Source organism: Ptychodera flava, chromosome 6 (assembly GCF_041260155.1).
Source record: "Ptychodera flava strain L36383 chromosome 6, AS_Pfla_20210202, whole genome shotgun sequence".
In the NCBI taxonomy this organism is placed as follows: domain Eukaryota; kingdom Metazoa; phylum Hemichordata; class Enteropneusta; family Ptychoderidae; genus Ptychodera; species Ptychodera flava.
Genome location: NC_091933.1, coordinates 28,694,948 through 28,757,543, shown reverse-complemented (window position 1 = coordinate 28,757,543; position 62,596 = coordinate 28,694,948). Strand labels below are relative to the sequence as shown.

General features: G+C 37.3%; 2 protein-coding genes across 2 annotated transcripts; one reads left to right on the top strand and one right to left on the bottom strand.

The window, feature by feature from the left end:
* Positions 1–7,640: 7,640 nt before the first annotated feature.
* Positions 7,641–36,355, bottom strand: LOC139135420 (eukaryotic translation initiation factor 4E type 3-like). The gene is made up of 7 exons (XM_070702798.1): positions 36,158–36,355; positions 14,158–14,230; positions 13,760–13,854; positions 13,150–13,210; positions 11,876–11,942; positions 11,110–11,265; positions 7,641–9,548 (listed from the first exon to the last, which is right to left on the bottom strand). Exons 1-7 carry the CDS (start codon positions 36,310–36,312, stop codon positions 9,508–9,510), a joined length of 648 nt encoding a protein of 215 aa, XP_070558899.1. The 5' UTR covers positions 36,313–36,355; the 3' UTR covers positions 7,641–9,507.
* An 8,368-nt stretch (positions 36,356–44,723) lies between these two features.
* On the top strand, positions 44,724–48,230 carry LOC139135419 (probable G-protein coupled receptor 173). Its single transcript, XM_070702797.1, has 2 exons — positions 44,724–45,031; positions 46,266–48,230. The coding sequence occupies exon 2, from the start codon at positions 46,421–46,423 to the stop codon at positions 47,642–47,644; it is 1,224 nt and encodes a 407-aa protein (XP_070558898.1). The 5' UTR covers positions 44,724–45,031; positions 46,266–46,420; the 3' UTR covers positions 47,645–48,230.
* Positions 48,231–62,596: the final 14,366 nt, after the last annotated feature.

Sequence of the window (62,596 nt, the reverse complement as noted above, 5' to 3'; positions counted from 1 at the left end):
AGATAAAATACAGTCATTAAAACAGAGGGGGACAAGACAGTGAATACCACAATATTCCTGCTACTGTCGGAAGTCGGAGCACATATAGTACTTCACCTGTGAGCATCTGGCAGTGGTACATGTATACAAAGGTCTCCAAAACTTTGTTTAATTCATGAGGTAGGGTATCATGGAAATTGAAACAGGAAAAAGATACTCCAGGAAGTATATGAAATGAAAATACTTGTTTGACAAAAATGACAGAAGTTAAATCTGATGATAATTGAAAGGTACATTGTGATCTCCTTGTTTTAAGAACCTTTGTTCCAGGGATTTAAAAAAAAGGGAACTTTTGTTGACATAAAAAACAAAAAATACTGAAAATATGAAATATTACAGGTATTTTCCCCTTATATTTCCAATTTATTCCTTTGTCTGCAATGACTGCTCTCACCAACGTTTTTCCCTAGGTACTGTACAGCCTGCGTATAAAGAAATCATATTTACAAATATTCATCTGCATGTCTTTTAACACTTCACGTTGATGAAAGCAGACTTGAATACAAATCTTGATAAAAAAACAAAATTAGAATGTTACATGCCTTCAAAGTGCCTATCCAGCTTTTTTCTCACAATAACTTGTTCACCCCTATTTCCTGTAAACCGGTCAACAGTCACCAAATATAACAATGGGTTTGGGTCAAACCATGGTGTAATAGGGATTAATACTTCAAGGACAGATCATGCCCCAAAGTCAAATCTAATACTAGTATCTCTGAAGTCCCATACAGTCAGTACTCTGATATCAAGTTTGATTTTGATGTTTACGTTCTTCAATCAAAGATTATTGAGCAGAGGGCCTGTGGTCAACCCATGTAACTACCAAAGTGAGATCAGAGTAATGTGTGCAGCAGAAGTGTCATGGGGCTTTTGCTGTGACTTGTCTGAAGGGAAAGGGAGGGTCATAAGAAAGATTACCAAATGCTTTAATAGGGAATTTTACTGTAACAGTAAAGACTTTACTGTTGTCAACGATATGCTGCATATGCAACCAATCATTGATGAAAGTTCACAGAGCTTTATGAGTGAAGCCATCAATGGTGGATTCATATCATTAGGCACATGTACTGTCAGTTCCCAACGTCAGTTCTTTCAATGGTATTTTCTTGCTATCAAAATTCCTAATATAGCTCCTCTCTTAATATCAATCAACCGCATTCCCTTGGTATTTTCATGATCAACGGAATTTGAATCATTGAACACCCAAACTTCAACATGGACATTCTTTTTTATGGCATAGTTTGCCTGCTGAATGGGAGTACAGGGTGAGTGCGCCCTCTGTGTCAAAATTTAAAGTCACAAAACATTGCCCAAAGGGGCACTCTTAATGCCCTAGAATGTCGGTCACTCATTATTTTCTGCAAATTGAGAAGAAATGTAATGAACACTATACAGTATTGATTAATCAAGCATTACTTCAACTATTTTTTCATCAAGGTGGGTAAACATTATCATACACGATGCTCTTGAAACTTTTCTCAAGTTTTGATGAATATGATGATCACGCTATCTCTTACATAGGTCCAACAGATTCTCTAGGTATTCTTTTCAAATGCTCATGAACAGTTTGAAGTGAACAGTTATTTTCAACATTTATTTCTCATATTTTTGGAGGTTTACTTTGGTATATTGTGTTATGCATTGTGATGTTTGTTCACACACAGTCAGATGTCATGATCGCCAAAACCAGAATTCTACAGTCCGGTAAATTCAAGTCATTTCTTGACCACTTTTATTCATTCTTGCATGTGCAATACTTAGGCAACATAAATTAAAATATAACATGTACGTTTTCCTGCTTAAAACCACTATACAGCTCAAAAAATCTGTCTGATTTACCTCTGTGAAGTTTCATATATACAAAATGTTTGTAATGACTATTGCCTCTAGTTCACAGGGACACATAAATTTTCCATATTGGCCCAGCTTTCCAAGAGAGAAAAAACACCAAATATATGAGTATTTCAGGACGACATGCTTTCTCCATTTATGTGAAAACATCAAATGGCATCACAGTGTTAAGTAGTTTAATGGCCAATAATTCACACTCTAAAATCTGCCATATTAAAATACAAAACAAAGCAAAGGAGTGTTCACAGATAAGATCATTTCTAGGCTGTAATATTACATGTATGTCATTTGCTGGCTGCTCTGACATTGGTTGAAACAATTCCTTTTTACATGTTCATTTTAATGTCGAAGGTCAATATTTGACCTTACAATCATGTCAGGAAAGAGCAAAATCAGAAAAAATCAAGTTTCTGAGCACAATGTGAAGTTTAATAAACTTTGTCAGTTTTGATCTAATGCATTTTAAAGATTTGCATACTGTGGAAATTTCAATTTTCACGGTAGTCTGCGTGGAGCAAGTCACACGGCATTGCAAAACGACGTATGCTTACAAGTTTCCACATATTTTTATACTCCCTTGCTATGTTTACAAGAGTTCTAGTTACCAAGGTTTAAGCTACACATGTAAGAATTTAATGGACCTTCAAACAGCAAATTTCTCTGAAAATGCCATCCTTTTGGTATTCCTTTTGCTCAATCCCAACACAATTACGAAGTCAAGTATAATGGTATCCAAAAACCATGTGTAACTTACAAACAGAAAATACAAACTTAAAACACCACACTATAGTTACGTTATTTTCACATCCCTTAAAAGCAGAAAAGCTACCAAACTGGACATAATTTCACAACTATGGCTTTTTTTTTGCCTTCTTTGATTGTCTATTAAGGCAGTGTGTAAATAAAATTTAGGTTCACTGCTTTGACAGAATTATCTGCTTTCTAGCTGGTGATGTTTCTATCAATACCATTTTTCATGTAGACAGTCTCTGAAAGGAAAGTTGTACACACTTTGCACTGTCATTCCACTTACTGATATTACTGTTCATTGTTCAGGTCTATATTTTGTGTAAAAATACTATCAAATCAAGTTCAGTAGTTTCTATCTGAGCAGCAAGTACTGTGTGTAATAAATTGATTCACCCTGACCTGGTTTTGTCCAATGAATAGTGTGCAAACAGATTGAAAAACCATAGCTGATGCTTTGCTACAACGTGCTCTGTGCATGGTGTATGTTTGCATTGCAAAACAAAACCAAGTTTAAACTCTCTGCTGCCATGAGTTTGTGTTCTGCAATTGGATAGCAAGTACTTACTAGAAGTGAGCTGGTGTCATATCATTCAACGCTATTGCATTGTACTGATATTGTTCAAGAACACCAAATCACTCCTGTCTACAAACAAGGAAACAAACATGGTCCTTGCAAAATGATGGTGCTTCTTGTAGAATTTGACATAGCATGTCTGTCATCTTAGTATTTATTATGGACTGTTGGAAAACGTTTACTCCTTTGAGCTATGAGTCAGGTGTCATTCCTCTCAAAATTATTTTTATAGACTTTTTATTTTTAAGCCTGTGCAATAAAAATCTCTTGCCTTGAGCAGATCCAATTGTCTTTTCACAAATTGACACATCTTGAAAGTTTAAACTGATCACTGCATGAGTACAAGTGGAAACCTTTGTTAGGTTAAAAGGAATACAACCTTCAGTCCAACTTTTTCACTCAAGCTGAAACAATTTTCAGTATTTGCAAACAATGACAGCTACCTGACAGACAGCTCAATTAAAAACAACTCTTCCACGCATATTTTTGATATAAATACAGACAATTCTAGAAAGCTGCAGGATAAAATCAGACAAGCATTAATTTTCTTCATTTATTATTTTTCTTATTAAAAAATGCATCATTGCTCTACCATAACCAAGTGGGAAGACAAGAAGCTGTAGATATTTACTATAACACTGCTTTTGTAAACTTAAAATTGTACAACAGAATGAACACAAGGTATATCACACTGAAACTTTTCCTCACACAACACATACATAGATACATAGATACATACGTACATACAAACATACATACATGAAGTGTACATTCATTGTACATAAAGTATACAACCACTGTAAAGTGTACATATTGTACATACAGTGTGCACACATTGTACATATATTGTACATAAAGTTTATATCCTTTGTACATCAAGTGCACAAACATTGTACATACAGTGTACATACATTGTACATACAGTGTGCTCACATTGTACTTTAAGTGTACATACATTACACATACAATGTGCCTATAGGGTGAGTACATAGCGGTCCTAGTTCAGCTTCATCAACAACTGTGCTTAAATCAGAGATCTTCCCATTCCCTCAGTTTGTCAACAGACCAGTGAATACCAATGAAATTCTACAACAGCCTGATGTAAAGAGGACTACCCAGTTACCACAACAGTCCTGAGAACCACCTAATTAATGGTGGACTTACCCCCTGATACACATAAAAACACATAATCACAAAACAAAAAATGACTTGAAGAAAAGTAGCCAGTCTGAGCATAATCGGTAATACTCTATTTTTGCTTTTTTGCCTCAGGAATAAAAACATATCTTCCAATCTAACACAATTATTTCTAGCTGCAGACAATATCAGCAAATTCACAAGTCCTATTAATTGACTGATTCCCAGACTCACAATCAACAAAGCTGTGTCAGAACTGCATGTCTATCAAAATACATTCATACAAATAACTTATGTATGGTTTACAATAACAATGGTTATGTATTATAAATTGTACCATTTAGTAGAATACTGCTTTAAAAATATATATTATTATCGTTATCATTAATATTAGTGTCTTTTTCACATTCAACAAGTTTGTGTCCACAGAACTATACATGACGTGCTAAAACACTAAAATGCCTGAATCTAAAAACCAGCATTCATTGATGAATGTGTGAATAAATGAACTTGAGGGACAAATGATAATTTTCCCACAGTGAATGCATAATCAGAGCTTCTTAAAAAATTTTTAAAAATAACAAATTATAAAGATGACACTGCGTTCACAAACTGACAACCACAGTAAAACCTGTCTAAACCAAAACCCTGAGTAGAGTCTAATAGTTCCAATACGTCCAGTGTTTGCCCCTTGTAAAGCCACATTTGAATGAAAATTGGCTCTTTGATTCATGAATCTGTTGGTCAAAAAGATCAGTATTCATTTAAGACACTGGAATATAGTTTACTGTTGTGGTGACCACTGCTTGAGCAACAGGGATTCCAGTAGCAATCCAAATTTTTCAATGTCCATATTTGAAACAGAACAGTACATGACATAAGAACGGATATCCAGGGAGTTGGACAGATATATCCCTTCAGTTTTATAAATTTCCAGTATCTCTCTCGTTTGTTTGTTTGTTTGTGCAAACTCACATCTGCAGAACAAGGGGCTTACAGAACATCAAATGAGCCAAACCAATCCAGGCTCTCTATTATCTTTATGATCAAGGTAGGCTATGAATCACCAAGCCAGGCAGACAACTGTCACTTTGGTCGGCAGGTTTTACCATGTCATTGCATTGATATGTATCAGCAATTTTACAAAATATATTTAGCTCATTGTGCTATTTTTTGTGTTAGGGATTTACAAATAGATATAAATCCTTGGTATGAAGGTGTTAATTTGTACCTGGGTATCTCTGCATACAGTGTCTGTGCTTTCATTACATGGAGTAGCAATGAAAGTGGCTTTGGAATTTGTTACTGACAATGCTATCATTTTTTAGTCCCCACGGACACCGTCCGGGGGGACTTATAGGTTTGGTCATGTCCGTGCGTGTGTGCGTGCGTCCGTCCGTCCGTCCGTGCGTCCGTCCGTCCGTTCACGCAGATATCTCAGAGATGCCTGGAGCGATTTCATTCAAACTTGGTACAAGGATTACTTCATATGTCATACAGATGCACATCAATTTGTTTTTTGATACGATCCAATATGGCTGCCAGGCGGCCATTTTATTATGATTTTTTCATGTACAGAGCCATAACTCAGACATGTTTCAACTGATTTTATTCAAAGCTGGTACAAGGACATTGACCAATGTCATAGATATGCACATCAATTTGTTTTGTGATACGATCCAATATGGCCGCCAGGCGGCCATTTTGTTACGATTTTTTCATGTACAGAGCCATAATTCAGGCATATCTCAACCGATTTTATTCAAACTTTGTACAAGGACATTGACCAATGTCATACATATTCACGTCGATTTATTTTGTGATACGATTCAATATGGCCGCCAGGCGGCCATTTTATTACGATTTTTTCATGTACAGAGCCATTACTCAGGCATGTTTCAACTGATTTTATTCAAAGTTGGTACAAGGACATTGACCAATGTCATAGATATGCACGTCAATTTTTCATGTGATACGATCCAATATGGCTGCCGTGCGGCCATTTTGTTACGATTTTTTCATGTACAGAGCCATAACTCAGGCATATCTCAACGGATTTTATTCAAACTTGGTACAAGGACATTGACCTCTGTCATACATATGCACATCGATTTGCTTTGTGATACGATCCACTATGGCCGACATGTGGCCATTTTATTACGGTTTTTTCATGTCCTGAACTACAACTCAGACATGTATCAAGCGAATTTATTCAAAAGTATTTTTATCACAGACCTAAAGAAGAGGACTCTATCCTCTCTGAGGACATGTAATCAAAGTATCCATTAACAAGTGGGGACTGTGTCATCAACGATGATTTTTTGCTGGTGGTTTGTTTTCAAATGAAAATGTATGATAAATACCCTAACAGTCTTCAAAATCAGCCAATGCTCAAAATTTGAAAAAATATATGCTATGAGCGATGAATGGGATTCAGCATAAGTAAAACAAAGTAAAACATGCATACTATGGGATGGTCCATTTTTCTACAGGGGGAGTCACTACCTCTGACCTCAGGTTGAAATCTATCACCTGTAATGTTGTAACTCCTAAGCTGATATCATGTGTTCCTAGTAATGGCTGACACATGAGAAAGCATTACTGATTACCTCCATGGAAGAAAAAAAATCATGTTTTGCATAAGAAAGTAATCTCTCTTCTGAGGCTAAAAATGTTTTGAACTTTTACGTGAAAAAATGCAGTGTGGATACATATCTGAATTAATAAACAACATCATTCTGTTTTTCTTGTGATAGAGTTTGATGAAAGTCATATCATCTGTTGGACATTTCAGAAAATAAATGTTATATACACATGACAAGTATTAAAAAAACAGACTGATCAGTGATATTTTGATGATGGCATCTCAGTAAAAGCTATGGTGTGTCTAACAATGTAAATTTTCCTTCCATCAGAGATGGTTTGTAAAAATCTCTTCAAGAACTATGCATACACCATCACCCGCTCACTGATATTGAGTAAAAAGTGCCAAGCATATTTCTACAATCTATTCAATTGCAGCAATGCATTGTGGGTAAAAGCCGGCCTGACTGCATAATGTTTCACTGCATTGTAAAATGCCGACGTCCATATCACCAAATATTCATTAAAATGTTAAATTCCAGTGAAATTTGATGGACAAGGAAATATACATTACATTTTACACAACATCTATGAAACATTTAACCAAAGGCTTTGATGTATGCCTACAGTAGGTTTCTTTTTCATAGACTGAAACAGCAGCCTAGGGACAAGGTAAGTTGAAAACACAAAGACATTTTCTCACAAATTAGGGCCTACTTTACATCAAAATTTAATTGATATGCTAAAAACCCTGATACAATGACATAAAACTCCTGATAAAATAGATGCTTGGTTCACATATTATGGTGACGACAATGAGATTCAAGACTCGAGCTAAAACCAGACATAAAAACTTCTAAATAAATTACATTTTTAAATACCATTTTTTTTCTCCCTTTTTTTTGACGAAAGACAGTCACTTGCATACTGTGAGGACAGAGCACCATTTGCAGGCTAATTGGAATGAATATGGATTCATTAAGTATTCTCTTCCTCCAAATAAAATTTAAAAACAACTCATCCTACATTAATACTTTCATAACTATAGCATGCTTATCTTGATCAAACCTTGACTAACCAGTACTATTGTACACAGCTCAGCAACAAGGAGGACAGGTCATAATCACTTGAAGTTCTGCTCTGTACAAAGTACCAGTACCATACAAGAAATATTAGTTTGTGGCTCTAGAGGGCGCTCTCATGGACCAAGTATGCCAAACAGACTGATGCTCAAACTTGCAAAACCAACTGCACAGCAAGCCTTACTGGAGCAGAAACACAGCAAAGTTTCAATTCAGAGATATGGTCAAAAATTATAGTAACACGTTCTTCCTTGGTATAGCTGCAAATGCCATGTACAGTCACAAAATGTTTTCCCAGGGAACTTTTCCCACTGAGCAGTTCACAAGGTATTTATAACAACGTATTTGTAAAATGTGACCATTGTGTTACTCTGTATTGTCATCTTTTGGATCTTCATTTTCTTTTCTACTTTTCATAAAATTGTACATTTTCTGTGCTACTTCAACAGTCTTTCTTTGGCAAACTTAAATCAGAAAATTTCACCTCTGTTTTGGTATTTCTGTCACCAGCATTTTGTAACACGAGCTTTTCATTCAATAGGGACTAGATTTGCAACGAATACAGCTGGGCATACACACACAAATCCGCTGCATTCATTGCACGGCAAGTTTGGAACTAGCAATTGCAGGGCAGTTGGTCAACAGATCATAAATTATTACATTTCTAAATGAAGCAAATTGAAACACGTAATGTAAATGACATTTCTCTGCCTAATACATCAAATATTATCATGCGGTACTGGGGTCACAGGATCATAGTCACACCGGCAATGAATTACATCACAATCAATCAGACGACCGATACCTGCCTTACTCAATTCAACTTTTGTCAAGGCAAATATGAAAAGTATTCACTTGTATGGAATTATCTGAGTGTGTCTTTTGATTGGCATAATGTACACAGACAACACGCTGAGAAGACAGTCACATTATCAGACCATTTCTTTAAAAAATTCTTTATCACAAACTGAATTTCATTACACAAGTGTAGGCACTACCAGAGTGACTGTCAAATTTAATCAAATCGGTTGATTTCAAGTTCAGATTTTACCCAATGTAATCAAACAAATATCACTTACAATGTGCCAGGTGTTGGGTAACAAAAACTACGATTATCTCTCATGTTCTGTAACGATCATAAAAAATTTAACCTGTCGACACACAGCCCACACTTCATAAACAATTTGGATCATGAAAACCCAATTAAAACTCATAAAACATCACACTGTTACAAAAAATTAATAGGCAGAAATTCCTCTGGATAACTGGAAAGCTAGGGGCAGTTTCTGTAACTCTCTTTTTCTGTTTTCAAAGCCCTCTTGATGAAATGTGGATATGTATACACCCAAGTGTACCATACCTTTGTCCATACCAAACACTTCAAGTTCAAGCAGATTGGCAGAAGTGCACAACTGGACACAGGGAAGCAGGGCAGGTCATTGCTGTGCACACAATCAAAGTCACATACAACCACAATGATAAAAGTAGTCACTATTTCTTCTCTCCTTCAAAGGCATAGTGTGTCTGGTGAGCTACAGAAATGAAAAAAAAAAGACAAATAGATAAAGATCAGTTATTTCTGAAAATTCCAGGAAATATCAATGGACAGCTTATCCATTCCTCTAACCAAACCAGTGGGTTAAAGGCAACATGGTTGTACATGTAACTTCTGAGACTAGTTTCATTACTTTGTTCTACAAACAAATGCTTTTCTTATTCCTCTCCTTAAAGCATGTTGAAATACCAAGTATTAACTTTGTAAACGCAAAGCATTCTGTACGATACAAAAGTTAATTCAAATCCCGACTAGGACTAAGATGTCAAGGCAGAATGCGCCTTGAGGAAACTTTTCTAATTCTTTTCTGATTTACCACTTGTGGAACTCATTTTAAAACTCTTGGTGTCAGAGAAATTTTCACTGTATTAGTTTTTTTCGAAAATCCAAACTTTGTTTTTCTCTGTAGAGTTAAATCTAAGGTGATTTGTTTCTCTAGTACTAAAATTTGCACGGTGACCTCTGATTTTTATTCTTGATTTTGAAAGAGAATGGTTGAAAAATTCTTTGAGGAAAGTCTGAGCAAAAATCAAAGTCTTTCACTTCCGAGGTGAGTACAACCTTAACAATGACATCGGACATGGCACACATACAGGTTATACATGTATTGACAAGTTTAACGCCAGGCTTTCCAAACATGATTTTTTGTGAGTAGGCCAGGAAATTTATTTTTTAAGATGGAAGAAAAATACATGAAAATACATCAAAAGATAAATCTAATGGGCTTTCTTGGTTAATATCCTGCTGAGTAACAAACTGTGGGTTACATACAGATAAAACTATGTACATGCTGGTGGTCTATACAAAGACACTAACACGTAAGTACTACATTTAGAGCTTCCGTCAGAGACAGGATGAGTCTTTGCTTACATAACCTTAAGCCTCTCACATTTGTTATTGATGACACACGCTCTGACTGGGTCAAGTTCCCGGGTCGAGTTCCGTTTTTTCATTATTTTGATAGATAGGCCGGTGATAAATCTTGGCCATTTCCGTGACATTTCCGTGATCATACATCCTGGTGTTTTTCATGGTAAAAGTATTCAAATTCAAAACTTTACTGTGGGCGACGATAGCTTCAAAATGAGTTACATTTGCAATTCTCTGTCAAAGTCAGTTATTGCTGGGCACATTTTAGAAGCCGGTTCTTGAATATAAAATGTGTGATGAGGAAAGTTACGGTGCAGAGAGTGAGAACGACACTGTCTCTTGTTTGACATGTAACAATGAACCAACTTTACTGCGTGAAAAAGGCGCGAAAGTCACCTCAAAAGGTCAATAATCTTTGACCTGAACAACTTTGCAACATTCTGTCTAAATTATAGTCTCAGGCATTTTCAAGTTTTGACATCAGTAAATATGGTTGGCTGTTTGAGAACGTTCAGTCAAACAATGAGATACTTGGTCCATCAAAACTACTGGGACATACAGTAATGTACAGGTCATGAAAATGGCTACTTATTCTTCAAGCAGACAATTTGCACATGAAAGTTATTTGATCTGAAATGGGAAGTGAAGACAAATCACGGTATACTTACATTTATAGAAGTGTGTAATAAACCTAACGTTGGGAAGTAATTGCCTGACTTTGTCCATGACTGTGGCTTTGGGCTGCAAAGGGGCATTCACATTCCATATTTGTACAATGTCATCTCTTTCCCGTTTACTGACACTAAGACCACAAATTTCATCACCTACAGAAGCAACAAGAAAGCAACAGGACATGTGGCTATGTACTTTTACACTCAGTGTACAGTTATCCCGGCACTCAACCAGAGAAACTGTTTCTAAACTTCAGACACTACAAAGAATAATCTACTTTTAAAGTATTTCTGTCTCTGAGACTAAAAACAAATTGTACAATATTGTCTGTACAATTCTTGCGGGACTGGTATTATACATTGTAACTATTTTTTTTATTTCAGATGTCAAAGAGAGACCTCATCTCAGTCAGTGAAGCGAACCGAGAGTTACAGACATGTTATCAGGTGAAAGGTCAAAGGTTACAGAGATAAAACACTGTCGATGATGACAGTGTTTCCTTGGACAGTCATATTCTACTGATGGCAGTGTCCAAGGAAATGATTATGATGACACACGATCTCCAGCTTGTCTCAAACATTATATGGGATAACAAAAAGCATGTAGTAAAATGCTGACTCCAATATAGAACTGTTGCCTGTAATTGTCACTTGCAGCAATCCATGCCACACCAACTGTTATTCTATTTTGTATGTTATCTTGAAGTGTCGTCAATCAGAATTTTACAGATAGTAGAAATTACAGGTGGTGAAAAATACATACCTTCAGCAACATGGTCTGCAAACTGTTCACCAATTAAAGCTAGCAGTAACTCTTTCCACAAGGTAGCCTGAGATCAACAAATTAAAAGACATTGTAACAATAATTACTATTATAGTGACTTTTGATAGCTTGATTTGGACTCACAACTAAAATAGCTTGCTAAATTATCAAGGGAGATTGGGTCCTCTGACTTCATACAAAAACACTTGAATCTTCATTAGACGCCTGTCAATAGATATGGGATATGCCATTAAACGGCATTCATTTCAACGCCTCAGGTGTGGCTGAAAATTGCTATATAATTGACATCAGTGTTGTTCCTTTTAAAAATGACATGTACAATTACACGATGTGTATTTCTCATTTTATAGAATTGGTACAAGTACACTGTGTACGAGGCACTTGAAATCAGCCATTACAAGCTATGATTTGTATAAATGATGGTGAGTTCAAGCAAATCTTTTCTGTGCAGAGAAATTCATACACTGTGTTTCATTACTCTTGACAGCATAGTTGTGGCCAACCATTTATTCTCATTGTGTTGTTTTTGATTCTGTGAGGTGAAGTGGTCTTTTGGGGAGCCATACAGAACAGTTTGAATAGTTTGCCACTTGAAGTAGAGAATAAAGATAACAAGCAAAATTTACTCTTTAGTTCCTCAGAGACTGACCACCCTAAACTGTGCTACGTAGAAATTATTAGAATTGTAAATCCATTCGTACAAATCAAGGAGACTTGATTGTGATTTGTACATGTAGTACCCAGCATGACATTTACTGAAAGTTTTTATGATCCAGCCTCTGAGGGCGCTTTACCAAACAAGTCTAACAACATTACTATTTATTGGATTGCTTTGTGGTGATCATTATTCTCTGTCTATGAATGGATTGTTGTGTCATTGTAGCCTCTCTGAATTGATAAATGAATCATATATGCATGCACCATATGTTTTGGAAACCATTCAAAACTCCATAACGAGGAGCGCAGGAAGCAATCTGATATCACATGATACCTTGAAACCATTTGTAGTGGCGCAGAATATGGGTATTTAATCACAGCTGTGCGATGAGATCCCAGAAATTAACTGCTAACATGTCAGCCATCAGCCAGCAGTGGAACTGAATTCAAATAAGGTAGGCACTGAGTTGGTCCATTCCCACCCAACTGCTCTCCACAGGGGCAAACATTTGCACACCGGAAAAAGAAGCAAGTGTTGAACCAGCTGGAAATGGTTTAAGTTATGGGGAAAGTATGTGTGATTATACAAGACCTACCGTGTCTGTTTGCCAAACTTTCATCTTCCAGTAGCCACCATTAGCATTGCAGGGTTCCTCCCTGGAGTATGAAAAGTCAGTCAAGTCAATGAAAAGAGTATGGATGGACATAAATGGATTGTGAAAGAGACTTTGTGAGAGCTGATCAAAGAGATGGGTACCTATGCACACATGTACGTACTGCAGTTGTAATCAATGACAAATAGGCATGTAAAGACAGCACTGAGGACGCATAAAAAATGTCGCAACCAGCTCTCACAAGTTTCTGATGTTACTCATCTGTGTAAGGTTGTAATATTTCACATTTTCTTTCTCAAAAAAACACACATCAGACCTGTCAGACGAAAGGTCTATAAATCTGCTATGCTCAAGTATACCTTACATAATTAGATAACTGATCATGATGCTCAAATTTCCAAAAAACAATCCAAAAGTTATAAAAAATTCATCAAAAAACATTGCTCCTCAATATTTATGTTTCAATACTTTCAGATACAGCAACATTGCTATCAGTATACATGTATATCATTTCTTCCATTATCCACCTTGTATTGTAAACAATCACTGACTTTGTTTTCATAAAATTTGCTTATAAAGTAGATAACTTTACCATAGAGGTTTGCGTTCATCTCTCATTAAATGATAACTATACCGGACCGGTACTTCTAGGATGTCGGGGATATTGTTGTAAACACTCCAAAAACTCTGAAATAACAAAACAGACACTGGATGAAGATAATCAGTCTTCATTGCGATAGATTTCAATTTCATGGAAAACATACACTGTAATTATGTAAACGACAATCTATTTGTCCTGTGTAAGTTACATGACTCAATGGATCTCTACACCGAATATCTCAACAGTGGGATTCAAGTCAGCGAATGTGAACAAGAGTACCTAATAATACTGACAGTTCAGGTTTGTCATGTTCTACATATTTACCAATGTATGTACATCAGAGAGTCTGTGTACCTGTGCAATTCCATATGAATGCATGTTGTTCTCACCTCTACTGTATGAACTGTGTAAATCTTTTTCAGGTTGGCTTCATATTCAGCAGCGGTGGCACCACGAACAGACCTGAAGATGAATGAGAAAAAAGTCAGGAGCTTACGTCATGAATTTCCACTATTAACTTGTACATAATATATGGTCTTTTCTATTATCAAATATGCTCCGATCCACATGGTCAGTATGCTGACTTACATGTAATGTACACTTCAAGGTCACATACAATAGTCCACATCGTTCAACAACTTTCAATATCACTAAAAAAATGAAATAAAATTCCTCATAAACTAAAATGATGCTAAAGGGTCAGTAGCTGTAACTTTTCATGATTTTTTCACTATTTCTATCTTTGATCACCACTGTTTCTTATTCTGCTCCCCCGAGCACGTTGAGATACTGTACACAGTATTCAGCTTGCCAACCTATCCTCTTCATGTGTAGATAGTCTATAGACTACATTGTTACTTTTGATTAGTAAATTCTGGTACGGACTAGAATTCAAATGTATGGTGCATCTTAGACACTGTAATATTGCAGTTTGTACACAGGGGGTTGTCTACATGTCCGTCCCCAGGGGTGGGTAGGTGTTTCGTTGTATCGCTAATAAAGATATATTCTACCAACCTTTGGTGTTTCGGTCTTAACTTAGCACTGCCCTCGACAATCTTGCGTATACGTTTTATCAACATGCTGCGTCTATTATCTGATGAGTTTGAGTGCCTAATTTGCCAAAGTAAACGAGGTAAATTACTAATCTGTGGACGCAGTCACCAGATTATCACAGATTAAATTTGACAAAGTCAACAACGAACGCACCAGCAATGGTGCGTACGTTGTTGACTCTGTAAAGTTAATCCGGTGATAATCTGGTGACAGCGTCCACAGATTAGTAATTTACCTCGTTTACTGTGGCAAATTAGGCACTCAAACTCATCAGATAATAGACTAAATTACTACCCTTGCTTGCCTTGGCGAATTACGCAATCAAACTGGTAAGATAATAGACGCAACACAGTGACAAAACTTTGCTAAATATTGTCAAAGGACGAACGAAAATAGAAATCGTTACAAAACCAGCGCTAACATAAGGCAAAGACACCAAAGCTGCAAAGAAAGGTTGGTAATATAACTCTTTATTGGCAATATATATCATAGTAAACATATTAAATAAAACAAGGCAGTATTGCTGAAGGCAATGAGTACTTGGGCCGTGATAGAGTAATTTTGAGGACAATATATACTACTATTCAAATATGGTCTTGATTTCCTCCTGTCAATGAGGCATTTGATTAACTGGTTATTAAACGAAGCAATGGCATGACAACGGCAAAATATGTCTAGCAACTTTTGTGGAGTTTGAGGCAGGGGTTCTTTATTTATAGCGGGAATTGCTTAAACTCCTTAAATATTCAAATTACAGCAAATTTCTTTTGTTCTCGATGGTAGATGTCTAATATTTAGATGGGCATATTTAGATTTCTACCCTATAGTTATCCCTATATACCAAAAATCGGACATCCAGCTCTATTGGCTTGCTCAAAATTAGATATGCGCATAATTAATGAGGTACAATATGTGGTGTCATAAGGTGTCTTATCATACCAAATATGAAGGATGTAGCACTTGTGGTTACTGAGTTGTGGACAAATATATATATTTGAGGTCAAAGGTCATTGAGGTCACGTCACATTTTGTCATAATAATTGTATTGCTAAGTTATTCCTATATACCAAAAATCAGACCTCTAGCTCTATTGGCTCGCTCAAAATACGATATGCACATAATTAATGAGGTACAATATATGGTGTCATAAGGTGTCCTTTCATACCAAATATGAAGGGTGTAGCACTTGTGGTTACTGTGTTGTGGACAAATATGTATATTTGAGGTCAAAGGTCATTGAGGTCACGTGAAGTTTTGTCAAACAAATTACATTGTTAACTTATCCCTATATACCAGAAATCAGACCTCTTGCTCTATTGGCTCGCTCACAATTAGATATGCACATAATTAATGGGGTACAATATGTGGCGTCATAAGGTGTCCCATCATACCAAATATGAAAGGTTTAGCACTTGTGGTTACTGAGTTATGGACAATAATGTATATTTGAGGTCAAAGGTCACCAAGGTCACATGATATTTTGTCAAAATGTCTGAGATATCTGCGTGAACCGATGTACTCACTGATGGACTCACGGACGATGTGAGCCAATCTATAAGCCCCCTATACTTTATCCGTGGGGACAAAAAAACTGTGTCACTGCATCCTTTAGGCAATATGAATACGATGAGAAACTAAATTTTTATTTTTCTTGGCATCATACATGCGAATCTATGGAGAACTGCCTTATACATGGGAGTCTATGGAGGTGTAAACTAAAAGTCCTCTAACACGGCCAAATTTGAAAGCATTGTGAAACAAATCGACGTGCATCTGTATGGGGTTGGGTACTAGGCGTGAACGGACGCACGGACATGACCAAACCTATAAGTCCCCTCGGACTTCGTCCATGGTGATTAAAAACAACGCAACAGTTATTACAGCTACACCGGCGGTAGGTTCATATCCAGAGCCCCGTACGGTCTGCCGCCGTCGCTTGAAAACAATCTCATGCACCCGGCCATATGGGCAGCTGGCCGGATGCATGACTTCCCGGAGAAGGCGAGCTGTCACGTTCAAGCTCAGGATTATTTGTCGATCAAATTTCAGTAAATTTACCTTACCTAGATGAAATTTTGTCTATAGGCTGAAATTTCGCCGAAGTTTGACAAAATTACATCGATTTTTCAGGTTCATATGCGACATTTTTGAGTTTTGAGTGCAGACAGAAATAAGTTTTGAGGCAACATGGCTGCGACCCCATGTTGACCCCTAGCCCTGCGTACGATGCTATGTGCTACAGCCACAGGGAACTTAGTAATCTTGTTGTTGTTGTTGTTGTTGTTGTTGTTGTTATTGTTGTTGTTGTTGATGGTGGTGGTGATGATGATGATGATGACGATAATAAAAAATATTAAAAAACAATGTCTCATTCCTTGCTGTTGTTTGTCGATGTTGTAGATAATTGTAAAAGAAAACTGTAATCGTGATCAAAAAACGACGTAGGTCGCCCAACGTCACTCCCGTCCTATTATACAACCAATATGACGGGAGTGACGTTGGGCGACCTACGTCGTTTTTTGATCACGATTACAGTTTTCTTTTACAATTATCTACAACATCGACAAACAACAGCAAGGAATGATACATTGTTTTTTAATATTTTTTATTATCGTCATCATCATCATCACCACCATCAACAACAACAACAATAACAACAACAACAACAACAACAACAAGATTACTAAGTTCCCTGTGCTACAGCTAACACACAGCATCGTACGCAGGGCCAGCGAGAGAGTTGCCGACATCGACAGTTATTTACGAGAAGTGAATAAAAGACTGTCATTTTTGGAAGCGATCGAGTAGCTGAGGTAGGCTGGGATACGACTTGGGCCCAAGAACGCTGAATTTCGGCAGTAATTTGGCTTTTTACGTCAAGTCCCAAAATGGATTTGAAGTCACCGACCCAACGTACGGGTCTTTGCAGGGCTGTGGTGAGCGGGCCACAGGCTCTAGAGTCAATGCAGGCGAACCGCTAGCCGCCACTGATACAATAAAAATCAAGTGTATCAGTGGCGGCTAGCGGTTCGCCTGCATTGACTCTAGAGCCTGTGAGCGGGGCGGTTAGCTGTAGCGGAACACACAGCATCGTACGCAGGGCTAGTTGACCCCCAAGTGAAAATGTGTTCGCGATCAAATCTTCCTATATTTTTTTCAGAATTTTCAACAAAATCATTGCTTCTTACATCTTTTGTAAAATATAAAATACTAAAATAAAACTGCGATGTGCCATGTCTCCAGATTTCTAAAATATCGTTCGTTGACCGTTCGACGCAAACTTGTGACGCAGTTGAAATTCAATACTGACCGCCAAATATCAGTCTAGACATCCTCCAAATTATCCAACCATTCGCATTGGAGTTCAGCTCGCTTAGAGTATCATAACATTTTTCGGCCTTCTTTTAGATCGACCCTAATATCTCCCATTTAGGAAATAAATACACAAGCTACCTCGACAAAACTTCGTGCACCATCCAAGACCAAACGCAATACAAATCTGTCTTGACGTCATCATCTCCTTACATGGTAATCGGCATACCGTATTTTTTAGCAAAGGGGACACAGAATACGTCGGAGTATTCAGTTTCAAAACGTATTACATTGTGTGATGTTGTCAAAAAAAAGTCATGTTACTGCAGTGGTATAAATTACAAAACACAAAAGTTCAAATCAGTTTATTTTGGACTGGCTTTACCCAACATTTCATATTGTTTCTTATGCCAGATTTGACCACGTGCTTACTGGCGACCCCTTTTCATGCAAATTTTGTGTCAAATGATGTGTTCCCCTGGAAAAACAAACGTACGATTTCTAAATGAAGGAGGCGAAATTTGCCCTCAAGACGCGAAACAACCCCTTACGGGGTGTACCTAGCTATTTTTAACGAGCTTCTCGAATCTGCAGCTCTATTTCGAAATGATGGTCTGGTTTTCTCAGCTCAAGGATAAGTGTTCTCCATCGCTGTGGGCATTACTATTCTCAACCGGGGGTACAGTTTCCAGTCGTAATGTTTTTCATTGTGTCCGGGATATAAAACCTTTCCTTTTCAAACTTTCTCTTTGATTAACACTAATCCACATCTTGTCAGTGATTAAACATGTTTCAAGTTTAAATGTTAAATTCTGGTCTCGAGCCCTCCTGTTCGACCAAACCGAAATTACCCCTCCCACTTTGGCTCGTCCAGTGGGTGTAGCAAGGGTCGTGCCATCGCCTAGGAAACTGAGGGTGCATTAATTGTTGCATTTCGATGCACATTTTGATTATATTCAGAAGATTTTGTGGCCAGAACTCAGATAGAGAAGCATTTATATTCACATCTCACTTATTCAAGACTGGCTGAGAGCAGCACTTCCATTCAGTTAACATCATTACGCCAGTTATTATGCCAAGAAAGATGAAGCCAATACATTTTGCCCTCCCTGGTCTCAGCCAGAAATGGTTATACCTTACAGTTTTTCCCACGGAATGAAAACAAATGTACTTGGGCTGAGGCCCAAGTACAATAAACCATAGCAAGAAGAACCCTGTCCTTAGACAAGACACCCTTACCCATGGGGACTGACTTTGTTGCAATTCCCTGTGGTTTGTACATGCTTCGGGGAGTAGAACAAGAACTTGAAATTGACTTACAAAACAAAGACAGTGAAAACATATCAATAATTTCAGCCAATGGCCCTTTAACTTTAAGTAATGCTATGATAAGCATCAAATAATATAAATGTACCCATATACTTTATATAGAGAAATATGCTTTGTAAGAGCAGACGTTGACTCATTAACATAATTTCTCTAAGATATGGGAAATTTCACCTATGAGCTGGGTGTAAGTTACAAGTTGGCATAAATTAAAGACTGATTTCAGGTTGATGAGAGATTTCCAAAAATAATCTTAAAATGCAGAGAGTTTATCCCTGTCAGACTTGTAACATTACCAGCTGACCAATCAAAGAATTTACTCAAGTGAAATTATACACATGCTGTCACTGTGTACACATGTAGTTTGCTTTCGTCTAAACATGTGTGTACCATATGTCTACATGATACGAAAGTAAAGTTACACATTTGCTTGAAATATATATTGATGTCTCTAAAAATAAAAAGTTTACAAGAATTCTCCTTGAAACATGAAACAATAGATGTAAGATTAATGGAAATGTTAAATCTTCTTGTACATAATGCATAAAATATGTCTTGCTTGATTAGCTAGTCATCCACTGGAACTGATCACGTTGTCAAATTAAGATTCTCAATATTTTGCATATTTACCTTATCAATATCATGATAAATTGTTTCAAAAAAAGCTGTTACATCCCAGGAACTATGTTCACACAAATCAACATCTGATAGGACAAATTAATATTTAAGTATTACTGCAGCTGAGCTTCATATTCTTGAGAGACTTTACATTTTCCATGTGAGCATGTACTGACAAGATATGCTTACAACAGATGAAAAGAAAATCGTTCAATAAAAAAAAGTAGGTAGACCCTCATAAAAATGATGTCTTTCAATAATTCAAAATGTCATTTCAATCTGCCTGGGGAGGTGCAATCACCATGACGACCGGCACTTGTTTCGTGCATTCACGTCTTATTTTACATCTCAAAATGAAAGTTGATTGTCCGTGGGCAGAGTGATTAATTTTAGAGATCTACAGACACGTATCGCCTGCTATGACACCTATAGCAATGATTAATGTCAGCCAGTATAAGTGTTATATCAATGCCATTCACAATGAGAATGTATCCAATTTATTTTCCCCAATGAAAATGCAACAAATCCAGCTGACATGAAGCATTTGATTCCAATAAAAAGACGTCTACTTGTTTCACTTCATTCATTGTTTACATCAGTGTAATGCAATGCTTGGCGGTACATGTATTATCCATAAGAGTCACATATTTCTTTATAGTTTGCTTTGAAAGCCATTACACTTGTCAGTCATCAGATCTCGGACTTCCTCCCCACTTGCTTGTATATAACAATACATGCTTCTATGACACGATTTATGTTACATTGTGCCAGTAATCATGTTATCAGCCATATCAACATATTCATACTGTATGCTGTATACAGTCCAGATGTGAACAGAGCCCTGATGACTGATAATTCAACATGTTTCAGTGAGCAGAACGACATAAGTATACATGTACTTCTCACATGAAACAAAATGATTTGGATAGATACTGTGTTCCTTAGAACAAGCTTAGACTGACAACACTGTGATTTATAACTTTGTCACAGTATAGGATTCTAGCTGATACACATGAAGTCTCACATCCGCGATGGAAACATTGCCGGTTTGTTTGTGAAACAAAACACAGATAATAATAAGATGTAAATTTCTAATATAGGTATATATACTTTGTTTATGAGGAACATAAAGAGGGTTTTTTGCCCTTAGTTTTAATATATCACATGGCAGTGTACACAAATCTCAATCAGTCATCCAACAGACTGTGTGCCAGTTGTACAGACTAAAATAGTAAAAATCTGTCATGCAATACCAGCCAGTATATACTGTACAAGTACTGTGTATTTTTGGGTAGTATGCGCCTCGAAAGTGAGACTTCAACTTTTGCTCATATTTCCCAAAAAGGCATCTTTCAACCATTCACTTTTAAGACCAAGAATAAAAGTCGGGGGTTCACTGTGCAAATTTTGGTACCAAAGAAATAAACAACCCAAGATTTACCGATATTTGAAATTAAAAATGGCCACCATCCCTGTGTTAACTCTATGGAGAAAATGTTTGATTTTCAAAAAAATAAGACAGTGAAAAACAACCCTTTGACATCAGACGCTACCAGCAAAATGTCAAGAACTACCTTGCCCAGCCTGCACTTCAATCACCAGTGTTTTCTCCAGGGTTTTGCTTATAAATCTTGCTGGAATCCCTCAATCCTGTATTTACAGGGATTTCTTAAGTATATCAATGTGATTAGAAATAATATGAATTCCTACTTCCAGTATTCGTTCTCAGTCATGTACAATATGTTCTCAAATCTTTATAGCAACAGTGCTGTTGTTGGATATGTATACACATATGGCAACAGAGGATGGTAAGAAATGCCAATGATATACCAGTCTGATATGGACACACTGGTACGTGTCATATGTCACATTGTCAACCAACTTACAAAAAGACTACTATGGTTAAACTTTAAAAGATTCTGAAAGCACCAAAGTATTTGTAAATGGGAATCTACCTACAGTGGTACATGTATTTGCTGTCCATTGATTGTTCTCCTACAGTAATCATAGGTCAACCTATTTTGGAGGATATTGTCTTACATGCCCAAGCACATAAACTTAGTCAGTTTCGACAGGGAAGAGACCATGATTTGTTTGATACTGATCAGATATTATTTATTATAGAACTGTACAAGCAGCAGGGATAGATTTCAGCAATAGATCGACCTAAACACAAGTTGTAGGTATTGGACGTACGTCTCATGTAGCAGAGTCTTTTGGTGTACTTGGCAAGTTGGCAGTTGAGAAACAGGAACATGTTAAACATACATGCAAATGCAAGCTATATTTTAAGGGTTCCAATTTTAAGTCATCTTGTCTGAGTTCCGCTTGCTGTGTTTACAATGATATTGGAAGACCTAGCTGAGTTTAGAAATACTGTAAACGTACCAATACATCTATATCACAATACTTCTGATATACTTCTGATATAGTTGTATGCCTCTGTTGATAAATTTTGCATCTACAAAGTTACAAGTTGTAATGGTGTGTTGCATCATTGTTCTCCAAGACAGCTAAGTGAAAACGTGTCACCTTTCAAAGCCATTATCATAGAAAATTCATTTCGATAAATGAAGGAACAATATTGTCAAGTCAAAGTTAATCCACTCATTTACAGAGGTTAACATTCAAAATCATGCATAAACTTGCATTGGTGCATAATGTGGGATGCTCCAGACAGATATGAGATACAAATGAGTGGCACCATAGCAATAATGACAATTAAACATACATGTATAAGGAAGGTTAACTGGAACAGCAGGTAACTCTCCTATCTTTGTTATAGGGAAGTCTTTATACATATTTTGCACTGTGGTAAAGTACTGTGCTTACATTGTATGCCTGGTAAGTGACACTTTAATAATTTCAACATTTGTCTGTCAACATGGAAGAACATGCCATCAATATTATGAGTAAGATAACTGTCCTGAATTGAATTAAACTTGACAGAAAATGTCCAATAACAAAATGTGCAATACAGAAATCTATATGTTAAGGCAAGCAGTGCAGTAAAGTATGCATGCCAATCACAGTGTGTGTACTTCATATGTGCATGTGAGTATCTGTAAATCAATACACATATATACGTGTACAGCAGGAACACTTATTACCTATACCTATAAAAACTCCCTGTTACAATTATTTCAGTTCTTTTGTATCTGTATTGTCGTTTGGTTCCTGCTTACAATACAGGAAATTTGAGTTCCACATATTCTCACTGCTTCAATTTTTCTTTATATTTGCATGCATACTGCTCTGCACCTTGAAATAGGTTACTGCTACCCTGGGAACTTTTAAGTCTAGTATGCACACATCTGTATCTAGTGATGTATATACATACATGTATACATACATATGTACATAGATACATACAGGTAATGGAATATAAACACACACACACACACACACACACACATATATAATAACAAATTACTTAAAGCAATAAGTAGTAATATAGTTGTGTATGTACGTATGTACATATATATATATATATATATATATATATATATATAATATATATATATATATATATATATATATATATATATATATATATATATATATATATATATATATATATATATATATATATATATATAAACTTGGTTGACAAGGATAATCTAAATTACATTTCCACTACAAATTTGTTTCATATAGACAGCAGAGCCACCTACACTCATTGGGTGGCTGTGTTTGACTTAAATATTTATGCTGCTTATTGCATATGTTGTTTGGTGGGGAAATATATATATATATATATATATATATATATATATATATATATATATATATATATATATATATATATATATATATATATATATATATATATATATAAAATAACACAAAATTACTTCAAGTACAAAGTAATGGTATCTGTTACTTAAGTTTCATGCATCCTGCAATCATCATCACTTCTTCTGTCTGATGATTGCAGGATACATGAAACTTAAGTAACAGATATCATTACTTTGTACTTGAAGTAATTTTGTGTAATTATTTATAACACTCTGCTTCAGCATCGAGCACTGTTATTTCCCACGAGGACATCTGTATACTTCGATATATATATATATATATATATATATATATATATATATATATATATAAGTGCCTGATACTTTATATATAAAGTACCTGATATAATACAGTTTTTTATACATCTATAAGCATGTGTGGGCAGATTAGATATATATACAGATAAATAGATAGACTATACATGTAGATGAACCGACAAACATACAAAGCAGCTGATATAAATATATACTGTAGTTACATCAAACTTTCAAGTGAATTCTCAGGCAAGGAAAAATACTTGCCAGTAACATGAAAAATTATATGAATTGCTTTCACAAAGCAGTAATTAATAACAGCTAGTACTGAGCATTGATCTGTGGTGAAGATATCTCAAGAGTATCTTTACATTTGCATGGAAATACCTTTGTGATGATTACATTTCACTGAACACATAACAGTTATTAGTGTTACTCTACTTCATGATGGCATGCTGAATTTTAATGCATGGCCTTACAAGGAGCAGTGATACTCTCCAAGATCTAGTTGATTTCTTTGTTTTCAAAGAAAGTTTGTGTAGGAATATAATATCTATCCCCTGCATAACCCTCAGTGATGTATGAATTAAACAAGGTTGATGTGACATAACAGAGAGAGAATAACCTGGATACACAGTGACCATATCAGACGTTTTCCCTGTCACAGCATACAAACAATGTAACTTGTCACTGTCATTTCCTGCGTTGAGTTGCAATTCCAATACTATCCACATGTAGCATACTGAATTATTTTCACATTTACCTCCACCTTGCATTTGCTAAGGTCAAAGGTCAGGATGTTCAGCCACTGGACATTTCCTCGATACTAGTGTTGGAGCTTGTGAAGAGAATTATATGGGAGTGGGATTTAAGGTCCAGTGAGGATGCTTACATGTAACTATCCCACACCTGGTAAGAGTTGAGACTTTTCATGAGAGAAAAGAGTAACGTCTGTTGTAACTTCTGTTTAAGACAAACGTCAGAAAATATTATATCCATCCACATTTAATGTAATAAAGGGGCAGTTTTGAGAAACAATGCAAATACTATACATTGAGGCCGATGGCGTCAGCTTGGCTACCTGGTGAACTACCCATATAATGATACTGTATACGGTACCTATACTGATATGTGTCATATTTCGAGATGCATTTGATTTAAGGTATGTAGAGAATGAAAAATAAACTAAAAGACAACATTTTCAAGATGTTGAACACATTATTTGTCAGGACCGATTTTGTTGACATAATTACCACCACAAAGACAAAATCCTATTTCAAGTGCTAGTTCAATCTCTTTAACCCTCTAGGAAATATCAAGTGCATACAACATTGGTAAAAGGAGCATAAAAAACAACAATAAAACTATAAAGTTGCATTGATAATAAGTACAGTGTAATGCAAAATCATGTCATGACTTTTAAACAAAGCACACTGTCAAGTTCACAGAAGTTCAAATAGATAAGTTTTTGTTGTTATGTGTCTGGCTATGAAACAGGGCAAAGAAAAAGTCCAGGTGAAGTTAATCAAGATTTGATAAAATTGTCAGTTTACTCTGACAATGCAGATGGAAGTGTGTCTCTTTATTTGCACATGATGGTGACTGTCAGAAGTAGCAGGTGTGGGATCATTGAAGTGTCAAGAAAACACCATATAATACAAAATATCTTGTACACTTGGTTTTCATGTGGTTTCACTTTAAAGAGCATTGACCTTGACTCTACTTCAAAAGTGGTCTTACATTTCGTACAGCCACATACTTTCACTTTACAAAATATCAGTGATATTATGGAGATTGGACCATTTCAACTGCAAAAGATATATATTGATATGTCTTTTATTATTCATTTATTATTCATTCATTCATTCTATTTATTTATTTATTCAATTATTTCATTGTTTTTTCCTTGATGTTCAGAATACTTATTTAGTCATTCATTTATTTATTTATTATTTACTTATTTATCTATTAAAGTATATCATTGAAGTTCCTTGATGTTAAACATACTTATTTATTCATACATTATATTTACTTATTTATTTATTCATTATTTCATTGGTTTTTCTTTGATGCTCAGCCTACTTATGAAACCCTATAGATCACTATTATGCTGCACAATCAAGAGTACTCTCCAAATCCAAAGTAGTAAACCCTACCAAACACCAAGTACAACTTCAGTAGCATTGGCTGCGGTGCTTTCTGTTAACAGTTGAACTCCCCTGGATATGAGAGTTTAATCCTACCCACAAAATAATAAAATTCTTTCAAGCAGATCTAGTCTGCTGTACTTTCTTGACATAAATATACATGTATTCCATTGAAGTTGTCATCACTGTGTATCATAGACATTAAAAGACTACAGACACAACAAAGAGTGCTTTTACAGAAAACAATAGCAGACATAATGACCAACGCATTATGGCACATCTGAGTTCAAAGTTCATTTAAAGGCTGACAGAATGTCTTTGTTACCACTGCTACATTTCTCTGTTACAGGGCTCACTCAGCTATCGTCTATGCTACATTTCTCTGTTACAGGACTCACTCAGCTATCGTCTATGCTACATTCTCTGTTGCACAGTTCACACAGCCATAGTCTAGTTTACCACTGAGAGTTGAAGGTCAACAGGAAATCAAATCGAAAAATAGTGTCAATGACACTGTCCTCCCATTTTGCAGCGATACTAACTACTAGTACACACATGACATTGCATTCTTACAGGTTGACTAAGAAAATTCCATTGCAAGTCCCAATTAATCTTATACCCCAGCAATATGAAATGCTCCATCTCATAATGACTTTTACACGTCTGACAGAAAACAACCCTAGGATCAAGACTATCATGTTTTACAGCAATCCAACAAATACTTTAGGAGAAAATGATTTTTTGACAAAAAATGGGAAAAATTGCCCCCAAAATACAAATATGAAAATTTCACCACAATTTGAACAAATCTGACAAAGGTCAACCCTAGGATCATACATACAAGTTTTCAAGGCAATGGGATGAGTGCTTTAAGAAAAGATTTTTTGACAAAAAAACAGGAAAATCGCCCAAAAAAATACAACTTTCAAAATTTCACCACAATTTGAAGAAATGTACCTTAAGTCACTATAAAGAGCCTGCATACCTAGTTTCAACCAAATCTGGCCAGTGGTTACAAAGTTTTAGCAATTTGCAGGATTTTTCCTTTTTTCCCCTTCATTTGCATATTTTTGACTTTGACAGTCATGTTTATTTCAACAAATTCACATCTCCACCCCTCGATGCACCTGTCCATTAAATACTAAGATGGTGGGTGCTGCGATTTAGGAGTTTTTAATGTTGACAGACATACATCCGCACATAATAACTAACATACATCATAAAGACAGACAGACCATAGACCTCCAAAAAACGCGGGTCCGGACAGACAGACAGACAAACAAACAGATAGACATGCATACATGCATACATTTATTTTTACAGCTTTTAACCTCCAACAGCCGACCAACTTGTCAATATTCGCTTGATCAACTTGATACTACTGCTTATAATAATATAAATGAGAGTTAATTACATTCTAATTAAAGTAAACAAGACTTGCTTATCAACATTTATGTCAAAAAAAACAGCATATCTGTCAGGTTATAAAGACTCTTCAGCTGTTATCTTTATCAGTATTTCATCCTATTAACCAAGCACATTTTAATTTTCAAATTACCATTGCAAGTAAGTTCTGTTGAATAAGTTGAGCCTGTAGGTACTCAGAGAAAGCACACAGAAGAGACAAATGTTTGCAACTTAATAAGTTCAAGGTCATCAAAAGCATTATAAGGAATCATGTAACACTTTCATTGCACTGTTTACACAGATTGCATAATTGCTATAAATAGCACATGAGGAATCTTACAGTCCAGCTTTCCATAAAAACCCTATCACTTTGACCACTCTTTTAATTGATCACTCTATTTTTTTCCTCAAAAAGTAATTTTATTTTATCCTTACCAAGTCAACCATAAATGGAAATTGGAACTTTCTCTATCTCTATTTATTTGACCAACCTATCATGACAAACTATTATAAGCAATTTCTTTTAGATAACATACAGAGCACAACATATGACGGTTCAGAATATGTCAAAGTTGGGATTCAGGAAAGTTGCCTTTACATGTTTTAATCCTCCAAGATGGTAAGCATTTCACCATGAACTGTCAAAAAAGTTGAACATTCTAATAATTCTACACTAAAATTATTTTGGCTTTGTTGATATCCTCATTAATTCAATTATTTAAAATCATATTAATTATTTTTTCTGGGTGAATTGATAGGGTTTATACAGTACAAGAGTTACATACAATGTAAGTCAAATTCAGTTAAAACATCAATTACCGTCTAACATTGCATCATTCCTATAAATAGCACCTCAGCCTGGAACAGCACAATCATAATCTGCTCATTCACACAGGCAGTACTTGACTTTGAATGAATGACCTACTACATTTCACCTATGTACCAAATTTGAAAGCATGACAAAAAGTACCACAAAATTTGCAAATTTCAGCTTGAGTTCACAGAGTCATCTTCAGGTCACTCCTAGGAACCTGCACACCCAATTAGAAAGTAATGGCATACACAGTTTCAAAGAAGATTTTTTTAACCAAAAATGGCAAAAATTGACCAAAAATTTAAATTTGCAAATTGTGCCATAATTTTGATGAATTCTATTTTGAGTTTTCACAAGGTACCTGCACGTCAAATTTTAAAGCGATCCAACCATTGGTTTAAGAGGAAAAGATTTTTATTTAAATGGCAAAAAAGAAAAAAAAATTCATTAAAAATAGAAAGCATCAATTATTGACATCAATCTATATGTTTAAATGAGTTGGGCCCAAGGTACCTAAAACCCAAATATGACAATGATCAGATGAGCAGTTTCTGAGTTATTGATTTTTGACCATTTTCGCTTTTTTTTCTATCTCATTAGCATATCTATGGGACTAAAAATTCATTTTAACAACGGCACATCTACATCATATATGGCATCACTACACCAAAATCAGCTCAATACGTGCAGCGGTTTTTGAGTTTTTGCGTTGGACGGACAGACATCCATACATACATACATACATACATACATACATACATACAGACAGACATCTCACATACAGACTTTTTTCAACCATATAACCTCCCAATTGCCATATATGTATGGCAAATGGGAGGTAAATAAAACCAGCTGTCTTTCTGTCATTTGCATATGACCATAGTCACTAATGTATTACAAATGCCCGTACTTTACGTGCAATTTGAAATGTAAATGGCATTTCCGGGGTGTCTGATGTGAACTGTTGTACCTTATGACTGTCACAACACAGTGGCGCTGTTCTAAAAGATTGGCAAATGTCACTGAGTTGTAACAGTGTTTGAATTTGACACACAGTAAGCATTCTGATCAAGATTCATTTCACAATTATTTTACATTCACTAATATCAATTATTTATCACACAGTGTCATAATTAGCACAGTGACAACATCAACCATGGGTAAATTAACATGCAAAGCAAATCTTAGAATTGTGATTTATGTTTCATTTATTTTGATCATCAGGATGTTTGCTTTGCATTCACCACAATCATAATCATTGCTGTTAAAAATAAAACAACACTACCTTATTTACTTCTACAGAGCAAGGACAATGGGCACTGATTCATGCCATTGGCAGTACTCTGACATGATTTCTCACTGAGCTAACATAAATCGATTACTTAGTGTAAGGACAGCGATTCTAAAACTTGTGACAACTGTTCGCTGATTCAGTGACATAAAATACCTCTGGCCTGCTTCAGAAGCACTTCAAGAAAGACTGAAGTCTAACTGAGCAAATCATGTGAAGGTTGATGAAGCCATACAATTTCAAATGAAGACTACTTGTAACTTCAAGTAAATGTGAACTTTGATAGAAGCCATACAATTTCTAATCACAGGTACACAAAATGTTCCTCCTGTGATTACACATTGTTCTGTTTATGATTTCTACATTAAATTCATATTAACTTCAAATTCACTATAATCTGAAACAGTCTGAAGTCAATGCTATTTTTTCTAATACAAATGTATACAAACTGTTAGTAAGTCCATCAAAATGAGAAGAATTATTCATGTCATAATTAAAAAGAAAATTTTCATTTCCCTTTCAGCGATGTTACAGATGTGAAACACTGCATTCAGCTGACTCCCATTAGTACAGACTGGCTAGGTGTTCATGGACGGATGAGAAAGCCTCTTGGAAAATACTGAGCAAAACATCAAGAATACACTGCCACTGAACAGCACTTAATGGAATGGATGGGTGACACTAATGTGATGCAGGTCATTACATGGTAATTCTGAGAATGATGAAAACAAGTCATCGTTGATGACACAGTCCCCACTTGTTAATAATGGGTACTTTGATTACATGTCCTCAGAGAGGATAGAGTCCTCTTCATTAATTAGGTCTGTGATAAAAATACTTTGATACAGATGGCGCTCAATGGCCAAGAATGAGTTCCATGGTGATGAAAACATAAAACCAATGTAGGCCACCATCCTAAAGTTCATAAAATGAGTCAACTAGGAATTAATCAACAGGATGTTGCAAAACATTTTGCATACAATTCTAACACTTAACAGATTATCACTGGTACCATATTTCATAAAGTTTGATGCAGTATTTACAACACTATGAGATCAACATCTGTATCAACTTTCATCACATTTGACGTTGTATTAATTTGTGGCTATATCACCCTAATTAGGAAAGTTCATTACTTATGCAATTACAAATTAATTAAAATGACACTGATAAATGTCTTTTTCAATGTTAAAGCAATGTGAGCTTAACATCGGTTAACATCTGTATAAAGTTCATGAATTTGATGCAGTACATATTTCTTGACATATCAGCCTACTTACGAAACTTCAATAATTGACATGTTACTGCTACATGACGTGAAACAAATTGACGAGCATATGTATGAAATAGGTCAATGTCAACTTTGAATGATACTGGTGGAAATATGTCTGAGTTATGGCTCTGTACATGAAAACATCGTAATAAAATGGCTGCCTAGCAACCATATTGGATCGTATCACATAAAAAATCGACGTACATATGTATGACATAGGTCAATGTCCTTGTACCAACTTTGAATAAAATCAGTTGAGATATGCCTGAGTTATGCCTCTGCATATGAAAAAATCGTAACAAAATGACCACACAGCAGCCATATTGGATCGTATCACAAAACAAATTGACGTGCATATCCATGACATTGGTCAATGTCCTTGTACCAACTTTGAATAAAATCGGTTGAGATATGCCTGAGTTATGCCTCTGTATATGAAAAAATTGTAATAAAATGGCCGCCTAGCGGCCATATTGGATTGTATCACAAAACAAATCGACTTGCATATCTATGAAATTGGTCAATGTCCTTGTAGCAATGTTGAATAAAATCGGTTGAAACATGTCTGAGTTGTGCTCTGTACATGAAAAAATCATATAAAATGGCCGCCTGGCGGCCATATTGGATCGTATCACAAAGAAAATTGACGTGCATATCTATGACATTGGTCAATGTCCTTGTACCAACTTTGAATAAAATTGGTTGAAACATGTCTGAGTTATGGCTCTGTACATGAAAAAAATCGTAATAAAATAATGGCCGCCTGGCAGCCATATTGGATCGTATCCCAAACAAATCGACGTGCATCTGTATGACATATGAAGTAATCCTTGTACCAAGTTTGAATGAAATCGCTTCTTGCATCTCTGAGATATCTGTGTGAACGGACGGACTGACGCACACACACACACGCACGCACGCCCCGGACGCACGCACGGACATGACCAAACCTATAAGTCCCCCCGGACGGTGTCCGTGGGGACTAACAAAATGTGTAGTTGTGCAGGACATGCTGAGATCAGATCACTATGTTCTGACTTGTACAAGAAATGATTTGTGCATGATGGTTTAAATTTGCCGAAATCCAGTAAATGGGCCAGTACAGGACATTTTAAGGAATCACTGCCTCTCCTATACAGTTCCTTGACAATGGAAGTATGTTAAACACCTCCTCATGTATTTCTTTGTCTGGATGAGAGAGTGAGAGTGAGAGACAACAATAGAGCAATCCTCATCAAAACCGTTGCTTTACTTGCTTGATCTTTATTTATAATAGTTACTAAGTGTTCCATTGATGAACTGACATACACAAAAAGTATTATTATTGCATCACAGATAAATCTGAACTCTGGCTTAAACAATAGCGGGGAAGATTTGAGAAGCGAACATGATTTCCCTCAGTTCAGTGAGAAAACAACACAATAACACAAATTTATTGACAGCAAGATCTACAGTGAAGGCTGAGAATTCCAAGATGGAAATTGACGGCAATACATGTTTACGATGTAGTTGGCTTTTTTGACGCAGAATGTACCTCGGGGACAGATGTTTAGCCTTTCATATGTTTATATCATTTTGCTGTGTGCAGCTAGTATGGACTAATATTGAAACTAGTGGAGTAAAATAACTTTTCAGTGTATTGTTATTGTGAAAACAGAAAATTTTATTTTTGCTTCAGTAGAGTTAACAGAGGGATTGCAGCCACTTTCAGTTCTAAATGTTGGTAAATTTTAGGTAATTTGTTTCTCTGTGACCAAAATATGCATTATGACCCATGATTCTTATTCTTGATTTTGAAAATAGATGATTTAAAGTATCCCTGAGGAAAGTTTGAGCCAAATTGAAATTTTTCAGGTTTGATGAGCTAGTTTACATTAACAGCTTTTACAGTATCTCTCTATTATCCTGTACATGGGCCTGACTACTACAGTGTATGCCATGGAATGAACTAAATTGTGGTGGTTTTAAGATCAAGAAAAATTTACGCATGACATCAGAAGGTAAATTTTACTTTTCCTTTGAGCTAACTAAAGGCAATCAGTAAAAAGTGTACACCAAACTCAATCCTACACAACTTTCAATAATCATAAGGGACTGTTTTCAGGTGTACAGGCACCATTAAAGAAACATCAAACAGGGCAATGAAACAACTGAGGGAGAAATCTATATACCGGGTAGAGAAATATATTGTACTTGACCAGGGTCCCTCTATCACTACACTTACTGTAATTGTAGCACAGTTGTGCAAGCTAGCAAAATTGTACCCTCTGAACCAATGAATAGCTGCCTTGTAATGTGTGAAAGTGTTGACTGTACATTTCACACAAAAACTTCTAAGTACTCAGAGCTTATCATTGATAAAAGCAGATTAACTTAAGTGTTTGGATAAACACGTGGAACCAACACAATAGCAGCTAAGTTTTACTGGCTAATAGATACTTACAGGTTTTGCTTCCTCAGATACACCCTGACCTTTACAATCACAACTGTCCTGAGAATCTAGCCTGCATTTTATCTTTTGCAACATTCATGTTAGTATCACCTTTGTAAACGATGATTGTAGACAAACTTAAAAAAGTAAAGGACATAAAGCGGGTATGACACTATTTCATCTTGCTGACTTTTGTCACGTACCCCTTTAGGTTAATTGTGCATCATCATTTGATGAGGTGCATGTATGGGTTCACTTGAGGGGAGAGGTCAACGTTTATGTATTCTTTGAAATCCTCTTGGTTATGTGCATAACACTAGGTGGCACACATTTAAGGGGAAGTCACCAAGGATGATTTTTACATATGTGCTAGCTTTGTGGTCACTTACCCCCGGAAAAGCTATTTTCGCCATTTATAACTTGCAAGATTTTTTACAAAAAACGATAGAAATAGTACAGGAAGTTGCCCATGTAATTTGAATCATGGGAAAAAGCGCCAAGCTTGGAGCCTGCATAATGTGATATGGAAGGGACCATTTTCCCATGGGTATGGCATTGTCCACTCACCCATGCTTAAACCAGGCTGTGCGTATTTACATTATTTTTGTTTATACTGAATATCCTTGCATAAACAATGAATCACTTGTAATAAACTTTCCACTGTCAGATTTTGTGTTGCTGTTTACTACCTGTGTTACTGTGAGTGGACAATGTGGGGGCCATACCCATCCGAACATGGTCCCCTTCCATATCACATTATGCAAGCTCCAAGTTTGGAGCTGTTTCCCATGATTCAAATTACATGGGCAACTTCCTGTACTTTTTATCATTTTTTATAAAAAATCCTGCGAGTTATAAATGGTGAAAATAGTTTTCCTGGGTAAATGACCACAGAGCTACCACATATGTAAAAATCATCCTTGGTGAACTTCCCCTTTAAGGTCTGCTTGAGGTGAAGAGGTCAAAGGTTATGTGGAAAGCGGCACATCCTAGACCTGTGATCGGTGTACCATTTCAATTGCTGTTTTTGATATGAAATATTGATCCCTCACAAAATTAATAATATGACAAAGTGGAGATTATAGACACTACTTAATCAGTTTTGCTTAGTTTTAATAATTGTATATTAATGATGTGCATACGTAGCTACACAAATTGTGATGAAGTGAAACTCAAAGTGCAGTGCACTGTGCAAATTATCTGATTACATGTATTTCAACGCCCTCAACTTCACAACACAGTTTGGTATGTGTAATATTGCTTAACTTTGACATTATTACTGTGGCCCACTTGCAAATGTGCATCTCTACCTAGTGCCATTCATGTTATTATTGTTTCAGACTGTCGGACATCTGCCACTTTACGGGGTAATTACAGCTACACACATATTATGCATACACAGTAACGATTTCTAATTTGGTGCACCAGTATCAAGATAGCTGTGTTACTGATACTATAGTGATAGCCCCACGGTGGAGATTGTCTGAGAGAGTGACAACAGTTTACATCCAATACTGCAGTGAAAATGGAATTGTGTTATTTTATTATTTTACAAATACATCATTACAAGTCTTTATATCAAATCACGGTCTCATGAGTTTCAAAGATCTCTAACTATTTTTCAAACATCATGCCAACTGCACCAATGTCCTCTGCACATAACTTAAATTTAATGTCACCCATCATATTTTTCATGATAGTAATCATAGACACTCAAAAAAATTGTTGTGTCAATAACTTAAGTATAGCATGAACTCTCTTGACCTGTGATATGATTTTATGAGGTGAGTGTGTTGACTTCTTTGCATCCTGTCTGTATTGGCAACCTATCACTACAAGATGAATTAAAAAGTCGATGAAACAGCATCACCCGAGTCTAATACACACAGATATCTTTAAAATACAAAATGAACGTGTTGAGGTCTATTATTTAAGTTGATCAAGTCTTGTGCAAATTTACTTGACGGTTTGGCGGGCTTCCATGATTTAGGCTGGTCTCTTTGTTCACAGGCACAGAAAACTAAATAACATTTGATACGCTGGATGGAGGATGAAGCCCTTTAAATTTTGTATGAATCACTGCTTTCAAACGTAGATCTACCGCTCTTGGATTTCGAAGTCTCTACATTTTTGGGGTCATGATTATGATGATGTCATGATGATGAATTTCTATAAAAAAAATTGCTTCATGGTGGAAGGCGGCCGGATTACAATGTCTTCCAAGATTCAACAAAAGATTAACAATGTTTAACAGTCCTATAAATGTACTGAAAACGTGTTTGGTTTCCAAATTGTAATACTGGAATATCGTCCATTTATACTGAAACTGGGCAGATTGGTACCGGCAGCAACCTGATCCGGAACCGGCGGTCACGTCTGTGCCGCCCCCTTCGTATCCTGAAAACCGCCGGTGAGCGATTTCAAATCTACGGTCAACTTATTGAGCGTTGACCATGACATCGAACTCAGCACCTGGCATTTCTGTCAAAATCTGACCGAGCCAGAGCGGTGGGTGGCCTGAGGATGTCGCCTGCGTAATAACATTTTGCCAACGTCATTGTTATTGTCAAACAAAAGTTGACAGACCAGCTGATAGCCTGACACGGTGCACTTCAGCTGAAAACAGTGCCGATGGTACAGGAAGTGTTTGTGTTTCACTTACCTATCGAGCCAGAACGTCCATGGAGTGTTCAGGGGTACACCAGACTTATTGGTGTTATTAATTTCAGTGATTGTGTTTTGTGATAGCTCGCCAGGATCAGACATGGTCAAGTCCGAGGGTTCAATTTTCCCGAGCGTCGGTGCAGTGGCCGCCATTGTGTTGGCAGTCCGCAGCAGCAACAACCTCAGCAGAATCACGTGACAAAAACATTTTACGTCATTCCTCCATCAGGAACGAAAGCGAATAAGTAATACAGTTACAATTAAATAACAACTGTTACAGAAATGGTTGTTTCGTCGAAAAAGCAGACAAAATAGACGCATATGCATTATTTTCAAAATTTAACTTCGAACAATTGTCGTAACAAACTGAGTTATTAGCTACCATGCGAACGAAAAATTATCGATTCGACTTTTGTTTTAAATTCAACAGTGTTTGATCACAATTTGTTTACGTAAGCTTAATCCAAGTACAGTGCACTTTTTTAGTCTGAATTCCCACCCTGTTCTCTCCTTTATCAGTTATAAAAAAGCTTAGATCAGTAATCAAAGCGAAACGGTGATCTCGACCTTCCTCGATGAAAACAAGACAAGTTGAGGAGTTGACATTTTAACAGAAAGGTCACGTGACTGTATCTATATGAAGAATTAAATGTTGCTTTTTTAGTGCTTTTTCGGTAATATTGTGGCAATGTTGATAAAACAACAGAAACAGCGCGAAGTAATAATCAGAGTTAATAATTGACACAGCGAAAGGATTCTGCATCACAGGTCCAATTACAACTTGAACGATATAGAACTAGTTGAAAAACTGTTTAACCTTCCCATGTACATTTATGTGTGTTGCAATATAGCGGATATGTTGACTTTGTCCGAGATTGTCGGGTGGTTTGAAGTATTAGGCTGTGGCAAACTTTCCAAGCTGATGGATTTCTTGTTTTGCGGCTGTTATTGTAATAATTTCTCTGTATTGTTGTGGTTGTGGTTGTGGTTGTTGTTGTTGCTGCTGCTGCTGCAGAGTAAACATTAGCATAGAATCAAATATCAATACATGGATATGAGGAATGTTATATTAAAACATTCTCAATCAATATCTAGAGAATATTTCGAAATGTGAATGCTGTTTCGTCTTCAATCCGAACTCACGTTTTTCCTGTGCAAGTAGTAAGACTTCACTTGATTGATAGCTAGATATCGGATGCATTATTCCGCCGATAGCTAGGTAGAGGGAAACCTTTCGTTCCTGCGATAAGAATTCGACATGTTGAATAATTCCTTCATCGTTAGTGATCATTAGTAAGACTTTACGATGAATTTGAATAATCCTCATTTCCTGTACATACGAAGCGCTCAACTTGCCAATTTGTACTTCTCTGCCCCTGCATTAATAATGGTATGTGCCTACTACAATCAGATGAGGTCAGCGCCATCACATGATTTGCTATTGATCACGTGAAGTTCATACGGTACGTGGACATCGCACTGCACTGCACTGTGACTCTGGAAACGCAATCATGGCGGAATTCTGGCAGTTTGTTTTCATATTTCTGACTCTTTGTCTCCCAGTCGTATCAGCATTTGATGCAGGGGACGCCATTGCGTTGATACTTGGCCTCACTATTGGAATTCTTGGTATCTTCGCCTGCTTAGGTGCCTACGCACGGAGGAAAGCTGGTCAGTGATGAAGGCGAAGCGATATCCAACATGGCTGCCACCATGGACAACTAGTTGAACAGATTTGTATGTTGAAGACCGATAATGGAGAAATACTCCCTGAAATATGATATGATTGAAGTTTTATATAATCCAGACTTATACTGATACGATTCTTCAGAGCAAAATTATAGATACATTGAAGTGTGGAAGAGTAACCGACATAAACAACTTCATATGGTGTTGAGGAACATGTTGCATGCAGGGGCGTGAACTACAGCTCTCCGGCGTAGATGAATGTTTGTGCGACCAAATCAACCGATGTCTCCGATTGTAATTTGCTGATACCAGCATCCTCGCTCTTCTAATTGCAGAGTTCAAGACGGCGCAAGTAGTCCTTCGAATAACTAGCCAGTGCCTTAATTCTGCAGGCATAATTGGTATGTGCTTTTTCTATGGTGCCGTGATCCCGGAAGTAATTTAAAGCCCTCCAGTTCAATGCTCACCTACAATGGCATAATATAAGTGCATGTTGAGGTCACATGGTGAATGACGCTTTGATTTCTGTGGTGAGATGCTTGCTATAAAGATGTCATCTTGTGAAGGAGCCATGCGAGTTACCGCCTACCATCACCAAACCGCTCCAAAGGTCATCCAGCTGTCGATCCTGTCGTTGGAATGAATGCCAGACTTTCACAAGACATGCGCAACGCGAATATACACCTATGATGCCCTATGATATCGCCACCAACAACTAAAAGGAGAGTAATTTTTCAAGATATGAATCATAAAACATTCACATTTCATCAGCATGCGTTCACAAACATTGATACGAAGTGACTAAGTGATACGTCAACAATATATGAAGTTTTATAGTCAATATTGGAAAATTCAAGCATTATTTTTAATTTTTGGGTAGCCAGACCACAACGTACCTTTATGTTTATATAATTTGCTTACAAGAATTGCCTTTGTTTTGTTTTGTTCAGATAATATCAGTTCATTCATGCAAAAGTTATTATCTGTGGGTGATGTAGTATGGATAGTTGTACAGAATTTTATATCTAGTAAAAATCGAGAGAATAAAGAAAGTTAATTTTTGAAATGTATGTTTTACATGTACAGAATAGGCTACAAAATTACCAATAGACCAAGGTATATGTATAAACATGTTCACAAAAGAAATTGTAATATGCTCATTGTTTCTGGTTTTTGCATGCCATACTTTCTCATTGTTTTGTAGAAGATAACGTTTTTTTCCTCGGGCTAGAACTTGTCATGTGCAAAAATCACTTTTTAACTGAAATAATCAAAAACAATATAATCTTTCAAGGAAGGACCTATCATAGTAAAGTCTAACCAATTCTCCCATTTCCATGATCTCTACACCAGTCGAACACTTTTTGCAAATTTCACTTTGATGTAGAAATATCTTACAGAGTTCTGAAAGACGGAAAGTTTCAAGTGCCAGATTTTGCATGTGTAGAGAAAAAAGCGTTGACTAAAGATGTTTCCTACCAGATTTTTTTACTCTCTAATTTTGTTACAAATATTGCACAATGGTGTTTAAAATGATCACACACCATTGTTTCAAATGGTATATTTTATAGAATATGGATGAAAAGCTCCTTTACTTGGTAAATAAAAGCATGTAAATTCTGTTGGTTGAACTTGATCAAGGAAAAGTTCCTCCTGAAAACATGCATCTTCAACTCGCAGACTTTCCCCAAGTGTGTAATATTCATGTGTGGCAACAAAGCATTCTCAGCAGGCTTTTGAGATCCAGTTCTTTTTCTCAACTTGCCTGTCCTAATTAAAGTGTACCAATTTACCACATGTTTCAGTTTAAAATAGTATTGGCATGTTGGATGAACATCGATCTTATCTGTGTGCTGCATTGTTTTAAGGTTTGCAATCAAGATATGTATATTTTTGTGCCAGTATTTGTATGCTGGCCAGTTTGTTATCATCATGGCAAAATATGAGAAAAGTGAAAATGAACAGCTCATGACTGATGAGTCTTAATAACAAACGGATGTGCAATTCTTCCCTTTCATAGTTTAATACACTTTTCACGCAGTGGCTTTTCTGGCAAAGCAAGGATTGAAATGCTAACCAGTTCCCAGAAACTTTCACAAAGTTGGTATGATAACTATACAATGGTTAGATAAATTTAAATGTTCGAAATCTCAGATCAGAAACGTCATACGGCAAAACAGGATCATCCACAATGAGTTTAGCAACCAAAAAATGATAAAATTGTGTATTTGCTCGCTATCCAGTTTTGTGCGATGATGCGCTGTCACTACTATCTGAAAGAAAGCCTAACATTTGGTATGCAGACAGTCCTTTTTTTCGCTCAGTACACAGTGGAAGTCGTTGAGCCACTCGGAAAATCTACTAAAACATTTGAATACTTTTTATGTTATATGTAACTTTTACATTGGTCATGCAAAGTTCACGATAAATATGAACTTCAGTAACCGGAAGGTATAGCAAGTTTTCCTATGTTGCTTAAAATTTTGTAAAAAAGTGTCAGTTTGAGGAACTAAAATCTATCTTTTGTTTTCAATCTGGCTTAGAGAACTGCAGTCAGGTATATTATCGTTGACCGAATATGGAGACCAATAATTTCCAGGTCATGAATTTGATTATCTTCCCTGAAGGCTTGTAAGTCTTTTGAAGGCTTTTGCAATGACGCGTGTTCAAAATTTTAAAAAAGACCAGAAAATGCAAATGAGCCGTCTAAAATAGTCTGATAAATGCCTCTTTCGCTTTCATTCTTGAACTTTTTGTGGATACGCCAGTTTTGAGAACTGATCTCCCGCTTTCGTTTTCAATCTGGCTTTGGAAAACTAACCACGCCTAGGTGCTGTATCATTGGGTAGAAATTTAATCACTGTGTTGTGATCTGTCAAAAATAATGGCATGCTGGTCTAAGACAATCAAAATTGAAAAATGGCTAAATGCCACTATCACTTTGATTACAAAAAATTCTTTCTGAGGAATGCATGACTTTCATAGCTCTTACGGTAGTAATGTATTGAGTTGAAATGTTCATGATTGTCACGATTTCATTGGATTCGAAATAAAATTTGAGGTATGTTGTATGACACAATTGCTATGATGGTATCTTGAAATGAACTCGTGTTCTCAAACTTAAAAATGAAGAGAGAGACGCGGTGATTTAGCTTTAATTACTTGATCGGGCAGAAATAGTCATACCCGCCAATCACGCCGTGCTGTGAACATGACAACCCCTTGGCGACAATTACACAATCAAAAGACTTGATACACTCACATTGTGAGGACAGATATACATGTATGGACCCACAGTCCCTATAGAGGGACTGTGATGGACGTAAAGTAGCTGTAAGTCATGCCTTTTGTTTCGGGGCAGCAAGGGTGCATAGTGATCACATGACCGGACATCATAAATGCGTATATTTTGCATGCATCTAGATGCATGTGTGGAGATTACGTACTGTGTATGTGTATGTAGTGGATACCTATATCATAGAGTCTATGTGTATTAATAAGTATAAACTTTACGATATTTCTCCAGCAATACAGTTTGGAAAAGAACTATGAGTTTTGAAGCCAAGTTAATGGGACAGAGGCAGTAAATTATGATATTTTCGTCGTTGCAATAGATTTTTGTCTATCCATTCTACGTACTTTCTAAAGACATCCAGGTTGGATTAATTTAAGGGGCACATTGAGAACACGGTGCCTAATCTCTCATTATGATCAAAGTAAAACATTCATCCCCCACCCCTTCGTGTTATATTGCTGTTATGATGAATACTATGTATTCGAAAAAGATTTTTCTGGAACTTAACCAGTCCATGGCAACTCAAGAATTAAATATGGAAATACTTGTAATTGAAATAGGTATGTCTTGAGTCTTTTCACAAATAGACAGTATTGTGAAAAATTCACCATCGTTTACACAATACACAAAGCCAACATGCCTAGGAACATGTCAATTAAATTTGAAAACTGTTGGACTAGCATTTTACGAAAAATATGATGTTCTAACAAAGAAAGAGAAACCTACTCTAAAAATTTACATATGCAAATTTAATAGTAATTTTCACAAGGGAAAATCAGATCACTCTTAGGAGCCTATCAATACCTTTGAAAGCTATTAATCAAGAAGTTCTGAAAAGATGTTTTGGCAAAAAATGACAAAATTAGGCTCATTTTTTACATATTTAAATTTCGTCATCATTTGGATATATGTTAAATAATTAGGTCATCCTAAAATCTGACAACGAAACCAAGACCTTTCAGACAAGTCGTTTTCCTGAAGAGAAAATCTTTAACAAAAATGTATTGCAACATTATGCTAATTTGAACAAAAATATACAATGCAGTGTCCCTACCAACATATATATACCAATTATCAAAGGAATAGCTCAATCAAAAACGAAACTTTGAAATAATGAAAAATCATTATAATTATTATAAAAAATGTCATAATTCTGCAAGTTATATCGATGAGATTCCACTCAGTTCTAGATGATTACCCAAACATTCCTCATACGAATGCTGGTTACATTCAGTGTAATGATTTTTCGAGTTATGAGCTCCAAATATATGGTCTACAAACGGACGGACAGACAGACTAAGACACACATAGCTTGACAGAGTGATAACATTGCCCCCCCCCCCAACCTTACTGTGCCTCCGGCACACGAGGGGGGCGCTCAAAAATGATGGAGTTTCCTTGGAGGCCGCTGTCCTCAGGTCCTTTATCTTATTTTTTGAAACAACTGTACCCCTAGGATGTTGTTGATTTGCAACTTAATATAATTCAGTCTGGGCATGTTTTTATCATCTGCCTCAAGAAATTTGAGTAAAAGTTTAGGACGGAAGGACACAATAAATCATACCAAAATGTTGCCTTTGTTATCCGTCGTCATTCTTACTACGTACTTGCTGTTTCTTTTCCGTCCAAAAGATGGATTTAGTATTCCATAAACTATGTACCTGCTGAATGAGAAATTAAACATCAATATTTACACCCTATCCATACATGTACACTTGTATACCAGTACATTTGTAACAATACAATGCAAGACCTGCCCTTTTCGTTTGTTTGTTTGTTTGTTTGTTTGTTTTTTGAACTTTTCACTGTTTCATCCGATTAAAACTATTTTCAGGCTATTTTTGTGGTATATATATTGTTTGTTCTGTATTTACCTCACACCTTGCTAGTTTGCTAATACACTGTAAAGCTACCGAGTTACCAAATGTGGAAGAAATTAGCGGCCGGATTATTAAGCCAACGCCCGGCATTCCCATTTAGTGGTATTTTAGCATTTCCCGTGACGAGACAGTATGGAAATAGATTGATGTGCAAAAGTCTAGATAACAATTTACTTGCAAGGATATCTTACATTTCATGATATTTCTTCACCTTGTATCGACTGATTTAAGCAGTCTTCTGTTCTCTCTCTCTCTCTCTCTCTCTCTCTCTCTCTCTCTCTCTCTCTCTCTCTCTCTCTCTCTCTCTCAGCGTAGATCGGTATGACGTAAACGGTGTATGCACGTAATTCTTTACATCTAAGAAACGCATTTTTGTTGCACAATCTCAGACGCTCACTGAAAACATTACAGAATACTACATTCTAAATCGCAAAGAAAATGTCATGTATAGCGTACATGTTTCAGAACTATGAAAGCAATTCAATTCAGCCAATTCATCCAAGAGTATGCATATTAAATCGGAGAATGGAACTCTAGTTCCAATTTTTCAGGGGAAAAGATTTTTTGCCCATATGATACTTTCTGGTCATAGAAACCTTTTCTCCTTTCTGGAAACCTTTTACTTTCAGAAGAAAATCCCTCAGCCATCTCAAGGAATAATATGGTCTGCAGAGTAGGACGACATGGCCCATCTGCGATCCTGTGAGCCTCAGCTGTGTATCAACTGTTCAAATTTTCGGTGTGGGGTTACATTTATGAACGGAAGAACTGTGGAAGTTAATTTTTAGCATCATGTAAAGGAAGTCAACTGGAAAATCCACTGTGTGGACATGTCCACTATCTCCCTTTGACAAAAGGAAAATCCCAGTCAATCTTCTTTCAGTAGGTTAAATTCTTTTTATACAGTTGGTAGACACCCCTAGCTATAATATGGGTTCGCGACGTATTTTTACCGCCACACTTGAAAAATTGCCCGTGATGTTATAAGAGATAAATATGAATAGGTGGACTTTATTCGGCCATTCAAAATGAAATAGGACCGCGGCAATACGTTTCAATAAATGATTGTACTTTTTCGACGTACTGTTCCTTTTATCTTCCTACCGGGTGTTTGCATGAGACACATCGACCTATCCAGGACAACAAAGAATGTCCTGATACCCATAGCGCTGACGGGTTCAATAAGTCAGAATGCCCAAATAATTACTCCGTTGCAATCTGTACAGGGCGATGATATTCTTGTGGCGTTGTCGCGTTTTAGGGCGTTCAACTGGGCCACTCGAACTCGTAAATGAGATATCGCTCGGGACTAGATTACCTTGTCTTTATACGACCTGTGGTCACGATGAGAACCCATGACTTTCTTGCCCGCAAAAATTTAACATCTTTTGATTGTCCATAATGGGTCAAAATCACTAAAATTCCCTAGATTTACCACGAGATGAATGACAGATGTGATGTAAGCTTACATGATTTCTGATTTTTAAGAATGATAGAATAATCACTTAAATGTGAAATTGGAAGCGTTGACTCCAGTAAAATAATTACGAATTAACCCGATTCCTACTGTGGGTCGCACAGCTGTCAGGAACGACCCCAGGTGGCGCGGAGAAAGAGATTCGACATGAATAGGATAATTGAAATGTCGCCCTCTAACGGTCTCATTAAGCTGACCGCTGCCGAGTGCTACTGGGCTTTTTAACAGATGCCGTGACAAAAGAGTTGCGACTGCGCACTGGTAATCTCGTTCCTCTTTTATGATCTGGAAATGAAGGATGTCGATGTAAAAAAAGGATAACATGTCTGCCTAGCTCGATTCAGAAAGGAGTGGAGAGACTCAAATCTCGTCGAATCCATCGAGGGATTGTTCCAGCGACGTGATCGGGGCGTCAAGGCTGTTCTAATTATTATTGCACCCGACGGAATGTAAGCCACCGCTGTTGTGAGGCCATCGGTTATAGCACTGATGGAGAGGAATCGCCTACATCGTCATGGTTTGAACGTTGTGGTAAGTCTCGACATTGAAGAAACTATATTAGGCTGTCCTTCGAGCCGCCATAGCGATCAGCACGGAGACAAAACGCAGAGCGTTAAAAGCGAGGATTTTCCCCTGTAGATTATTTGCATGCAATGGGAAAAACGACTTGGCTGTTACCAAATACTGTTGTTCGTACTTGGTTAGGGTGAAAGCCGGATGCGACAGTGTGTGGTGTTTATCGAAACTAGACTCTGAACATGTACAGGAAATTTGGACCGAATCTTGTCGCTGATGTAATCGAAATTGCACGAATAAAAAAAAAAATTCTCGATAGTGATATTTGACATGTACATAGTGAAAATATACAGGTTTGCGTTTTTTACTCAGTCGACTGGCAACACAGACGAAGAAAAATTAATGTTGTGATATAACGCTGTGTTACTGGCCGATGGTGTCAGTCTTCCGACGTGCCGAGAATAACTAATGAAAAGAGCGCAGTCTTTCCTTAGCCAATTAAGTCTGTGCCGAGCTTCATGCCTGCCCTGCGTTTCTGTCTTAGGGGCGCCCATGCGATAAAAGCAGCAAGCCTTGCTTGGCGATTTAACCAGATCATCAATACGTTTCAGCGAAATGGAGAGCCAAATGAGAAACATTTGTTATTCATTAGAAGAGAACGGGAATGTTATCGATCGGAAGCAAAGTGGAATTTATCTTCGGCTGGTGAGACTAGTTATTGCAATGTAGCTGGCTCGTCCGTTTTTGTCGAAATATTTGAGCAATAAGATATATTGTGCTGAATTTGCCATCTCATTTTTGGCAAGTATAGAGATTTTGCATGGTGTCGGTGTAGGGCCCATGAGCGCGATCAGATCACGGTGTGGGCGTTCGCATAATGTATGTACATGCATGTATATGTAGCCAGGAGAAATTGAAACTGATCATCCAGATTTACATGCGATACGGTCAATGGAGGCAAAATACACGCCGTGGAGCCGATATCGAGAATCGGTTGTCCGACATACATGTATAAACCTAAACACCTACACACTGTCTCACGTTAGTTGGATATTCGAACAAAACTGTAGATGAAAATAACATTGCTGTTGTATTGACCCCCGATCGCCTCGTATCAAGGCGCTCATGTCCTGCCGACCCGCTAGGCCTAATGGGTATCAAAAATTGCCTTCGGCATGGTAATTGCATTGCATGTCGTGGTACAAATGTGAATATTTTTTCCCTTTCTTTTTTTTCCTACAATGTTTAGATATCGGTGACAAAATGTGACTGGGCAGACCGACAAAAATGCCAGCTGAGGCGACATCGTGTTGTGCAAAATACGTGAACAATTACAATGCTTGTGTGCGGGTCGGTTGAACGGTGATAACGAGGTCGCTGCGAACTGCGGTGCACATCTTCTACATGATTATGCTATTGAACTCAACTACCAGTAAAATGTTCGACAATGAAACGTCGCCAGCGACGATGTCGACAACCACCGTCGTGACGGCTATGGCCGGATTAGCATGCAATTTCGACGTGGACTCAAAAATGACGTACAGCGCATCGCAGAACGACATGGCAGCGCTGAAAACCTTCACCGTCGGCGTAATTATCCTGCTCTCTGTTTGTGGCAATGGGCTCATGTGCTGCATTGTTGTGAGGGACAAAAGCCTGCATCGCCCGCCATTTTACTTTCTGCTCAATATCGCTCTTGCCGATATGCTGCGGGCCCTTCATTGTCTCTCGTTCACCGCTTCGGCAGTGTCGCAGGGCGGTTGGCTACACAGTAAGGCCGTCTGTCAAGTTGTGGCATTTTTCAATGTTCTGTTGACGTTCGGATCGGTATTCACGCTGTTTGTGCTCGGCATCAGTCGCTACGCCGTTCTTAGGTATCACAAGTTCCATCGTTTAAAGATGACTTTCCTCGCCTGTTTGTTGGTGATCCTCGTAGTCTGGGCGCTTGCCATAATAATGGCCTTCCCACCCATTTTCGGACTTGGAAGCTACACTTACATCGTTCGTGAGTACCAGTGTAGTTACGATCATCGATACTACAAATCGAACGATACCCTCGGCTTCATTCTTGTTTTCGTCATTTCTGTATTCCTGACCCATTTGATGTACCTCAAAATTTTAATATTTCTCCGAAACCATCGCAAGATGTGCCCGCTGAATTTTGTGCCGGCGAACTCCACCAACTGGACGTTTTATGGCCCCGGTGCTACGGGACGTGCTGCCGCAAACTGGGTTACCGGTTTCGCTGGTAACGGACCTCCGCCACCGACCCTTATCGGGTTCTCGCAGTACGCCCGGCGATCGCACCTTCAGGCGCATTTCAAGCGCGAGTCGGAGACCACGCGGACCATGTACATAATCACAGCGGCGTTTATAGTATTCTGGCTTCCCTACATCATTTACAACTATATCGTCATCTTCGTGGAGGACTACCGCTTCTCCGAGACGTTCGTGGCCATGGCAACGTGGATGACGTATCTCCAGGTGTGCGTCAATCCGTTGATCTGTTTCGCGGTGGATCGGAACATGAGGAAGTCCCTGCTGACCGTGATAAGCTGCATCAAGGGCCGAAGTACGTGGCTCAACAACGAGAGACAGCAGGCGTACCAATACACGAACGAAAGGTGACGGAAATGCCCTCGTATCTGCCTCACTCCGCGTGTTTTTTTCTTGCCAGCAAGACAGTATCGATGTTCCAATCCGTGTAAGAAGATTACAAACTTCGAGACTGGAGGATGTGACACACGTTGCCTCGTTGATAAGCGATTACACATAGCAACGCCAGGATTGACAAATATGATGGACCGACAATTCATCATGAGTCGACACTGATCAATTATAACTGATAAATTAACAAAACAGAAACAGGCCCAAATGAAAAATTATCACATCGTGTCACTTAATTGACGCCAATGAAGAGATTCATTACTGTGGAAAATGATTAACATAATCATTGTAAAGCATTTCATTTTTGATGAGTGGGACGTTACCAGAATTTGAGTAAGACGTGTCAATATCCAGAAGCACTGCACTTTCTTATCTCGACAGAGTAATATTTAATTCGCCCAACGGGTATATACTGTTATATTTCATCGTTCACCGAAGATTCCTATTCAAAGATATACGTGTTACATCTCGCAGTGCAATACATTAATTGATGTAGAGAATTGTAGTTTTTGTATGTTGTGAAAATTTTATATTACATTACGCATTGTAGACTGTGGTGTGTAAGATTGTAAACACAACCTATATATATATATATATATATATATATATATATATATATATATATATATATATATATATGTACACTACATCTGATCGTCATTACACTGGAAATTATATATATATATATATATATATATATATATATATATATATATATATATATATATATATATATATATGGCAACCAGCTGGGATTCAGATCAACATACATTATTTGTTATGTACTGTTTCGATTCCCCATTCCCTCGGCAAGATAGAACTCTTGCTTCGACGTTGCAACGGTCTTCATCAATAGCCACGTGATTTATCGTGCAGTATATGCAAATGTAGCACCTCATTTCGGAAAGCAGGGAAAACAATCAGGCTTGAACCAGACTTTACCATATCTTTGCCATTTACTAACTTGTGAAATAATTAAGATTGTTTTATTTCTGCAAATCACGTTCAGATTTAAAAAAGGCTCGTACCTCTTCTGTAATTGTCGTATCATGTTGTCTTGAAAGTGTAGCCGTAGTAAGTTAGAATGTGTGCAATTGTTCTTCATTATATAGTGCTTCTGTATTCCTTGGATGAGTCTAATGCTTAGTTTGCACTTCGTGGTGGCGTCATAATGTCTATTGGCATCAGGGTGTCCTGTTAAAGTTTACAAGTCTACGTTATGGCGGCGCTGTCATTTGAGACGACAGCCGATTAGACAACCATGTAACGAGGGCCCACTACAGAGTGTACTTCACTAGGTCTTAATGAGCGAAACCATGCCAAAATTGGCTGCAAAATTTGCAGAATGATGTGGTAACATGGTAATAAATCTGTCAATTGACACTTCATTTGATGGTTTCACAGCCTTTGCTAGGACAATTCGGTCTTGTCTCCAACACTGGCGAACAGTGTGTTAAGGGTTTCTACAGGGTATGTACATATGAAGTTTGTGTATTTTCATTCACCTTTCAATTTGCTCATCACCAATACTCCATGGATAAATTGACTATCGGCAATTCAGCAGATTGAGAAAACGACGTACATGAAGACATTGTCTCGGCGAAAGCATGTCCGTTTCATTGTCTTTTGCAATCTGCAGAGTCCTCATAGCATTTTACATTCTGTCCAATACAGACAGCAACATCGAAAAACCTGGGTAGTGTAATTATGATTTTTTTGTCATTTTAAAAATCGGCAGGGAATGCGAAAAAGCTTGCCCTAGGGTTTTTTAGACACGTTAAAGGATATATAAAGGTTTTCTATGTTCTGTTTACGAAATATTGTTGATCGATTTTTCCACGGTATGAGAATTCAAGCTGTTTGCAGTCTCTGCCAGGTTTATGCTTTGCTTTGGTCACACGAAATTAATCGAGAACAGTTCAGTTGTCCCATTCAACTGCTCAAAGTCACGGTTCTTATTTTCCAATAACCGTGTATGAATTTTTCCAAGTCAGTAACAGAGGACAGTATCAGGAAAAAGATTCTTCGTAAAAATTAAAGAATGTACCAGTATTGACAGAGGATAAACCACGATTGTCTCATGTACTTCTACGCTAATACAGTGATCTGCCACGTGGTCAAGGGAAAGGAGGTGGATAGTCCTGAATAAAGACGTTTAAATTTCACGACCCAGATGCACGGTCTGATGGCCAGTGTCACGTGACGACTTAGATTTTAAGTGTGTGTGTAATACCTGTCTTGTTAGACTGATGCAAGTGCTCCATTAAAGGCACTTTAGTTGGCCTCGAAAATGAAAAACTTTTACTTTTAATTTGCTCAAACTTTCCTCCAGAGTACTCTCAGTCGTTCTCTTTCAAAATCAAGAATAGAGATAGGGGTCATCGTGCAAATATTGGTACTAGACAAATAAATTTTGGTAGTATCCGCCTCAAAGTCGACAGTTAAAGACTCAAGTTTGGTAAAAGAGAACACATTAACTAACATTACAGATATTTGAAATTCAAAATGGCCGCTGTCCATTCGTGAAATCTATGGGAAAATGTACGGAACATATTGGGGAAATGTATAGAGCCCGAAAATCTGTTCCCGCGGCGCCGCATTCTGCGTAATGGCCAATTCTGTAAATTCAAAATAGCCGCCATCCTTTTGTCAACTCTGTGTTTCGATATTCACAAAAATAAGCCGGTAAAACTTTATTTACATCATTGAGCCCCCACAAGTGTTAGAACAAATATTGTAGTACTGTATTGTAAAAGTTTGAGACTCCGAATTTATGTCCCCGAGGCACTTTCTATCTTAAATCAAAATGTAGATATTGTGAAAACAATTTAATTTCCAAAACCCAATAACTCTTGGTTTTTAATTCGATAGAGACCTTTCTTGCCTGGGTCGGTGCACCAGTTTGTAATGACTGCATTGTTCGCAACAATAAAGAACAATAAATAACAACGCTCTTGAATACTTTGCAGAAATTTCAATTTGACCTTGTCAATCGTGACAACATACATCTCCGATGTGAGACAAATCCACAAAGTTTCCAGGGCGAAATTAGTGAAGCATTGAAGAAATTTGTTTCTGTTTTGTATTAGGAGTGGGAAACCATATACATGCACTTAATTCGACTAATTCTGTGGTGTTCAGGACATGCACAGCATGCATTCCTACGATGCGTCGAAAAAATACATCAGCAATATGTTCTACGTTGTACGAGTCATACTGTAACCATCTGTTCGTGGTGTAAAAACCGTGTTTTATGCATCTGCTCATAATGTTCATGACAAATGCAAATTAGATATATCGTAGTTCACGGTCAAATGTTGTTCAATACAGCAATTTCTTGTTTGTTTTCTTTCTGTTTGTTTATCTGTCTGTTTTTATTGTGTGTGTTGATTGAAGGACAAAACCACCTCCTACACATTTTAGGCCGAATAAAATACATGTGCTTCCGGTGACATGTATCCAAAATTAGGGTAGGTGGGTCAGAGGATTTTTTCAATTTTTATATTTGTCGAGACCCATAAAATATGGTTACCGTAAAAATTTTGAGATGTTACTCAAAATTCTTTGCAAATGCACAGAATATTTCCAGGGTCGACGGGTTTTCTAGAGTCGGTCGAGTTACCGGAAAAAATATTTCTTGTTTGGCCTTATCGCTAAGCCTACGAATGGCAAGGTACCGGATATTCGCAACGTTAACCGAAGGCGTCATATGGTTTTATCAGCAGTCTTTAAGTCGACGTCGCTTAGGGACTGGTCAGTTTCTTCAGCTGGGGGGGGGGGCGGTGGATTCATGGGGGGGGGGGGTCACCCTGTTTTTGACTTTGGTGATAGGGGGGGTCACCATGTTTTTGAAATGCCCAATAGGGGGGGTCAGTGTGTTTTTGAATTTTGAAACAGGCTCATCATTGCCTAAAATGCTAGTGTCAGCCACAAATTTCATCATTCAGTTGTATTTTTCGGCGCGCCCTTCGGGCGCGTAACTTTAATAATCAGTCATACTTTTCAGCACCCCCCGACTTTACATATCAAGCATACATACATCAGAGATATCTGTATGTTCAATATTTTTCAGCGTGCTCTTCAAGCTCATTACTTTAATATATCAGATATTTTTCAGCATACCCTTCAGGTGCATGACTTTAATATACAAGGCATATATATCAGAGATATCAGGATGTTTCATATTTTTCGGCGCGCCCTTCGGGCGCCATACTTTAATAAATCAGAGATATCTTGATGTTTGCTAAGTGAAAGTGTACCATTATGAAATCTGCATTTCATATGAAAAGGATGACAAATTCCTGATACTTTTCTGTTCTCTCTATGAAAATTCAGTATGAGAAAGCAACATGCACAAATATTTCACAATATATATTTGATACAGTGACTTATTTTAGAGATAGAAAAATGACAAGATGTCTTTCCTTCTCATTGATGCAATTATTTTCCTTTGTGTCACAGGTTTTCAGTAGAAAGATGCTTTTTATGAACAAAATAACAGTTAAAAAAGGCAGTTTTGTCATTATAAGCTGTGCTTTTATGGTTTCAATGTTACAAGAGAAGGTCCTCTCAGACACTGTACACATCAGATTTGGCTAAAAAAGCTCTCTATGGCTCCTCAGGAGATTTAATTGGATGGTTGGCAAGTCTTAACACCCATCAAAGTTTTTGATTCACTGCTTTTTCCTCTTTGATATTAATGATTGACATCCATTTCTGTACAACAGTTCAGGACATCTGGTTAAGCATAGAAAGTGTGAAATACATTCACAGCTCATTCAAAATACAGCTCATTCAAAATGTACTGTATTCAAACTTTAAGATTGACACTTTGAAATTCCAATCTTACAACTGACATGTCATAATTTCATTAAAACATAGAATGACTATATAAATATAAATATATGTAAAATGTAAAATATAATATATATATATATATATATATATATATATATATATATATATATATATATATATATATATATATATATATATATATATATATATAATTTATGTCCACCTTTTGTTTTACCTATGTCGGCGCCGGGGGGGGGGGGTCACCCTGTTTTTGAAATTTGGAATGGGGGGGTCACCCTGTTTTCAAAATTTGGAATAGGGGGGGTCAGCCACTTTTTGACGTCGGCAAAAAATAATCCACCGCCCCCCCCCCAGGCCGAAGAAACTGACCAGTCGCTTACTCTTCCTCAAGCGGATCCTTGACTTACCTGTAGATTTTACTATTTGATGGGGGATTTAGCCATAGACCCTAGAGAAATGATTTAGCAGTGAAAAATCTCTTCTACATCAGTTAACAACATGCAAATGACGACATCTTTGGCCGTATACACAAACTCCTCTCTAGGGGATCCAAAAAAGTTCTCTGATTTTTTCAAATGCCTCTCCCCTAATAAACTCAAAATGCGTTCAAATGCCCACTTCCGACTCTCTACAATTTTGAAATCCCCCCTCTGAGGGAATGGACAGAAATTGCAGCGAGGAAGGCCAGTGTTTTTTTAAAGGATGGGTCTCAACTTTCTTGCGCGAACATTTTTGAAGGGCCATGGAATTTCAAGCATGCCTTTGGGGCAGGGTCACCATTTTTTGCGCAACTATGATAGTATAAGAAGGCAAAATGTGGCCGATATAGTGCTTCGTCCAATTAATATAAAATCGTAATACATGGGAGTCTATTTGGCAAACTATTAATAACTTTCGCCTAAAATATAAGATATATATTTATATATGTTTGATAATAGTTTTCTGTGAGAAAACTATGAACAACATTTTCTTGTTCTACTCCTCATAGCATGCTAGAATAGCAAACATTCTGTTCGGCAAATACCATGTTTATGTGTAAAGATCGTAATCATCGTTATTGATGACAAAGGAATTTTAGTCCGGACTTGAGTTCAATTGTAAACGATAACAATGCTGACTGTATACATACGGCTGTGACGATAAGTTAAAAACCGGACTTTTTATCACGCTTCAGTGAGTAGAACAAGAAACTGCAGTGGATACTCAAAACAAAGCCAGCCTAAACTTAGCCAAACGTACAGCTATAAATTGACAATCCAACACATATTTCATATCAGAGACAGTTTTCGAGTCCCCTTTCATGTACCCATATTCCTTCAAATGCCTCAAACATAAGCTTACCCTTTATATTTTCAAATCCCCGTCAATTCCCAACTCCAGAGGTGTTGTGAATGCAGTCTTACATGTATGTGTCTTTCCAGCTGACAACTGCACTCAGCATAGTGAACTCACGCACACGCATTACGTAATGATGAAAACCATCGTCCGGTTGATATACATGTGGTAGTCTTACATGTAAACCTTGTTTGAGAGAGGGCCCCTGCCCGAAGAAACACCCTTGGCCAGCGAAATTGGCAAATGTCTGTCTCAACATTGACAAGATTTTTTATCATTGCGCAAGGAAGAACCGAAAAGCATATGTAAACTATGAGCTCTGATTTCTGACTGATTTTCAACTATACGGATGACCCAGAGACGGAATCGCTCTCACTCTCCTAAAGGCCCGTGTACATTAGGGAGCGTTCAGTTATTATGGCCGGGGGTGGGCCGGCAAATTCTTCCTGCGCATCAGTCAAAATAAGTTAACCCCCCCCCTACCCATTGTACCAAAAAATTGATGACATCCCCCTTTCAAGATGACAAAAATTTCATGACCCCCCCCCCCCCCACATTGCTTGAGTAAAGCTGAACACACAAACACCTCGGGGTATGGAGCAACAGAATCCCCCCAAAAAGAACTTAGATTTTTTCAAATGACCTTCCTTACAAAACTCAAACGGTGTTAATTCTCAGATTTCCCCTTCTGACTTGCTATAATTTTGAAATTACCCCTCAAAGGGGTTGGACAGAAATTACTGGTAGATCGCAATATTTTTGCGCAAGCGTGTGCGTACAAAATTTTGATATTTGGATTTAATTAAAAATCATCTGTTGATAATGTTGATTCACCATACATGGTATACATATATTTTCTCATACATGTATTAGAAATCTATGTAATAATTTTTCAATGCAAACTATATCTATGCATTTATAGATATTTGATAATTTACATAAATGTACTTAAATGAAATAGGGTTGTTACAACTGGCATGTGGACAAAAAGTTTGACCTTAGAATTTCACCAAAAATGTTCATCTACTATACATGGGAGTCAATGATAAAATTGTGAATAATTTTTTTTCCAATGAAAAACTTGGTATACTTGTGCATATACAGATGTTCAATAATTAACATAATTGTACTTGATTAGAATATGATGGTTAAAGGTGCATATTATGTGTACAAGAAATATGATTATGGAACTTCACTGAAAATGTTCATCCACTATACATGGGAGTCTATGAGGAAAGTATGAATAATTTTTTTCCAATACAAAAATAGGTAAACCCATGTATTTATGTACTCTCGATTATTGATATCAATGTACTTGATTAGATTAGGGTGGTAACAAATGGATATGTTCGCCAGAAATTGGATTTTGGAATTATACCAAAATGTAGATTCACTGTACATGGGAGTCTATGAGGAAAATGAATAATTTTTTTCCAATACAAAACTATCAAAATCTGTGTATTTATAGACATTTGATAATTCATTTTAAAGTACTTAGTTAGCCTAGGATGGTTAAAGGTTGATATGTGTGCAAGAAATTGATTTTGGAATTTCACCGAAATGTTGATTCACTATACACTGGAGTCTATGAGAAAACTAAGAATAATTTTTTTACAATGCTAAACTAAATTAATTTGTGCTTTATAGGTGTTTGATAATTGATACAAATGTACTTGATTCAAATAGGGTATTTAAAAGTTCAGATGTGGACAACAATTATGATATTGGAATTTCACCTAAAAGTATTATTTAACTTTTCATGGTACTAGTAGTCTCAGTACAGGTAACTGTTAAATAATTTCCCTGACAAAACTTGCTATATCTCTAATATGTAAGTAATAGGAATTGTTCATTGCCCTCAGTGCAGTGAGCTTGATTTACAATAAGACAAGCCTCAGAGTTGTCAAGTCAAGATGTTCATGTGACAGATAATTATACTTTTGTTCAGAGTTACAGGTGAATAACTTCAGAGAATGAAATCATGCAACGAATCATTTTTATCTCCCAGAATATTTCTGAACATTGAAACTGCCTTTTGACGGGACGGATACTTATGAAACTAAGTGACCCCCCCCCTCTGAGCTGTTTGAAAAATACATGACCCCCCCCCCCCTTTGCAGTTTTCAAATTTGAGGTGACCCCCCCCCCTGGATTTTGCCGGCCACCCCTGGCCATAATAACTGAACGCTCCCTTAGTACGGATATTCATTTCCAATCTACAAAGTGCAACCATGAGCCAGCCAACTTCGCGGAAATGGGGGGGCCGCGTCGTGCGTCACTTCCACCTTTAGCTAGCAGTGTCCGCTGATATGTGAATCATACAACCGTTTCACCGAACATCCCCTTATTAGATAGAATTAGATAATAGAATTAGACAGCCTGAGGAGAACAGCAGTCTTCTAATTAGATAAAGTCAATTACCATTGCGAGTCAGTTTATCATTGGAACATGTGTGCCGTGCCTTTGAATGCGTCTGACATACAGCGATGTAGTCTGCTAGCCTGTATTACATGAAACGCCAACACTAGTGGTACAATGATTCTGTAATACAAGAAAGTCATGATCACTACTATCCGAGAAATTAATGTTTGTATCGACTGAAAGTAAATTCGGCTTATTCATATGACAGTCTTATTTTTGTCGAAGGATATAACGCACTCTTCACATGCGGGGTTATTGAGTTGCCGACACCCTTGTAAGAATACGCCGCAAGCTACATACAAACCGACTGGCTTTGCGTCACCTCATGGAATGTTGGTTTATAATTGAATTTAATCTTACATATCTACAGGCAGTTTCTGGGTATATGATACTTGCAGCCTCAACCAATCCTACCGTCCATTTTCCACCAATGTTAATTTTTTTTTATTTATTTAAAATTATGCCAAATAACACACACTGCCTTCTTTTTTCCTTCCATGACGGCGATTTAGGGAAAGAGCAAAATTAACAGCGGGGCAGAGAAAATATTTGATCATAGAAAGAATTTGATCACTGAATTTCACCTTAAAGTGTCATTTCACTATATATAGTAGTCTATGGTGCAAACTATGAACAATGTTTTCCCCATACAAAACTAGACATCTCTGTGCATGTATAATATTTATCAATTGATATCAATGTGCTTCACTAGCATATTGTTATAGGGCATTTATGTACAAGAAATTTGATTTTCGAATTTCACCCCCAAGTGTCATTTCACCGTACATGGTTGTCCATGGAACAGACTATGAACAATTCATTTCCAAAACGAAACTAGCTATATCTGTTAAATTGAATAACTTGCCTGAACGTTTTTTTCTCTGATCCACTGTCTATCTTTTTAGTACCCCATGATAGTCAACAGTCTATGCCATTTCCACACTTTTACACTCAGCATTACAGTGTTCACAAGCATAAACTGTTTATGCTAATCAGCCACACGGTTGTTTCCTTGGATTATCTCAGAAAGATTTATTTCCTGCGGCCCTGTTAAGAGTAATTTATTGGTATGATTTGCATTGAGTGAAAAGTTGGAGCCCCATCATGATACGATGGAATTTCCAAGTCCACCCCACCCTTCCAATTGTACACCGAGGATTTTTTGGTGGCCCCAATTTTTCTTCCGCCCTCTACCGTTAATTGTGCTCGTTCCCTTACAATCCGATCAAAGTTATAATTGTTTCAACGGAAGAGAATCGAGGATTTCCATCCGTGCAATGCTTTAAGCGCATCCTAACAAGAAAGGTCCCCGAATAACAGCGATCTCGTCCCCGTCGGAACTGACGTCATATTTGACGTCACACATCACGAATAATTTATAATTCTTACCCAAAGGTTACAAGACAAGACAGACTACTCTGGAGTAAAGACCATATCTTTCACTCTTACAGCTACCGAATCCGGTTTCTTTCGCCATGTAGAGTACAATAAATGTAAGAAAACAGTTGATACGCATCGATGACACTCACTATACGCTGTAAGGTTGAAGATATCAGGGTGATGGAGAGGCGGTATACGTCGATCCGATTCCACACGCACACTGTAATATGCCTACTGATAATCGGAATATGCATGAATGAATTCATGATTGTCTTTATCTGTGTGACCATGTTTATGCGTACTAATTACTGCACGTATGCACAGTTATACATGTATCGATAGGTAGATCAGTAGATTTGGATGGTAATCTTATACAGTGGTTTCTTCAAGAGTAGAATCTGGTCAATACAGACAGGCAGACAGACAGGCAGATAGACAGGCAGATAAACACAGACAGACAGACAGACATACATCGTTCTTTGAAATTGAGAAAAAAGCGTTGCAACGCGTTTTAACAGTTGCCTATGTAGAAACATATGTAGTAATACAAGTACATATGGATGGGTGCATACATGGGTGCATGGATGCTTGCATGGATGGATGGATGGATCGATGGATCGATGGATTGATGGATGTGCATATGTATACATTATGTATTATGCTCTGTCACTGGCTGCACTGGCTGCTGAAAGATGCATCGCAGATAACCACATATTCAGAAAGGTAATCGCATCGTGTCAAGGTGTCTACTGGTTGTTAAAAAGTGAAGCTTTCTGGCGTTAAGGAGAATCACAATTTCACAATTTATTATCATAATGATATGATATATCTCGACTTACCTGTTCCGTAGTAATTTGCAAGTACACCCGAAATACAACAATTTCTGATGAGTTGTAATTAATAAGAACATTCGTGAAACTACATAGCATGCTTGCATACCTATACAGATACGTGTGGAGTTTTCGTAACTCGTTAAGTGTGCTTCCCATGGTCTCGCACATACAATATTGTAAATAGTTTGTGCCAAGGTAGACCGAGAAGGTTTTTAGGCTGCGTTCACAAATAACGATGGGAGGGGGGCTTGAGGAATCGCGATTGAAATCTTATTTTTTCAGATCCCCCCTCAATACCCTAAAAAAATTCAAATCCCCCTCTATATGATTAAAATTTTTCACGGCCCCCCAACTATCCGGTATATCAAGCCCGTATATAAGTAAAGGATGTACGCACAGAAAAAATAGACTCGTATCGAGCCGTTCCGCTCGAAGATGTTCAACACTACCTGTTATTAGCAGTTTGTAAAGTCATATTCCTAAGGCAAGTTCTTAAATTTATTCATTTTTAAACGCATCAGTGAACTTTTTGGATTTATCAATCTAAGCCAACTTGAGTTTATCCAATTCTGACCAGGTCAATTGCTCCTGCCGAAGAGCACACAAAATGACGATCATGAGAGAGTAGGCAAATCGTGAATTCTGGCTAATTGTCATATTGTAAAAACTGAGCACAGTGACCTACCAAAAATTTGTTTCAAAAGTACAAGACATATACGAATTAGATGCTAAAAATTGACACTACTGGAAGGTTAAAATATTCCATCAGATAAATCTTTTCATCTCTGAAATTTTGGGTGTAATAACTGGCACATTTGGTTAAACGATAAATAATTCAATTTAATCACATATTTTTTTTCATTTAGTCTTTACTGTTCAAAATTTTGCTTAAAATTTGTATTATTTTATGATGAGAATGTGAAAATTTAGAAAATCAAGTATGGTGTGTATACGTTTGGCCGAAACTCTTCTTTAGCTACTACCATGTACATTAGAGTCAGAGCTATCTCTATCACTGCACAGGTATGCAGTGACAGTGCGGTTAGCAGGGCGGTACCTGATAGTGACACTACCCGCAGGGAGTTGCTGTATTAACTTTTATAATTTTGACAACATTGTTCAGTTTACACAACTGTGTTCTTGTTCTACTCCCTGCAACATGTTGAACTGTCCAGTATTCTGAGTATTCAGCTTGCTAGCACAGCCTGTGAATGTGTACCATGTATTTGTATCACTGACAACTGACTGTCAGTCTGGACTCTAATTAAATTATCACCTAATACATATTTGTATATATAGAGGCTTTGTCGACAAAATGAATATTGTGTGTTTGAGGATGCTGTAGGGAAACAGCAAGAAACTATAGTTGATATATTGCAGAGAAATATTGCAAAACTCATCAACAGTTGCAGTTTCTGCCCTGTTACTAGGCTCAAGTTTCTTTTTACGACAAATCATACATGTTTAGATTTTTTTCAAGATAAAATTCATGAAATGGGACGAAATGGTTCTAGATTTTGTTAAATTATTACAAACATTACAACAATTGGATGACATAAAAATGGTATTCATTTTTCATTGAATTACCTAGAAAAACTTGGAATTCGAAAATGTAAAACGTAAAAGGGAAACAGAAAAAAATCCAAGCCCCTTACAGGCAAAATTTTCAAGGCCCCCCTACTACCCCAAAAATTTTCCTATCCCTCCCCCCCCCGAATTCCTTCAGGCCCCTCCCCCCAGCCTTTTTTGTGAACGCCACCTTAGTGCACGCTTGCATACTGGGGTCTGGGCTGTTAAATCACAGCGGAATAGGTAGACAAAACGCTCGTTAGTCATTAATAATCAATCAGTCGACCCTTTCTCTGAGTCATTCTGTCTCCAGCAGTAGCATGTCAATTGGGCAGCCAGTCGGCTTGTTGGTCACTTAACAGTGAGTTCACATCCCGGGGTTCACATGAGGTGAAGTGCCTCTACAGGCATGCCTGCCTGGCCTTAGAGTGATCATACTGTAAATGAAGCCAGAGTAGCGATGGCGAGTAGTAATGCCGAGTATTAGTAAGTCGGTGTGTAGGTCAGATTATTGTCAGATCAGTCAGCCACTTATGTATCTACTGAGGCGCTGTCGCCTTCATCGTTTTATAACCACTATGCAAACCAAACCGGTATACCTCATCGAATTCGTTTAGTCAGTGACTGGTTTCAAATTGACTTCGGATCATGTATACAAACCAGTGTGGCCTTACATGGGATCAGACGTTGATGCACGTAACAGAGATCCCCGACTTTCATTTTGTGAAACACTCGAAAACAGGAAACAGGAAACACGATCTGCAACCTTAGTAACCGTAAAGCCCTGTACGACACCCTTCAAATCAAACAACAGCGGTGAAGGCAGCGTCGTGCTTCGTGCTCTACGAAGATAAGCAATCTTCTAGCCATTACCTGCAAGTGTTGTTGTTATCTCCAACCGAATATCCTTCCAAACATCCGTCACGTTTTGAACCAAGATAGGATAGGGTATTCTGGGGGGAGGGGGTTAGTTTGGATTCAATTTCTTTTAGTTATCCTGGTCCAAAACCACATTAACCTTGCCTCTTAGCGATTGCACGCACTCACAATACATATGCACGCATGATATAGCTACAACATAATGACGTGTTTCATTTTAAAGTCGAAACTTCTACAGAAGTCCAGAATGACAACTGGTGTTCAATTATACAATATGAATTTATTCAGCGTTGGAAACTACCGCCCGTCCTCCCGTCCGAGACGGATAACTTTTCAGTCGGACGGGCGGAAAATTTTACTTCCACGTCCGTGTGTCGGGCTCTCGATAGTAGCCCATACGGCATACCCGTAATCTGATCGATCAGCTGCTTCTACATGTGGTGTAAAATAAACGAAATGTAGTATACCAATACGTCCGACTTCGACGCGTTTATGCTACTGAAACTGTGCAACTGTGTGAAGCCGAAACGCAATGCAAGCGAGACATTTAAACACGGGTAAACAGGAAGTCGCTCATACTAGTAAATCTCACATTAAGTGAGATTTGCGCGATATCAGCCAGTGCTATAAATATAAAGATATAAAGGAAAGATATAAGGATATAAAGGAAAATGAGGGCAACTCCACACATCGGCTCTACCAAGATTGCTTAGTATTACGATATGGTGAATAAAAGGATCATTGCATTTATTTTGTGTGGAATACATGGCGAGACACCGGTGAATCGATAGTGCTTTGACCCTAGTCATGTGATTTGGGTCCCCGGTAAACCGGTTTGTTGATTGAGTGATTCGTCTTAACGGTGTTTCGGAACCAAAATGGGGTTCCTTCATCAGTCGCTCTCTTGTTTTGTATCCCTTCCGCTTGGTTGTGTGATGAAGTCATCTTCGTCCTCGAGGAGGAGAAGCCAGATTCGTTATTGACTGACTCTATAGTGAGCGATCCGGTGTGTGGTGTCATATTATAATTGACATGACCCAGCATCGACCGGAGTTTCTGGACGCTTATAAGGATTTTTGTTTTAGGCATATTTTGAGCGTTGCTAGTGCTCGTTATGTTAACAGTAAATGTTGTACTAATCTGTCAACGATTAGTTGTTTTAGGCATTTAAATCGATTGTCCGAACTTTTAGTTTTGTGTCAATTTTTCGTGGACTTTGTAATAGATTTCGGGTCGATATTGGTGCCTGCTTTCCGGTGTTTCAAAAGCATGTTGTGAAGGGCTGCTTCGAGAAATAAATCTTGTTTCTCTGTGTTTAACCATTCCCAGGTTTCATGGTTTCGTTAACAATATTTGCTGTAAACGGCCGTTGAAATCGGTTTGGTCTGAGAAGAGTATTGGTTTATTTAATTCATGCCGCCAACTTTGATTACTTATATGGCACCTCTCTCGGTTTTGATTTTCTTTGCCAGATGATGTTTTCTGTATTGCTCAGCAATCTTTTCAGTTTGGTTGATTGTAGTGCCAATTCGATGACAGATTGCATCTTGGTTTTATACGATAAAGTGGCATAAAATGGAGACAAATTAAAAACAATTGTTTCCCCGTTGTTCAAACCGCTATCGTAAAACCTTTTAACTGTTTGAGCGATATGGGCAAAGTGTGTTTGAATTAACTA

Excerpts from the sequence above, each read along its gene's own strand:
- LOC139135420 (XM_070702798.1), bottom strand. The coding sequence starts at position 36,312 with ATGGCGGCCACTGCACCGACGCTCGGGAAAATTGAACCCTCGGACTTG. Across the intron at positions 13,855-14,157 it reads ACACAGTTCATACAGTAGAG|AGTTTTTGGAGTGTTTACAA; the intron begins GTGAGAACAACA and ends TTGTTATTTCAG. Across the intron at positions 13,211-13,759 it reads GATGAACGCAAACCTCTATG|GGAGGAACCCTGCAATGCTA; the intron begins GTAAAGTTATCT and ends TTCATACTCCAG.
- LOC139135419 (XM_070702797.1), top strand. The coding sequence starts at position 46,421 with ATGATTATGCTATTGAACTCAACTACCAGTAAAATGTTCGACAATGAA.